At 39.1% G+C, this 72,089-nt stretch overlaps 1 protein-coding gene across 4 annotated transcripts; it reads right to left on the bottom strand.

Moving 5' to 3' along the window:
- Nucleotides 1-37,656: 37,656 nt before the first annotated feature.
- Nucleotides 37,657-41,003, bottom strand: LOC145108474 (serine carboxypeptidase 1-like). Of its 4 annotated transcripts, none has more exons than XM_079045499.1 (8): nucleotides 40,602-41,002; nucleotides 40,241-40,348; nucleotides 39,825-40,099; nucleotides 39,421-39,672; nucleotides 39,192-39,298; nucleotides 39,030-39,116; nucleotides 38,065-38,170; nucleotides 37,657-37,938 (listed from the first exon to the last, which is right to left on the bottom strand). In XM_079045499.1, the coding sequence occupies exons 1-8, from the start codon at nucleotides 40,972-40,974 to the stop codon at nucleotides 37,789-37,791; spliced, it is 1,458 nt and encodes a 485-aa protein (XP_078901625.1). In that variant the 5' UTR covers nucleotides 40,975-41,002; the 3' UTR covers nucleotides 37,657-37,788. The 4 variants fall into 4 exon arrangements, with proteins under 4 accessions (XP_078901625.1, XP_078901627.1, XP_078901626.1 ...); XM_079045501.1 differs by having other exon boundaries at nucleotides 38,065-38,131; XM_079045500.1 differs by having other exon boundaries at nucleotides 39,030-39,113.
- Nucleotides 41,004-72,089: the final 31,086 nt, after the last annotated feature.

Here is a 72,089-nt window from a genome sequence, read left to right as displayed (position 1 = left end):
CTTTGATGGTAGCGGTCCATTAAGTCCTGGTGCATCTCAAAAGGATAATAGTCCTCATAGGACTTTTGGAGCTCGGCTGTCATGGTGGCCATCATGATGCATGCCACTTTTGTAGCATCTCTTTCATGTACCTCATATTCAGCAAACTCTTCAGGAGTAGCAGTTGGCTCGGGTACCTTCAGCTCCTTGTTGAGAACATATTCTTTGTTCTCATACCGAGTGACCATCCTGATGTTTCTGATCCAATCTGTAAAGCTGGACCCATCAAAGATGACTCTCCCACAAAGATTCATGAGAGAGAAGGAGCTAGTAGGGTTTGAGCCAGAAGCATTGTTATTGGAAGACATCTGAAAAGAAGAGGGAATAGATTAGATTAGATATAGAGATAGTCCTTAACAAACACCCAAATGTAATATTAAGGCTAGGACCCAACACAATATTTTATAACTTAGAATAGGGATGCCGTAATCTAAGCTATAAGATATTTGATGGTAGGTGAATGACGATTCACCAATTTCCACCATGAAAAACGAAATATTTAATTAGGTTTTAATTGGTTTAGAAACTCCTAGATTCTTTGAGATTCATTGAACTTTCTTCAATGGCATGTTTCAATCTCGAGTGTCCCCTTCAAGTTTTGTGACTGGGATGCCGAGGATCACAAAACAAGGTGTGAAGTAACCATGCAAATTACTTGGTACCCTTAATGTATTACCCCTCAATCGATGTGCCGGTTAACCACACACGCTCCATCGATACTATGATAAACATTAAGTCACCCTTTACCTACCTTGTTAAGTTAAAGTTAGTGTGCCGGTTAACCACACACGCTCCACTAACGACTTAAACAAAGTGTAAAGTGTAATTTCATGGATTAGCACCTTATTCACATTTTCCTAAAATAACTAAGATTGGGAATTCAATAAAGTTTAGTTACTTTAGTATTATCATTATACTTTTAATGAGAATTTATAAGTCCTTGTCCTACCCGTTCGGCTAACGACCCTCCACCGATCAAGGAAGCGGTGGGTGAGAGTGGACACCCATTAAGTTGCCATTTTATAGGCAACAACCTTATACCCCCCTTATAGACCGGCTTCGTGAATGAGGCGTACTAGCGGTAAGACAACTTGATCTTATACATATATAAATATTATTAAACTTATAATATTATAAAGTATAAGGGTTGAATTTTAACTTTTAAAATTCTAGGGGTTGGAACTAAAGTTTTTAATATGACTTTACATGTTCCAAAACTTGAGGGCAAGTTTTGTAAACTTTCAAAAATTTTCATTTCTCATAACTTATGAGTTAATGGTTATTAAAAATGAAGACTCTTCATTTTTTGTAACCTATGTGTTCTTTTAATGGTTATTTATAAATGTGACTTTTGGTTATCCATAACTTAAGAACTAGTTATGGACTCCATTAAAACACATAAAGATCAAGAATTAATCTAATCAATTATTAGCACATAATTTCTATGATCTTCTAAACTCATATGTTTATGAATGTTCATATCAAAAATTTCAAGAATCGTAAGAAGATATACAAAACTTGAAATTTTGATACGAGCTTTTGCACAAAACTTCGATTTTCAAGGTTTTTTTTTTTTTTTTTTTTTTTTTTTTTTTTTTGCATCAAGTATCAAATAAACAAACCTGGCTCTGATACCACTGATGGGTTTTCAGCATTCTAACACTCCTATGGTGTACATGCAATCCTAGAAACCTTGGATCTATGTTTGACTAAGATACATGCAAATAATTATTTTTCCAAGGTTCTTATCCTAAGTAGCATGGCATGGGGTACTTGAATCAAATAAAACTAGTAGAATTACTTAGCTTGTAGTAGTAGTTGATTGCTTGGAGTTTGAGAGCCTAGCACCAATAATGTGGATGCCTCAAATGGAAGTCACAAATCACCACAAACTTGGAAACTTGAGAGAATAGTCGCAAACTTCTTGAAATCGGCCCTCTTGGTTTACACACATCAACTAGTGCAATTTCAAGAACCAAAGCCTCCTTTATATAGTGTGGTGGATTAGGGTTACATCCATGTAAACCCTAATACCCATGTCTTTTCATTTCCATGAGATCCATGGGTTAAAGCTCCATGGAGTATCCATGGACTTTCCATGCAAGCCTAGCCCATTCCAAATAAGCATTAGCCCACACTATATAAATACAAGAGCCCATATTTAATTAGTCATACTTTTGATCTCTAAATTAATTCTAAATTAATTATAGATCAATACTAATTAAATAATATGATTTTATATTAATATATTAGGACTTATAATATATTAATAAATCATAACTTATACTATTCTCAAACGATTATCCACAAATTGTTCGGGTGAAGTGCAACCCAAATGGACCATGCCGGGTCGGGTAAAGTACATACCAAATATAGTTATGGACTTAGACACTATATCCAACACTCTTTACAGTTCCTACTCGTTGAGTCGTCTTGCCGACTCGTCGAGTGGGTCTCGATCCCGCGTCAACCCATAAGGCTCCTACTTGACGAGTTGAACTCCCAACTCGCCGAGTCCATGCACAAAACGTTAAACTTAAATAAATAATTTAAGTAATGCTTGTGACAGGCGTTATATTTACACTCATGCATGACTAGGAGAGGCTCAAATGCTCAAAAGAGGCCATAAGAAGGACGTAATGAATGCATGAAGCCCTCAAGGCCATAAAGTTGTCACCTTTATGCCAAAAGTGCTCATGAAGATTTAGATCTGAAAGAATAAATACTTGGGATGTTCTATACCCCCATTATCCATCCAAACGTGGGTAAAATCATACAATCTAACCCAAGAAGAGATCTAAACAACTATTAAGCAAGGTGAGAACTTGATACCTAAAAAACTTGGCAAATGAGCTAGAAATTGTGGATCCAAAACTGCTTCTTCAAGCCAATCCACTCCCAATTCCTTAACTCCTTCAACATGCACCAAAAATGAACAATTATGGGTCTCCCCAAGCTCACTCACTCAAGAATGGAAGGAAATGCTCGATTTTAGGGGTTCTGGACAGAGGTGGCAGGTAAGGATGCCAACCAAAGGACTAAAGGTATTTCAATAGGGTGAAAAACCCTAAAAAATAGGGTTTCCTTCCCAGCTACCAACTCGCCGAGTTGAGGCACCTCAACTCACCGAGTTCACTCATTAAATTCCGCGGCCAAAAACCATTTGGCACACCGAGTTGAGGCTTGCAATTCGCCGAGTCCTCCAAGAAAATATAAATAATTGGAAAAATAAATTCATAGCAGAAACCTGGCGTTACAATTCTCCCCCACTTGAATCAGACTTCGCCCTCGAAGTCCGCTTCCTTGAATAATCCTGGGTAATGCTCCCTCATCTCCTCCTCGGGCTCCCAAGTCCATTCCGACCCCTTGCGGTGCAACCACTGCACCTTAACTAGCTCCACGACCTTGTTCCTCACGGTTTTCATCTTCCTATCTAATATTGCCACTGGTCTCTCAACATAATTCAGGTGGTCATCCACTTGAATATCCTCCAAGGGCATGGTTGCGGAATCATCCACTAAACACTTCCGCAGCTGAGAGATGTGGAATGTGCTATGAATCTGCCTGAGTTCGGCTGAAAGATTTAGACGATATGCAACCCTGCCACCAGAGCCAAAACCTTGAAGGGACCTATAAACCTGGGGCCCAGCTTGCCCCGCTTGTTGAACCGAATGACACCTTTCCAAGGTGACACCTTCAGGAGAACCATATCTCCAACCTGGAACTCCAAGTTTGACCGGCTCTTGTCGACATAGCTCTTCTATGGACTCTGAAATTTCTGAAGCCTGCTCCGAACCTGCTGAATCAGCTCAGTAGTCTTGAGTACCACCTCGGTACTCCCCATGACTCGCTAAACGACCTCGCCCCAACAAATCGGGGTCATGCACTTCCTTCCATAGAGCATCTCAAAAGGAGGCCGATCAATGCTAGTGTGATAACCGTTGTTATACGAAAATTCCGGTAACGGAAGATACCTATCCCAACTCTCACCAAAATCCAATATGAACGCATGCAACATATCCTCAAGAGTCTGAATAGTCCGTTCACTCTGCCCATCAGTCTGCAGATGAAAGGTTGTACTGAAATGGAGACGAGTGCCCATCTCGTCATGAAACTGCTTCCAAAATCTAGAAGTAAAACGAACATCCCAGTCCGAAACCACCGATACCGGCACCACATGACGTGCCACCACCTCACGAACATAAATCTCAGCTAGCTTCTCTACAGAAATACTCTCCTGGATCGGGATGAAGTGCGCGCTCTTGGTCAATCGATCCACGACGACCCAAATAGAATCCCCTCCGCGTGCGGTCTTGGGAAGCTTCATGATAAAATCAATCGTGATGTCTTCCCATTTCCATCCGGGAATCTCCAACGGCTGCATCTTGCCGTGAGGTCGCTGATGCTCGCCTTGAGTTTCCTACAAGTCAAGCATCGCTCCATATACCATGCTATATCCCGCTTCATGCAAGGCCACCAATAATCGGGGCGAAGATCCCTATACATCTTCGTCACCCCGTGATGAATGGAGAATCTCAACTTGTGAGCCTCCTCCATTAGAACTTAGCGTGCACCGCCCCAATAAGGAACTCAGATCCTCTGATGCACGGTCAACAATCCTTGGCTATCATAATAAAAGGAAGCCACCTCACCCATAATTCGCTCGCTCTTCCGGTGCTCTTCCCTCATCGCCTCAACCTGTGCCTCACGAATCCGCTCCAACAACGGAGTAACCACGTTCATCCTCAAGCATAAATCTCTGATCGGAGCCGCGACCGCCTTGCGGCTGAGAGCATCGACCTTCCCCGGGTGATAAAGGATCTCGCAATCATAATCCTTCACCACATCTAGCCAATGACACTGCCACATGTTCAGGTTCGGCTGATCCATCAAATACCTCAGGCTCTTGTGGTCCGTGTAAATAGTATAACAAACCCCATAAAGGTAGTGCCACAAAATCTTGAGAGCGAAAACCACCGCCCCCAACTATAAATCATGCGTTGGATAATTTGCCTCATGAGGCTTCAGCTGCCTAGAAGCGTAGCCGATCACACGAACCCCTACATAAATACTGCACCAAACCCGTGATCGAGGCATCACAATATACCACAAAATCATCGACACCCTAAAGGCAAGGTCAGAATCGACACCTCACACAGTAGTTGTCTAAGAGTCTCGAAAGCTGACTGTTACTCAGGCCCCCAGCGAAATGTCAACCGACTTCTTGGTCAGTTAGATCAATGGAACAACAATCTTGGAGAAGTCCTAGACGAATCTCCGATAATAACCAGCCAAACCAAGAAAACTCCAAATCTCCAATGGAGACCTTGGAACCTCCCACAGCATCACGGCCTCGACCTTGGCTGGATCGACCAGAATAACCTTATGATTGACAAGGTGCCCCAGTAACTGCACCTCGCGCAACCAGAACTCGCATTTGTAGAACTTTTCAAAAAGTCTCTCCCTCTTCAATGTCTCAAGCATCTCTCTCAAATGCTCCTCTTGCTTCTCCTGCGTCTTGGAATAGACCAAGATATCATCAATAAAGACTATCACAGACCGATCCAACATCGGTCTGCACACGCGGTTCATGAGATCCATGAATACGACATGAGCATTGGTGAGCCCAAATGGCATCACCACGAACTCATAATGGCCATAGCGAGTCTGGAAAGCTGTCTTCTGCACATCATCGTCACTGACTCGCATCTAACGATAACCTGATCGAAGATCGATCTTGGAGAACCAAGATGCACCCTGAAGCTGGTCTAAAAGATCATCAATCCTCGAGAGGGGATAAAGGTTCTTCACCATTACCTTATTCAACGTCCAATAGTCGATACACATACGGCGAGACCCATCCTTCTTCTTCACAAACATAATCGGTGCTCCCCAAGGCGAACTGATCGGCCTAATAAATCCCTTATCTAACAGTTCCTGGAGCTGTGTAGACAACTCCTGCATCTCGGGGGGAGCCAGTCGATATGGTGATTTGGCTATCGGAGCCGCACCCAGAATCAAATCAATCCTGAACTCCACTTGTCTCTCAGGAGGTACCCCAACAAAATCCTCTAGAAACACGTCTGGATACTCTCACACAATCGACACATCGTCCATGTTCGCCTTACCCATGACCCGGGTATCCATGACATCAGCGGCAAACCCGAACAACCCTGATGAAGATAACGTCTGGCTCTTGCTGCTGAACACATAATCGGCCCACGCTGCGGTCTCTCACCCTGAATCACCAAATCTCCCCCACTTGGGATCCGAACCCACACTAACTGCTGCTCACAATTGATCACCGACCCCACATTAGGGCTCAACCAATCCATGCCCATGATGACCTTGTTCCCACGCAGAGGAATAGGAACCAAATCAACTAGATACCGCTCCCAAAGAGTAGAATCCCGATGAATCCTCTCAACCCTAACCGCCCTATCATCAACAATCTCCACATCAAGAGGACGATCGAGCTCCCATGGAGCTCCAACAAATCTCTTGCTAAGCACAAGAGATACAAAACATCGGGTAGCCCCCGAATCAGACAATACCAGAGCAGAGATATCGTTCACAATGAACGATCCTAAAATAAAACACATAAACATGAGAAACAAATCAAGATAAATAAGAGAAAAGGAAGAGATACATACTCATCACGACAACAGGAGCTGCATGTGCCTCCTCGGCTGTCAGCTGGAAAGCCCTGCTCTTTGCTGCAGGCACATCTGCTCGGCCCTGACGGCCCTCAGTAATCCTAGATGTTGCAGGAGCGGGTGCTGACACCGGTCCTGCTGTGGCCAAAATCGGACAATGGGCCCTCTTGTGGCCCCTCCGCTTGCACTGAAAGCAAATCAGATTAGATACCGGGGTGACGGTGGTGATAACAGTACAATCCCTGCTAACATGACCAGTCTGGCTGCACTTGAAGCAGCCAGAACCACCCACCCTGCAAGTCCCATCGTGCGAACTGGTGCACTTGCCGTAGCGCCCTTGGCCCTGCTGGCCCTTCCCTCTCGAATCCAACACCTTGGGCCTCTTTCCCGAAAACTCAACAATAGACACAGAGTCTGGCTTCCTCTTCTTCTTAATCTCTAGATTAATCTCCCTCTCTCTAGGCCTAGCTATCATGTCTTCCAACGTCTTGCAGCTGGATCGACCAACAAACTGCCGAATATCACTCCTGAGCATCTCATGGTACCGGGACTTCTTCATCTCCTCGTCCGCCACATATTACGCAACTAGAAGTGCCCTCTCCCTGAACATATCGATGATCTCAGTCACTGACTCGGTAGTCTGACGGAGATCCTGGAACTCTCGCGCCAGCTGCTGCACCTCAATCACCAGTGCAAACTCGGCTCGGAACCTGGTCGAGAAATCATCCCATGTCATCGAATCAATAGCAACATCATCTCCTATAGCATGCCCTACCTCTTCCCACCAATCACATACCATGTCCTTCTGGAGGCAGGAAGCTAGTCTGACCTTATCCCCCTCGAGAAAACGGTTGGTACGAAAGGCGTTGGTAACATCTGCCAACCACCGACTGCTCGCAATGGGGTCCCTAGCCCCATGATAGTCTGGTGCTCCACATACCCAAAACTCCATGAAGGTCAGAGAGTGCGTTCCAATCAAAGCCACCATCTCAGCACGAAAGGCACTCAATCTCTCATCAAGAATCTCTAGAATACCCTCCTTGACCGTGCTAAAGATCACAAGAGTCTGATCAAGGATACTTCATGTAATCTGAGACGAGATGAACTCCCTCGTCTGGTCATCAAGCTGCTCGGCTCCAAACCTGAGCCTGAACCCTCCCTGACACCGGAAGTGCCCACTGGCCTGCCTCACAATACCACCATACAGAAAATAGACCATAAGATTATCAGAATAAGCATCAATGCACATATCGGGGAAATCATAACTACACAAGCTTCTTGGCTTCATTACATCCCTCCTTCAATTGAGTACGGATCCTCTGCTTCCAGTAGTACGGGCCCATACTACCTTCCACATCTATCCGTTCTTTCCTCAAGTAGTGCCTTAACTTAGCCAAATTACTCTATAACTAACTGACCCCTCACAACTAACACTCCCAACACTAAATCTCATCTTAGGTTTTTCCTAGGGCAACCTCCACACCACTATCCAACATCATCTGCAGAAGGAATTCTTGCTATCCTCCTCTAACTAGCTCACGAATACAATTACATATTATAAAAACTAGATAATTCTTCGAATGAAAGGTCTCACACTACAACGGTTGGACTCGGACAAGAGCTGCGCAATAGAGTTAAATCTAACCTTCTGAAATTATTTAGTTTTCATAATATGTAAGTTAGCATATTTGTTTATTGGTTAACTGAAATTACCAAGAACTCCTAAAAGCACAAAGCAAGCAACATTCGAGCATCAAGTAATCAGAACAAAGCATAACCTAATTAGGCCATCCTGTTATTGACTGATCAACACTAGCATGCAAATATATAAGTTCCATACAAAGGCATCTCTCCTAGATCCTTAGCCCTAATCTAGCATGCGATTCACAGATTCACAATTCAAAACATATCATAAACATGTATGGGTATTTTGGGATAACTTACTTGAGCTCGGCTGATTGCATGCGCCACACCTTTTTTCTCTTTTATAAATCCTTATATGAAAATGTTTTTCTTTTGAAAATTTTCATCAAGTGCTTAGTCTGAGTTCAGACACACCCGAGAGTATGCCCGAATCCCTCAAACCAAGGCTTTGATACCAACTTGAAACATCCCAAAATATGGTCCCAAAAATTTCATTTTTTTATAATAGATAAAATAGTATTTTTAATATCATCCAAATATTTCAAATAGAAACCAATGTATCAATGTCACAAAATCAGAGTAAAAATCATATGTAAAATCTCAATGGTGTGTGCGATGCAGACAACCCGAGCTCTTCCCTTTGCAACCGGAAGTACCTGATACATAAACTGAAAACAGTAAGCACAAAGCATAGTGAGTTCCCCAAACTACCACATACCATGCATATCATGCAATAATGAGATACGGGCCCCGCCGACACTCGGTGAGATACGGGCCCCGCCGACACTCGAATAACGGACCCCGCCCAATGAGATACGGGCCCCGCCCACACTCGGATAACGATAAGATACAGGCCTCACCCAAAATCGGATAATAATGAGATACGGGCCCCGCGCACACTCACATACATATAGAAGCACATACAAGTATAACGTAGACAAAAAATATAATAACCTAACAAACGAGGTTCGGCCTTGGTGCCTTAGACCTGCTAACCCAGTGAGGAAACTCAACTTGAGTTATGAAAGATAGTTGAACAAATCCCGACTGTTAGGTCATATTTTTAATCGTTTGGGCTAGGCATCAATCTGTATAAGCATGAATAGGGTTTTGGTATGGGTGTTCACAGCCGTGAACCTGTTTACGGCCGTGAATGTGTTCTCGGTCTTGATCCCTTATAAATAGCATGTCAGATGTGTCAGATGGAGAAAAACGACAATTGTTGCATGTGTGTGTTATCCAAGTGTACCAGACGTTTACGACCCTAATATAATGTGTGCATTATTGGATTGATCTTACTTCTACTCCTTCTTGTCCTTATTGATTATAGCTTGATTGTGTGTTTGATCACTAGTTGGTTCCAGATTTGGGGACTTACAATTGGTGTCAAAGCCAATCTAGTGTCAAAAACTGATCAAGTTGCGTTCTCAGCTGGGGTGTTATTCATTTTCGTGATAATTCAAGCTTGGTTACTGAGTTTCTGCTGATTGATCGTGATTTCTAGGCCAAAGGAATCGAAATATGCTCAAAATCATCTGTTTTCGTCAAAATCTGGGTGTTTACGGTTTCATCTGTTGAATTGTTTACAGCCGTGAACAATGTGTACGGTCGTGAACCACTCATCTCTATTGACCGTGAATCACTCATTTAACAGTGAACCATTCGTTGACCGTGAATTCATTGACCGTGAACCATCTCCTGTGTACGGCCGTGAACCCTTTGCGGCCGTGAACCCCTCTTGGTTTTAGAACCCTTTTTGTTTTCGGTTACATTTTGTTTTAAGTATTGTTTTTCATTCAAATTAAGAAAAATTAAAAAAATGGAACCACAAAAGATTCCGGTCAATGAAGTTTCATGCTCTAAATCTTCTGAAACTACTGTTAAATTTTTACGTGAACAAATCGAATTATTGCGTAGAGAGAACGAGGACCTTAATTACGAAGGTTATACCCTCAGGAAAGGCCAAAGACCTCTAAAAGAACAATTAGAGATCAAGACTCAGGACTTTAGGAAACTACATGAAGATTGTAGCAATAAGTGTGAGAACTACAATTTTATCGAGAAACAACTTGCCATTGTAACTGACGAGCTTGACACATTAAAATTCGATTTGAAAATGCTGATTTTAATTTCAAAAAGTTTGATGTGTCAAGTGAGAGAGTTGCAACCATAATAGAGAAACAAATGAGATGGAAAGACAAGAAGCAAGTAGGTCTAGGGTATGAGAGTGTCCCTCCTCCTTTTAATCACAATTACACTGCTATCCCTATGACCCGGGAAGAGATGGACAGAGAAGAACATCTTGTGTATGGCAAACCTGCTATATCGGTGACAGAGAGTAGTGCTAGGGAAAAGGATACTAACATTTCTACTTCCTATGCAGATTCTCATTTAATTCAAGGCAAGCAGGCTTCAGAAGAGAGCGTGTCAGATAATAATAGTGTTTCAAAATATGATGTTTTTGTTCAAAACAATGATGTTTCTGTTACTAGCACACACACTCCACCTACACATGTCACACAGTCTGATACTTGCACATGCACGTGTGGAAAAAATAAAGGAGTCAATAAAACCACTAAACCAGAAAAAGGCGGTACCCATTTTTATACTAAGAAGCATACATGTTTTAACTATGGTACTGCCGGTCATATTGCATGAAAATGTCCAAATCGGGCATTTGTACCTTTCTATGCATACAGAAGCGAGAATGAGTCTCGTGGAAGGTCTCTCATTAGAAAATTCTCGAGATCTCGTCCTTGTGATGATGATTGGAATGTAAACAAAGACAGAAAACAGGCTGATCTTAAAATGAATAAAAAGGTTTTACATGAAAATACAACAAGTACTTTCACGAAACCGAACGTGGCTAAGCCAAGATCGAATTCGTCAAAGTCTTCGTGTGGGTCTTCGACTAATTTTAGACGGAAACCCAAACGATCAAATTCAATGAAAAAAGTTTCAAAATCTCCTGTAAAAGTTTCTAAACCTAACTACCAATGGGTGCCCAAGAATCTAAATGTCCAATCATCTCAATCTTATGAAAGTGCATCTGGTAATGAAACAAATTCAAAAATTGAAAAAGGAAAAGTTGCTGTTAACAAGGGAAAACCCAGTGTTGTTATGACCTGGGTTCCTAAATCTAATTAATCCTGTGCATTGTGCAGGAACATCTTCGGAGGAATGTCGTCAGACCCTGGTATGTCGACAACGGTTGTTCCTGGCACATGACCGGAGGCATCTCCCAATTGCACGACATTCAGACTTTTAAAGAGGGCTATGTTTCCTTTGCGGGAGGAGATGGAGGGAAGATCACACAGAGAGGAACTGTCACAAATGGAGCGCTGAGCTTTGAGAACGTCAACTACGCTCCCGAGTTAAAGCATAGCTTGTTGAGTGTCTCACATATCTGCGGAAAAGGCTACTCAACACACTTCATTGACAAAGAGTGTCTTATCTTGAAGCCTGGAATCATTATCCCTGAAGAATGGATCCTGTCTCAACCTCAACGGGGGAGGCGGAATACGTTGCTGCTTCTGCCTGTTGCTCTCAAGTCATTTGGATTCAACATCAGCTGTTGGACTACAGTTTGAATTTTCTTGAAACCCTATCTTCTGCGATAACGATGCTGCAATCCAAATCGCTAAAAATCCTGTCCAACACTCCAAAACCAAGCACATCGACATCAAAGTTCATTTTATCAGAGATTTTTATGAGCGTTCGCTCATCCGGGTGGAACAGATTCACACTGATAATAATGTAGCAGATCTGTTCACCAAACCGTTTAACAAAGCTCGATTCGATGTGTGGTTGTGGGCTTTCTAAAAATGATACGTTTTGAAGACTAATTTTTGTTTTAGGTAGTTTAAATTTACGCATTTACTTTCTTTTCTTTCCTATGCACAAATTTAGGGGGAGAAATAAAACAAAACAAAAATTAGAAAATCAAAAAAAAAACCCAAAAATATGAGAAAATCAAAACAAAACAAAAATTAAGAAAAATCAAAAACACAAAAATTTGTTCTCATGATTGTCAGTTTGTAGGTGCTTATTTGGGAAGTGATATCAAGAGAGTGATAACGGGCAATTTTAACTTGTGTCAAGTACTGAATCTGAATTGTCTAGGCTCTGTGTCCAATGCGCTGGTAGGCACGAAAGATTCAAAAGGACTAAACGTAGATTGACAATGAAAGGAATTGACATTGTGGACTTAGTTAGTTTTGTTTAGTCTAACAATACGATGCTCGGGTAGATTGAGCAGTGAGATATGCATGGGAATCTGCGGGATACACTAAAGTAATATGTATGTAGAATTGTGGCTTAACGTTTCCTCGATGTATGGACTCATGTCCTTAATTCCGGTATTGATAGGGTGACTGGGGGATTTTGATAAAGTAGGTCTGTAGGAAATCATTTTCTTTCTTTTCATTTGTTAGTCATATGCTGTCTCCTCTGCGTGATTGAAAGAGATTCGACCTGGAACACAACATATGCAACTCTATCTCTGTGCATCTTCTTATCTATGCAATTCTTTCTATCTATGAGCCATATGTTGTCTCCTCTACGTGATTGGAAGAGATCTGACCTGGAACACAACATATGCAAGATTCTACTTCTCAACCACTCTGTTCTGGTTAGTCATATGTTAATCCCTCTGCGTGATTGGAAGAGATCCGACCTGGGTATTCAACATATGCATTCTTAATCCTTCTTATCCCCTAATGATCATTTACTCACCTAAAGTAAAGAGTTCTTTGGAAGTTCTTGGTTACCGAGGTATATCAGGAAGCGGGAAACCCATTCTAGTATATCTAAAATTGAACATTTAATAGGTTGTCTATAGATTTCACTGCTGAATTTAGGTGGACAACAATATCCTTGGTCTTCGTCAGCTAAATGGCCGTTTTAGGAATATCATTTAGGAATATAGATCCAAAATTCTTGTCACTTATAATATGTCCAACTTGTCAATATCTTTCGTGTTTAAGTGGAACACAATACCGGCGATTGACCAAATCTATTCATGAAAGTGGAGGTACCGAAAAACAGGTTAAGGCTATTTCAAAACTTTGATCCCAAATCAGTCTTAAAGTTAGCTATTATTTTTGTTTTTGTTAATTTTTTTCATAGTTTTTCTCTATGCACAAATTTAAGGGGGAGATTGTTGGGTCTAAAAATATGGTTTATACTTTACTTTTCTAGGCTTTAATAGTTTTTGGTCTAGAACCGAAAACAACCTTGGGTTTACGGCTCAGGTGGTGTTTGCGGCTGTAAACATGTTTACGGTCGTGAACCCGTTTGCGGTTGTTTGTTTGGGACTTGGGTTTGCGGTCCATATATATATATATATATATATATATATATATATATATATATATATATATATATATATATATATATATATATATATATATATATATATATATATATATATATATATATATGTAGGGGTGAGTTGTGGGGGTAGAGTCACAAGGAGCATTCATTCAGAATCATATTGTAGAGAGAGAAAGTTAGAGAGAAGAAGAGTGTGTGTGTGTGTGTGAATCTTGTGTTAAAGCATTAATCTTATCATCAATACATCATAGATTCATCATCTTCTTCTTCTTCTCCTTTTTCTCCATTTGATCTTGCATCATCCACTTGATTGGGATTCTGCACCATCAAGTGGATCTGATTGATACATCAAGCAAAATTTGGGACTTACACCGACTCCAAATATCGGCTCTATACAACCCCTAAAAAGAAAAGATTTCCTTAAATAAAACCTAAAAATGCCCAAAAGCCCCTTATAGGTCAAACTTGGTCAAAGACTAAAGTCAAAGGTCAAAGTCAATGGCCCAAGTTGACCCAACTCGCCGATTTGTCCTTCAACTCGCCGAGTTTCTCCATTAATCTTCAAATTCAGGAAGAAACCGATCCAACTCGCCGAATTTATAAATAAACTCGCCGAGTTCGTTAGAAACCCAACATTTTAATCCATTAAGCCGACATTATCGAAACTAAGAGCTTTACAACTCATATCTCAACCAAAAAGGGCATCTAGAAGGGTAAAGTTTCCAAATTTACCCCTAAGAACCATCAAAATGGGTTCAAAACTCAAACCCTAGGCTTAAAAGGTTGAGGGCTTAATCATTAAGCACTTAATCACCAAAGGCATAGCCCCAAACTGCAGATCTGGCCCTTAAAGGTGAATGGCCACGTAATGTTTCCAACTTTACACTCATGCATGACTAGGAGAGGCTCAAATGCTCAAAATAGGCCATAAGAAGGACTTAATATCCCTCAAGACCACAAAGTTGGCAGCTTTATGCCAAAAGTGCTCATGAAGATTCAGATCTGAAAGAATAAATACTTGGGACGTTCTATACCCCCATTATCCATCCAAACATGGGTAAAACCATACAATCTAACCCAACAAAAGATCTAAGCAACTATTAAGCAAGGTGGGAACTTGATACCTCAAAAACTTGACAAATGAGCTAGAAATTCTGGATCCAAAACTGCTTCTTCAAGCCAAGCCACTCCCAATTCCTGAGCTCCTTCAACATGCACCAAAAATGAACAATTAAGGGTCTCCCCAATCCCACTTACTCAAGAATGGAAGGAAATACTCGATTTTAGGGTTTCTGGACAGAGGAGGCTGGAAAGGAGGCCAGCTAAAGGCCTTAAGGTCTTTAAATAGGGTGTAAAACCCTAAAAATTAGGGTTTCCTTCCCAGCTGCCAACTCGCCGAGTTGAGGCACCTCAACTTGCCGAGTTGACTCATTAAACTTCGCGGCCAAAAACCATTTGACATGCCGAGTTGAGGCTTCCAACTCGCTGAGTTGTAACGACCCAAAAATAAAGGTTAAAAATTTTATTTTTGGTATAGCCAAAGCATTGATACCATTTAGTCAAAACATTCCAAAACATCGTTAATTGAAAACATTTATCAGATTTCATCCCAAAATCACACATTGCGGAAAACGTAGGTGTGTGCGCTGCGATAAAGTCGTGCCCTTCCTTTCCAAATTGATGATACCTGAAACCAAAACTGTAAACCGTAAGCACGAAGCTTAGTGAGTCCCCCAGAGCATACCCCACACACAATCCACATACCACATATCATATTAGCTATAAAAGCTACATATATCCCATAAGCCATGCATACAACATATAAGGATGTTGGAAAAGGTGTCTAAGCCCATAACTATAATTGGTATGTACTTGACCCAATAGTAGCATGGTCCATTTGGGTTGCATTCATCAAAGCAATATGTTAGGAAGGATATTTGAGTAAGAGGTTAATTATGATTTATTAAGATATTATAAGTATAATATATTAATTGAGGAATCATATTATCTAATTAGTGTTGATCAAGAATTAATTTAAGAATTAATTTAGTGATCAAAAGAGAATAATTAAAATGATACATATGAGTTGGGTTAAAGATCAATGGTCTGATTTGTGATGGTCTTATGGGTTAATCCATGAAGTATTTACCCAAATCAGATGGATCGATCATGGGCTAATGTGTACGGATTAGGGTTACACATGACCCTTGATATTCTACACACACACACACACACACATATATATATATATATATATATATATATATATATATATTTATATATATATATATATATATATATATATATATATATATATATATATATATATATATATATATATATATGTATCTCTAAGTCCAAAATCACCACCACTTATGTTATAAGAGTGAGAACTGATTTTAGAGTCTCCATAACCTCTCTATATCCATCCTAATTGTTCTTGGTGTTTTGTGATTCCATTAGAGGCATCATACTTGGGGTGCTAAGCTTTATTGAGGCCAAGTTATTCAAGCTACTACACAAGGTATTATTCTAACTAGTCTTTATGATTTAAATATCACCTTGCATGCTAGTTTAGGCTTCAAGCTTTGGAAAATGTTTATTGCATGTATAATTAGAGAAAATTTAGAACCAAAGCATTAGGGTTGTATGTGCACCATAGGATTGTTAGAGTACATAAATCCCAACAGTGGTATCAGAGCCTAGGATGTTTTCTATTGTATTGATGCAACTATGTAATTTTCAAAGCTGAAAAAACTACAAAACTAGATTCTGCTAGCGTCTACTCGACGAGTCCATGTATGAAATCGATGAGTAGATGCCTTATGATGACGAACTCGTCGAGTTCATAAGTGCACTCGACGAGTTGGACAGTCAGTGGGCATAATCTTCGAGTTTTTGGCCTGTTTTGGATTAGGAACATTACCACAAATTGTTTTGGTTTATAAAATTCGATTTTAATGATATGGTAATGTTAATCCCCATCCAATAACATGATGTTTGTCAAATTCTAAGATAACTACTTGATTTTTGTGAAATACTAGTTATTTGTAAAATTTGAAACTATCATGAATATGAATCAAATTAGGTCAAATTGGTAAATAATCATCATATCATAATTGGACTAGTTAATTTGATCCATATGTGTTCTTGAAAAGTTCCATAGCTTCTCCTCAAGTTATGGAATATGAAAAGTCCTTATTAATGAAACCATTAACTAATGTAAGTTATAGAATTCTAAGAGTCTTGGAAGGTTTCATAACTTATACACAAGTTTGGAATTGGAAAGGTCTCATTCATAGAACATAAAAGTTCATAAGTTATGAATTTCAAAATTCTTGACATGTTACAAAACTTGCCCTCAAGTTTTGGAACTTGAAAAGTTACATTAATGAAACTTTAATTCCAAACCCTAGAGTTTTAAAGGTTTAAAATTCAACCCTTATACTTTTATAATATTAAAGTTATATATATGTATATATATATATATATATATATATATATATATATATATATATATATATATATATATATATATATATATATATATATATATATATATATAAGACAAGCCAGTCTTACCATTTGTAGGCCTCATTAACGAAGCCGGTCTATAAGGGGGTACAAGGTTATTGCCTATAAAATGGTGGTTTAATGGGTGCCCACTCTCAACCACCGCTTCTTTAACTGGTGGAGGGTCGTTAGTCGAACGGGTAGGATAGGACACTAATTCTCATTAATAAGTATAATGAAAATTATTAAAGTAACTAAAATTTTATAAATTCCTAATCTTAGTTACTTTAGGAAAAAATGTGAAAATGGTGCTATTCCATGAAATTGCACTTTGCACCTTGTTAAGTCGTTAGTGGAGCGTGTATGGTTAACTGGCACACTAATTTGGGACTGACAATGTGTGGAAAAGGGTAGCTTGATGTTAATCATGGATCAATGGAGCGTGTGTGCTTAACCGGCACATTGATTAGGTGATTCGTAACATTAAGTGTACCAAGCTAATTTGCATGGTTATTCACACCTTGTTTGTGATCCTCGGTATCCTAGTCACAAACTTGAAGGGCATAATCGAGATTTAAACATGCCATTGAAAAGTTCAATGAATCTCAAAAGAATCTAGGAATTTCAATTCTTTTAAAACCTAATCTTCAATTTCGTTTTTCATGGTGGAAATTGGTAAATCGTCATTTACCTACCTTCAAATATTTTGCAATTGGAATTTCAACCAATGCTTCCAACCCGATCCCTTCCGACTCTTTCTCCCTCATGAACTTATGTGGGAGGGTCATCTTCGATGGATCGAATTTCAATGATGGGATTCGAAACATCAGAATGGCAATTCGTTATGAGGACAAATAATATGTCCTTGATAAAGAGCTTAAGGAGATTGATGAAACTACTGCTACTTCCGAACAGATTGCTGAGTACAAAACTCATGAGAGGGACACGACCAAAGTGTCGTGTATAATGATCGCCACCATGACTGATGAGCTCCAAAAGTCATATGAAGACTTTTGGCCTTATGAAATGCACCAGGACTTGATGGAAAGGTACCATCAAAGTGCTCGGCAGGAGAGGTATGAGATCATTGCCTCCATGATCACGACCAAAATGAAGGATGGAGAGTCTATCACGACCCACTTGCAAAAGATGCAAAGGTTTGTGGACCGCTTGCTAAAGTTGAATGTTAACTTTGATGAAGAGTTGGCCATAAATATTATTCTACACTCTTTACCTCCTTGTTATGATCAGTTTCGTATGACTTATCATATGAACAAGGAGGAGGTCACTCTAAGCAAGCTTCAAGGTCTCTTGAGAACTGCTGAAAGCAGTTTGAAAGGAAAATCTGTTGTACCTACTCATACTGCAACTGCCCCTGTCTTGGCAATTGGACATGGGAAGAGAAAGAAGAGGAAGACTCCTTCTAAGAGTCACAAGGGAAAGTCCCATGTTGGATCCTCTTCCAGTGGAACCAAAGTTGGTTCTGTCACACCCTCTTCCAATGCAAAGGAATCCGAGTGCTTCCATTGTCATGATAAGGGCACTGGAAGCAAAGCTGCCCCAAATACTTGCAGGACATAAAGGAAGGGAAGATCAAACCCTCCTTCGCAGGTATTTATACTATTATGTCTAATAACTCATCACATGCTAATTCTTGGGTCCTTGATACAGGATCTGGTTACACATTTGTTCTGATTTGCAGGGTCTAAAAAGAAGTAGGGATGTGGAGCACGGGAAGATGAACTTAATCATAGAGAATAGGCGAAATTCGTCTGTCACTAAGATTGGAGTTTATTCTTTATTGCTTTGTAATGGTTTAAAATTAGATTTGAATAATTGTTCCTTCTCGTCTGATATGGTGAGGAATATTATTTCTTTTCACAGTTTGTATGAACAAGGTTTTACCTTTTCTTTTAATAATGAAATTGGTAGTATTAATGCTTATTACAATGGTGTATTTTATTTTGAAGCATTACCTTTCAATGACATATATGAAACTGTGATGGTTGTAGATAACTTAGGAAATAATGTGTTGCATATCGATTCATCCAATAATTTGGATAAAGCATGCTTATGGCATTGTCGTCCTGGACATGTTAACAAGAAGCGCATAGCCCAACTCCAAAAGGATGGAGTATTGGAGTCATTTGATTTAAAGTCAGATGACACTTGTGAATCTGGTTTACTTGGAAAGATGACAAAGTCACCCTTCACTGGCACTTGTGCAAGGGGTGAGGGTTTGTTGGATCTCATACACACAGATGTGTGTGGACCCTTTAGAACCGCCACAAGGGATGCTAACCGCTTCTATGTGACTTTTACTGATGATTACAGCAGATATGGCTATATCTACTTAATCAAGCATAAGTCAGAAACCTTTGAAAAGTTCAAAGAGTTTAAGCAAGAAGTGGAGAATCAATAGGGTAGGAAGATAAAGATGCTTCGATCCGATCGAGGTGGAGAGTATCTTAGTATCGAGTTCCACGACTATCTTAAGGAATGTGGAATTTTTTCACAATTGACGCCGCCTAGGACACCACAGCTTAATGGTGTAGCTGAGAGGCACAATCGAACCTTGCTGGACATGGTTCGTTCTATGATGAGTCGATCTTCGTTACCTATCTCATTTTGGGGGTATGCCTTAGAGATGTGGACAGGGAAATGTTTCCCTCGTTAGCACACATCAAAGTTTGGGGTTGCGAGGCTTTTGTGAGAAAAGAAACTCACGAAAAGCTCGAACCTCGTAGTGAGCGATGTAATTTTATCGGCTACCCATAGAAATGGTATGTATATCTCTTCTATAGACCGAGTGACAATGTTGTCTTCATTGCGAGGAGAGGAGTCTTTCGCAAGGGAGAGCTCATATGACAGAAGGACAGTGGGAGGCAAATTGACCTTGAAGAGCTTCAATAGTTAAGTGATGAAGGAAACTCAAACACTAGCGCTCAACCTAAGGAGGAAACTCCAGTTGAACCGATTGGTGAGTCCTTACCTCCGAGGCGTTCCAGTAGAGTTAGACAGACTCCTGAGTTTTATGGTTTCCATATTACTTCTGAGGGTGATACATTTATTAGTGAAAGTACACTGGTAAATTTGGATGAACCTAACAACTACAAGGAAGCCATGGCAGGCCACGAGTCTGCTAAATGGAAAGAGGCAATGGACAATGAGATTCAGTCCATGTATGACAATCAAGTTTGGAACTTGGTTATCAATGTACCAAGCCATAAGACAGTCGGGTGCAAATGGATCTTCAAGAAGAAGACTGACATGGATGGGAAAGTACAAACTTATTTTTGGATAAGGTCTCTAAGTCCATAACTATTTATGGTATGTACTTGACCCGGTTGGCATGGTCCATTTGGGTTGCATGGCATCATGATAATTAGATAGACAAAATGAGAAGAAGGACAATTGTGATTTGTTAATATATTATAAGTTATAATATATTAATATGAAATCATATTATTTAATTAGTATTGATCAAGAATTAATTTGGAATTAATTATGTGATCAAAATGAGACTAATTAAATATATGGGGTTGATTGTGTAAATCATCCATCTAAATATAGTGGGCTAATCATCCATGGTTTATTGAATTGGGCTAAAACCCATAGGGTGCTCCATGGATGCTCCATGGAGGTTAAAAACCATGGATCATGGAGAAAATGAAAAGTCATGTCAATTAGGGTTTACATGGTGTAACCCTACTTGTGACACACTATATAAAAACCCCATAGGCTAGCAAAATCGGCACTAAGACTAGAACAAGGAGGGCTAGCCAATTTTGAGGTGTAGTGTGCTTCTCTCAAAGTTATTCCAAGGGTTGTGGTGTTGTGTGAAACATTTGAGGCATCACATTTGGGCTGCTAGGCTCACAAAGTTCTTAAGGAATCCAAGCAACAAGAAAGGTATGTTCTTCTACTAGCTTTTATGTTTCAAGTTCCCCATGTCATGCTAGTTAGGTTAAGAACCTTAGAAAAATGAAATTTGCATGTATCTTAGTAAAACATAGATCCAAGGTTTCTAGGGTTGCATGTACACCATAGGAGTGTTAGAATGCTCAAAAACCCATCAGTGGTATCAGAGCCTAGGCTTGTTTACTTGATACTTGATGCAAATTGTTGAAGAAAATCGAAAAATCTGCATTCTGCTGAGTGAACTCACCGAGTCCATGGGGGGACTCGACGAGTCCAAGTGTAAAAGCATCCTAGTCGTCGAGTAGGTTCTTGCACTCGACGAGTAGAAGGCCCTGTGTGCAGTTTTTCGAGTTTTGCTGCTGGAAATGGACTAGAATCATTACCCTAAACTGTTTTGGACATGTAAACCCTGTTTTTGGTGTGGTAATGATTATGCTAATCCATTTTCAATGGTTATTATCAAAATTTCAAGTTTTATAAGTGTTTATATGATTCTTGAAATTGTTGATATGAATGTTCATACACTTATGAGTTTAGTAGATCATAGGAATTATTTGCAAATTGTTTGTTAGTTTAATTCTTGATCTAAATGTTTTAATGGAGTCTATAATTTGTCCTCAAGTTATGGATTACAAAAAGTCTTTTATTTTAAAGTCCATTAAAGAACTCATAGGTTACATAAAATGAAGAGTCTTCATTTTAATAAACCATTAACTCATAAGTTATGAAGTTGAAAAGATTTGAATAGTTACAAAACTTACCATCAAGTTTTGGAACATGTAAAGTCACTTTAGAAAACTTTAGTTCCAACCCTTAGAATTTTAAAAGTTAAAATTCAACCCTTATACTTATAGTATAATAAGTTAATAATATATATATATATATATATATATATATATATATATATATATATATATATATATAAGATCAAGTCGTTTTACCATTAGTAGACCTCATTCACGAAGCCGGTCTATAAGGGGGGTATAAGTTTGTTGCCTATAAAATGGTAGCTTAATGAGTGTCCACTCTCACCCACCGCTTCCTTGACTGGTGGAGGGTTGTTAGCCGAACGGGTAGGACAATGAATTTAATTCTCATTAAAAGTATAATGATTATAAAGTAACTAAATGTTTTATAAATTCCCAATCTTAGTTACTTTAGGAAAATGTGAATTTGGTGCTAACCCATGAAATTACACTTTGCACCTTGCTTAAGTCGTTACTGGAGCGTGTGTGGTTAACCGGCACAGTAACTTGGATTTAACAGGGTTGGCAAAGGGTGGCTTAAGGTTTATTATAGATCGGTGGAGCGTGTGTGGTTAACCGACACATCGATTAGGTGATAAACATTAAGAGTACCATGTTAATTTGCATGGTTATTCACACCTTGTTTTGTGATCCTCGGCATCCCAGTCACACAACTTGAAGGGCACAATCGAGATTGAAACATGCCATTGAAAAGTTCAATGAATCTTAAAAGAATCTAGGAGTTTCAAAACCAATAAAACCTAATAATACATTTCGTTTTCATGGTGGAAATTGGTGAATTGTCATTCACCTACCTTCAAATATTTTATAGCTTGGATTACGACATCCCTCTTCTAAGTTATAAAATATTGTGTTGGGTCCTAGCCTTAATATTACATTTGGGTGTCTTATTAAGGACAATCTTTATATCTAATCTAAACTTGTCTTTCTTCCGTTTCAGATGTCTTCCAACAATGCTGCTTCTGGCTCAAACCCTACCGGCTCCTTCTCTCTCATGAACCTTTGTGGGAGAGTCATCTTTGATGGGACTAATTTCAATGATTGGATTAGGAACATAAGGATCTCGCTATGAGGACAAGTAATATGTCCTCGATAAGGAGCTGAAGGAACTTGATGAGTCTTCTGCTACTCCCGAGGAGATCGCTGACTTCAGCACTCATGAGAGAGATGTCACTAAAGTGGCATGTATCATGCTGGCCACGATGACAGCCGAGCTCCAAAAGTCCTATGAGGACTTTTATCCTTTTGAGATGCACCAGGATCTGATGGAAAGATACCATCAGAGTGCTCGTCAAGAGCGATATGAAATAATCTCCTCCATGATAACAACCCGAATGAAGGATGGTGAACCCATCACTGGCCACATGCAGAAAATGCAAAGGTTTGTGGACCGTCTGATGAAGCTGAATGTGAACTTCCCCGAGGAGTTGGCAATTGATATTATATTGCACTCCTTACCTTCTTGTTATGATCAATTCCGAATTACCTATCATATGAACAAGGAAGAGGTCACACTCAGCAAACTTCAAGGACTTTTGAAGACCGCCGAAAGTGGTCTAAAAGGTAAATTGGTTGTTACCACTTCAACTCCTACCACCGCCCCTATTCTGGCTATCGGGCAAGGTAAAGGTAAGAAGAGGAAGAGCCCTTCGAATGGTACCAAGGGAAAGTCTCTAGATGGCTCCTCTTCAAGTAGAACCAAAGGTGGTTCTGTCACTTCTTCTGCCAACCCTAAAGAGGCTGAATGCTTCTGTTGCCATGAAAAGGCGCACTGGAAGCGAAACTGCCCAAAGTACTTGCAAGATGTTAAGGATGCGAAAGTGAAACCCAACCATGCAGGTATTTACACTATATCGTCTAATAACTCACCATATTCTAATTCGTGGGTCCTTGATACAGGTTGTGGGATTCACATATGTTCTGATTTGCAGGGACTAAAAAGAAGTGAGAATGTGGAGCATGGGAAGATAAACTTGATCATGGGGAATAGGAAAGCTTCACCTGTCACCAAGATTGGAGTTTACTCTTTGTTGCTAAGTAGTGGGTTAAGATTAGATTTGAATAAATGTTGTTACTTGTCTGAAATGGCAAGAAATATTATTTCCTTTCACGGTTTGTAGAAAAAAGGATTTAGTTTTTCATTTGATAATGAATGTGGTGGTACTAATGCTTTTTATAATAATGTTCTTTATTTTAAAGCATTACCTTGTGATGGTGTATATGAAACTGTGTCGGTTGTAGATAACCTAGGAAATAATGTGTTGTGTATTGATTCTTCCACTAGCTTGGATAAAGCATCATTATGGCATTATCGTCTTGGACATGTTAGCATGAAACGCATAGGACAACTCCAAAAGGATGGAGTCTTGGAGTCATTTGACCTAAAGTCGGATGATAGTTGTGAATCTTGTTTACTTGGAAAAATGACAAAGTCACCCTTCATTGGTACCTGTACTAGGGGTGAAGGTTTGTTGGATCTTGTACACACAGATGTGTGTGGACCCTTCAGAACCGCCACAAGGGATGCTAACCGCTTCGATGTGACTTTTACTGATATTACAGTAGATATGGTTATGTCTACTTAATCAAGCATAAGTCAGAAACCTTTGAAAAGTTCAAAGAGTTTAAGCAGGAAGTGGAGAATCAGCTGGGCATGAACATTAAGATGCTTCGATCCGATCGAGGTGGTGAGTATCTTAGTATAGAGTTCCTTGACTATCATAAGGAATGTGGGATTGTCTCACAATTGACACCTCCCAGAACACCACAACTTAATGGTGTGGCTGAGAGGCGTAATCGAACCTTGTTGGACATGGTTTGTTCCATGATGAGTCGAGCTTCGCTACCAATCTCATTCTGGGGGTATGCCTTAGAGACTGTCGCCCATATCCTTAATCTAGTCCCTACCAAAAAGGTTGCCAAAACACCTCACGAGATGTGGACTGGGAAAGTTCCCAATTTGGACCACATCAAGATTTGGGGTTGCGAGGCTTTCGAGAGGCGCGAGACTCACGATAAGCTCGAACCTCGGAGTGAGCGGTGTATTTTCATCAGCTACCCATAGAAATCCTTTGGTTACCCCTTCAATAGACCCAGTGATAATGTGGTCTTTGTGGCAAGGAGATGAGTCTTTCGCGAGAGAGAGTTCATAAGCCAAGGAGACAGTGGGAGACAAATTGACCTTGAAGAAATTCAAGAGTCAAGTGGTGAAGGAACCTCAAACCCTAGCAATCAACCTGAGGAGGCAACTCCTGTTGATCCAACTGACATGGATGAGAATGTACACTTATCCATGTTACTGAGCATTACTATGGTTTCCACGAGAGTTAGGAATGCACCTGAGCATTACTATGGTTTCCATGTTACTGAGCATTACTATGGATGAGGATGTACACTTATCCATGTTACTAAGCATTACTAGGCTTTCTGAGGCGTTCCACGAGAGTTAGGAATGCACCTGAGCATTACTATGGTTTCCATATTACTGCAGTAGGTGATACACTTATCAGTGATAGTACATTGGTAAGTTTGGATGAACCTAACAGCTACACGGAAGCCATGGCAGGCCCCAAGTTTGCTAAATGGAAAGAGGCTATGGACAGCGAGATACAGTCCATGTATGAAAATCAGGTTTGGAACTTGGTTGACAATGTACCAGGCCGTAACACAGTCGGGTGCAAATGGATCTTCAAAAAGAAGACCAGACTTTGATGAGAATGTACACACTTATAAGGCGCAACTAGTTGCAAAGGGCTTTTCTCAAACTCTGCGAGTTGACTATGATGAGACCTTTTCACTAGTAACGAAGATTAAGTCTATTAGGGTTATGCTAGCCATTGCTGCATTTCATGACTATGAAATATGGAAAATGGATGTCAAAACCGCTTTCCTTAATGGAAAGTTGGCTGAGGATGTTTACATGAGTCAGCCAGAGGGTTTTGTCAGTACAGAGTACCCTAATAGAGTGTGTAAGCTTGAGAAATCCATCTATGGATTGAAACAAGCACCTCGCGGATGGAATCTTTGTTTCGACGAGAAAGTCAAAGAGTTTGGCTTTTCGACGAGCGAAGATGAGTCATGTGTATATGTAAAGGCTAGTGGGAGTATAGTTAGCTTTTTGGTACTGTATGTGGATGACATACTACTCATAGGAAATGACATCCCAACTCTGCAGGAGGTGAAGTCTTGGCTTGGGAAGTGTTTTGCTATGAAGGACCTTGGAGAAGCTGCCTATATCCTAGGGATAAGGATTTTGAGAGACAGGAGTAAGAGACTAATTGGAGTTAGTCGAAGTTCCTACTTGGATAAGGTGCTGAATAGGTTCAGCATGCAGTATTCCAAGAAAGGAGGGTTACCGATCCAGAGTAACGCCAGACTGAGTAAGACTTAGAGCCCGAGTACAGAGGCTGAGATAGCTGAGATGAGTCGAGTACCGTATGCTTCCGCTGTAGGCTCGATCATCTATGCTATGACTTGTACTCTTCCTGATGTGGCCTTTGCTTTGAGCATGGTCAGCATATATCAGGGGAACCCTGGCAAGGCTCACTGGACTGCGGTAAAGAACATTCTCAAGTACCTGCGAAGGACTAAGGACTGGATCCTTACCCTTGGTGGGAGTGATAACTTGAGAGTAGTAGGGTATAGTGATGCTAGCTTCCAGACTGATAGGGATAGTTTCTGCTCTCAGTCAGGCTGGGTCTTTACCTTAAATGGAGGAGCAATTACATGGAAAAGTTCCAAGCAGGAGACATTGGCTGATTCAACTTGCGAATCAGAGTACATAGCAGCAAGCGAGGCAGCGAAGGAGACGATATGGCTGAAGAACATCATTGGAGACCTTGGAGTAGTATCAGCTATAAAGGAGCCTATGGAGATTTTATGTGATAGTGAAAGTGCATTTGCCTTAGCCAAGGAACCAAGGGATCACGGGAGATCCAGGCACATCGACAGAAAATACCATTTCATTAGACATCGAATAGAAGGACTCCTCGTGGCAAAGAGGGTATCATCAGATGAGAACCCAGCAGATCCCCTCACGAAGGGACTGAGTAGGGTTAAGCATCTTCAGCATAAAAGGCGCATTGGGCTAAAGGATGATATTAGTTTTAGAAATTAGATAGCTTTTGAAATTTGTAAAGTGTAATTGACATTTGATGATTAAATAAAAGTTGTTATTTATTTATAAGTAAAGTGTTACTATCTTCTGTCAATCGTTTACTATCATTTCAATTTTGCATGTTTTGACTTCCAGAATAATTATGTTATGGTATATCATATTATTCAAACCATCCACAATCATTCATACTTTGGAAGTAGGTAATGAGGCAAGACTGTCATGAATGGGTCTACAGTTTGTCTGGGACAAAGGGGCTGCAGTGTTCATGAGTACTCCGGGAATAGTGATTCGAGTATTGGATTCAACTCACGCTCACTTGTATCACTTCATGGAATTTATCTCGAGTGATCGTGAGACGATAATATCATATAAGTCTTCAAACCTAGAGATATGAGTTGGTTATACATTGATTATACGAAAACGCATTGGTAACTCGATGTTATAAAACGTGCCTTTGTGTATAATTCAACAAGTAGTAGAACAAGCATATGAGTCGAAGTTTATCTGTTCCTTTTAGTCCTTGGAGGATTAAAAGTGATATCTGGGCCCCTCGATGATTTTGTTTTGATCTATGTACCGGGCCCGGTCAGAACCAAATTGATGTGTTCAGTTTAGTTCTATGTCAAACAAATCGGAAATCGGGAAACAAACTGCTGGACAATATGTACAACATTGGTCCATGTATTTGTCCGGCTGATATCTTGAGAGCAGAGGATTATATGAGCACTTATCTTAAATGGCAGGTCATCTTAGTTCCGCAAGACTTTGAAAGAGCTACGATTGTTGATCGGTTCCTGAAGTCATACTTGCAGTTATAGTTATTAGACTTATCCAAGTGGGAGACTGTTGGATAAGGTGTTTAAGTCCATAACTATTTATGGTATGTACTTGACCCGGTTGGCATGGTCCATTTGGGTTGCATGGCATCATGATAATTGGATAGACAAAATGAGAAGAAGGACACTTGTGATTTGTTAATATATTATAAGTTATAATATATTAATATGAAATCATATTATTTAATTAGTATTGATCAAGAATTAATATGGAATTAATTCTGTGATCAAAATGAGACTAATTAAATATATGGGGTTGATTGTGTAAATAATCCATTCTTAATATAGTGGGCTAATGATCCATGGTTTATTGAATTGGGCTAAAACCCATAGGGTGCTCCATGGATGCTCCATGGAGGTTAAAACCCATGGATCATGGAGAAATTGAAAAGTCATGTCAAATAGGGTTTACATGGAGTAACCCTACTTGTGACACACTATATAAAGACCCCATAGGCTAGCAAAATCGGCACTAAGACTAGAACAAGGAGGGCTAACCGATTTTGAGTGATAGTGTGCTTCTCTCAAAGTTATTACAAGAGTTGTGGTGTTGTATGAAACATCGAGGCATCACATTTGGGGTGCTAGGCTAACAAAGTTCTTAAGGAATCCAAGCAACAAGAAAGGTATGTTCCTCTACTAGCTTTTATGTTTCAAGTTCCCCATGCCATGCTAGTTAGGTTAAGAACCTTGGAAAAATCAAATTTGCATCTATTTTAGTAAAACATAGATCCAAGGTTTCTATGGTTGCATGTACACCATAAGAGTGTTAGAATTCTCAAAAACCCATCACTTATAAGGCACGATTGGTTGCAAAGCGCTTTACTCAAACTCCTGGAGTTGACTATGATGAGACCTTCTCACCAGTGGCTAAGATTAAATCTATAAGGGTTATGCTAGCCATAGCTGCATTTCATGATTATGAAATATGGCAAATGGATGTCAAAACCACTTTCCTTAACGGGAAGTTGGCTGAGGATGTTTACATGAATTAGCCAGAGGGTTTTGTCGATGCAAAGTAACCTGATAAAGTGTGTAAGCTTGAGAAATCCATTTATGGATTTTAACAAGCATCTTGCAAATGGAATCTTTGTTTCGATGAGAAAGTCAAAGAGTTTGGTTTTTCGAGAAGTGAGGATGAGTCTTGCGTATATGTCAAAGCTAGTGGCAGTATAGTTAGCTTTCTCGTGTTGTATATGGATGACATACTGCTCATAGGAAACGACATTCCAACCTTTCAGGAGGTTAAGTCCTGGCTTGGGAAGTGTTTCGCTATAAAGGATCTCAGAGAAGCTTCTTACATTCTAGGGATAAGGTGTTGAAACAAGGTGTTGAAACGTTTCAACATGCAAGATTCCAAGAGAGGAGAATTACCTATCCAAAGCATGCCAGACTGAGTAAGACTCAAAGTTCGAGTACTGATGCTGAAATAGTAGAAATGAGTCGAATACCATATGCTTCTGCTGTTGGCTCGATCATGTATGCTATGACCTGTACTCACCGTGATGTAGCCTTTGCATTGTGCATGGTTAGCAGATATCAAGGGAATCCCGGTAAAGCTCACTGGACTACGGTAAAGAACATTCTTAAGTACTTGCGAAGGACTAAGGACTGGATCCTTACCCTTGGTGGGAGTGATGACTTAAGAGTGGTACGGTATAGTGATGCCAGCTTTCAGACCGACAGAGATAATTTATGCTCTTAGTCGGGCTGGATATTTACCCTAAATAGAGGAGCAATAACTTGGAAAAGTTCCAAACAAGAGGCTGTAGCTGATTCAACATGCAAATCAGAGTATATAGCAGCGAGTGAAGCATCGAAGGAGGCGATATGGCTAAAGAACTTTATCGGAGACCTTGGAGTTGTACCATCTATAAAGGAGCCCAGGGAGATTTTTTGTGATAGCGATAGTGCAGTTTGCCTTATCCAAGGAACCAAATGATCATAGCAGATCAAGACACATCAACATAAAATATCACTTCATAAGACATCAAGTAGAAGAGGGACTCCTCGTGGTTAAAAGGGTATCGTCAGAAGAGAATCCAGCAGATCCCCTTACGAAGGGACTAAGTAGGGTTAAGCACTTGCGACACGTTAGTAGTGTCGGGCAGAAGGACGATATTAGTTTTAGTGATTAGATAGACATTTAGAAACTTGTAATAGTTAAAATGTAATTGACATTTGATGATTGAATAAAAGGTGTTTTATTTATAAGTAGTGTTACTGTTTTGTGTCAATTATTAACTATTGTTTCATTTTTGCATGTTTTGACTTCCAGAATAATAAGATTATTCAAACTATCCACAGTCGATCATACTTTAGAAGTAGGTCATGAAAGAAGACTGTCATGAATAGGTTTTTGTATGATTGTCTAAGGTGTTATATAAAGCAAAAGATTGCTACAAACATTCATGAGTGCTCTTCAAATACGATTTTGAGTATTGGACTAAACCCACACTCACATATCACTTCATGGAATTTATCACTGGTGATTGTGAGACGATAATATTGTATAATCTTCAAACCAAGATATATGAGTTGGCGATTATTTGTTGATTGTACATTAATAGTGCGAAACCGCATCAGTAACTCGATGTTATAAAACGTACTATTATGTATGATTCAATGAATAGTTAGTACAAGCATATAATTCAAAGTTTATCTGTTCATTTTATCCTATGAGGATTAAAAGCCCTCGATGATTTTGTTTTGACTTATGTGCCGGGCCCAGTCAGAACTCTATTGATGTGTTCAATTAAGTTCTATGTCGAACAAATCAGAAATTGGGAAACAAAATGTTGGACAATGAGTATGACTTTAATTCCATGTCTTTGTCCACATGATATCTTGTAGACCAGAGGATTATATGATCACTTATCTAATGGACGCGTCAGAGTTCGACAGCGGCTTTTTGAGAGCTACGATTGCTAATCGGATTTTAAGTTACATTGGCAATTACAGTTATTAGACTTATCCAAGTGGGAGACTGTTGGAAAAGGTGTCTAAGCCCATAACTATAATTGGTATGTACTTGACCCAATAGTAGCATGGTCCATTTGGGTTGAACTCATCAAAGCAATATGTTAGGAAGGATATTTGAGTAAGAGGTAAATTATGATTTATTAATATATTATAAGTATAATATATTAATTGAGGAATCATATTATTTAATTAGTATTGATCAAGAATTAATTTAAGAATTAATTTAGTGATCAAAAGAGAATAATTAAAATGATACATATGAGTTGGGCTAAAGATCCATGGTTTGATTTGTGATGGGCTTATGGGTTAATCCATGAAGTATTTATCCAAATCAAATGGATGGATCATGGGCTAATTGTTGGGTTTTGTATACTACAACATCCTATGGTGCACATACAACCCTAAATACCTTGGATCTATGTTTTCACTAATTTTACATGCAATGATGATTCCAAGGTCTTAAGCCTATAACTGGCATGAAATTGACATATACCATACAAGATACTAGTTAGGGTAACATACCTTTTATGTAGCTTGAAGTTTTGATGTATTTGGCCTTAAGAGCTTAGTCCCAATAGTGTGGAAGCCTCAAATGAAGTCACAACACATCATGAACAAAGGTGGAACTTGAGAGAGAATTCAATGCACCAAAAACCTCCATGTTTCTCTAAGAACTCGAAGTACCTGTTTTTGGTCATGAAGCAACCTATTTATATGGTGGATTCCAAGGGTCATGGGTATAACCCAAATCCATACCCATGGGTTTATGATCCATGGTTCATGTGGCCCAACTCTTTATGTATCCATGCATAAACTTGGTCCAACATGGGTCATAAGCCCAACACATATAAACATAACTAATTACCATAATTAGTCCCCATAGATTTAATTAGTCTCTTTTGATCACAAAATTAATTCCAAATTAATTCTTGATCTATACTAATTAAAACATATGATTTCATATTAATATATTATAACTTATAATATATTAATAAATCACATATAACCTTTCTCTCAAGAGTCCATCCTAACAAATTGTCCTGATGATATGCAACCCAAATGGACCATGCTACTCTCGGGTCAAGTACATACCAATAATAGTTATGGGCTTAGACATCTAATCCAACACTAATGTGTATGGATTAGGGTTACACATGACCCTTGATATTCTACACACACACACACACACACATATATATATATATATATATATATATATATATGTGGGAAATCTCCAGAAAAGTCCTAAAATTTTACCATAATTTACGAAAAAGTCCCAAACTAAATTTTATTTTCGAAAAAGCATGAATTACCGGTAAAAATGACGATTTGACCCATTTTTCCCGGTTTACCGGTTTCATTACTTACTTGTTTCATTAAAGTCCCATTATTTTATCCTAATTTACGAATAAGTCCTAAACTAAAATTTAGTGATGATTTGGCCCTTTTCTCTATGTAACATACATTTTACTGGTTTCATTGTTGACCCGGACGCCTAGTCATTAAATGAGATGATGAGATGGATATGTTGAGTTATATAATGCTATGTTTAGCATAAAACTTGATATCCTGATGTATCGTATATTCTTTTGGAACATAAAATGCATCCAACAAAGACTGTAATAATTACATAAACTAGCAACAATTGCGTTATTTTTTACGTTTATATGAAATATCAAATTGTCGATCTAATCTTATGTAACCCAATATATCCATCTCATGAGACATCAACTCATTTTATGCCCTTTTTTTTTTTTTTTCTGGAAACGCAAATTAGGGTAAAGTAATGGGACTTTAGTGAAACTGGTAAGTAATGAAACCGGTAAACCGGAAAAAAGGGGTCAAATCGCCATTTTTACCGGTAATTCATGCTTTTTCGTAAACAAATTTTAGTTTGGGATTTTTTCATAAATTAGGGTAAAATTTTAGGACTTTTCTGGAGATTTCCCATATATGTATCTCTATGTCCAAAATCACCACCACTTATGTTGTAAGAGTGAGAACCGATTTTAGAGTCTCCATAACCTCTCCATATCCATCCTAATTGTTCTTGGTGTTTTGTGATTCCATTTGAGGCATCACACTTGGGGTGCTAAGCTTTCTTGAGGCCAAGTTATTCAAGCTACTACACAAGGTAATATTCTAACTAGTCTTTATGATTCAAATATCATCTTGCATGCTAGTTTAGGCTTCATGCTTTGGAAAATGTTTATTGCATGTATAATTAGAGAAAACTTATATCCAAAGCATTAGGGTTGTATGTGCACGATAGGATTGTTAGAGTACATAAATCCCAACAAATGAAGCCATGGGAATCCTCCAGGGTCTTATTGAAACCTTAGCCATAACCCTTCCGGTTTGCCTTCCTCTCTGGCGGCCTTCTTACCTTACCCCCCGCTACACTCTCAATCCAAGCTACGCCTGCTGAGCAAGATGCATTGCAATTTACTCTTCTGTGGACGCACCTATGACCCAGGACGGGAAGAGAAAGACTTTTTTCTACGACGAGCTTTCTCTCGTAAAGCCAAAGACGCCCCAAGACAAGTTACAACTGTTGGGAAGGGGACATGATCAATAGAACCTTGCTGGATCCAGGCTGGGAGAGGGGCGCCCATTCCTAACCACTTTCGAAAAGGTTCGCTCATGCTGGAGGGAGAAAGATAAAGGATAGATGTCTGTTCTTTGAGTCGAAGAAGTAGTAGCAGAATTTGATATAGGCGAAAGAGGGAAAGCCCTTCGGCTGCGGTAGTTACAGGATCATCGGATAGCTATTACGGGAAGGTTGTTCCTGCTACATTTCGCTGGGGAAGAAAGAAGGAATTGAGTCCTTTCACATTATCACCTAGTGCCACTGGAATCCCCACGTGGTCTTAACTGCCTGCCAGGGGAACCCCCACATGGTCTTCCTGCCACGGGAACTCCCACATGGTCTTCACTACCAAGCAACAAATAATGCAAACTATACATACAAATATACTAGGATGCCATGGAAACCTTCCAAGGTCTTATACCAAATGCCACAGGAACGCCCATGTGGTCTCAAACTATTGCCACGAGAAACCCCGGGGTCTTCCATGCAAATATGACACTAACATAACTCATAATCAATCAACAATCCACATATCATAAAATGGGCCGACCTTGGTGCCTTAGACACATTGGTATGGTGAGAAGACTCACCTCGAACGCAGAAGCTTTTCGAATGTCATCCTTAGCTGCTGCCCTGCCAAATTCGTGAGCTATCAATACCAATCAAAATTCCCAATTAGCAATTGGGTTCCATACTATAATCCTTAATCCATTCATGAGATAGAATGACCATTCTATCCCTGGCCCAACATGATCCAAAACTGAGGCCCAAGCCCCAAAATAAAAGCCCAACACTATAATCTCCATAATCCGTCAATGGGCCTAACCCGAGAAGGCCCAATACCAAAAAGGCCTAAATACTGAATGGTCAACCCTAGTCAACTCCAGGTTAAGGTCAAAGTCAACAGTCAAGGTCAACAGTCATTGTTGACCTCAACTCGTCGAGTGCATCTAGCAACTCGTCGAGTCACCTGCGTAACTCGTCAACTCGCCGAGTTACCTATGTAACTCGTCGAGTTCCTTAATGTCCAGAAGATCGCAAGTTCATGCAGGCCAAAACTCTAATCCTTCACTTCAGTCATCCATAATCTTGAAAACAGGTAAATCCTACCCGACTCGTCGAGTCGACTAAGGGACTCGACAAGTTCCTTCAACCCTTTTTGTGTTCCGTCCTTTCCAGTGGGATCCAAGGTCCCAAACTTCAGATCCAACCCCCTAGGGTCGAGATACCTCGTAAAGTTGCTAACTTTACGTCCATGCAACGCATCAAAGGCTAAAAACACTTAATCAAGGCTTGTCAAGGGACTTAGAGCATGAAAAAGGGTCAAGACTTGATAAAGCTTGCAACTTTAAGTCCCCAAAGGCCCTGAGATGTCCAGATCTAAAGCCATATCTTCATATCATGCTCAAAACCAAGAATGGTACCAAACTAGGCTAATAATGGCCATAAACTTTCATAGAAGGATATCTAAGCAATGGAAGGTCAAGGTTTCGACTTTATACCTTAAAATGTTTGCCACACTGGAGGAAATCCCGGATCTACTGCCTTCCACTCAATCCAACCTCTTCAAGCTTCACGTTCCTTCCAAAAGAGCACCAATAATCACTTTCCAAGCTCACATACACACAAAATGGGAGATGAGACACGATTTAGGGTTTCTCTGGACAAAGGGGGAGATAAGGGAGGCTACAAGTGAGGCTTAAGGCCTTTAAATAGGGTACAAACCCTGAAAATTATGGTTTCCCTTTCCAGATCCTACTCGTCGCGTTGGTGCCTTCCAACTCGTCGAGTAGGTCCTTCATCCCGCGTCCAATATGATCTCTACTCGACGAGTTGGAGCTCCTCAACTCGTCGAGTCCCAGCCCAAAACTCTAAAAAAATGTTGAAAACTGACCAATACCTAAACCAAGCGTTACATGAGTCCTCTAAGAAAATATAAATAATTGGAAAAATAAATTCATTCCAGAAACCAGACGTTACAAGTGCAAAACAGGAAAGCTATGGTGTAGGACTGAGAAACAGATGGCAGGTGCTACAACAATTAGATTAGAAAAAAAAGGAATTTTTTTTCGGTCCAAAGGGAACACGAGCCAATCATGCCTGTTGTAACCCTAGGTTTTTAATTGGCTTGATACCATGTTGAATATTATGGAAACCCTCTTGAATAGGGTATCATGTTTATTATATATATATATATATATATATATATATATATATATATATATATATATATATATATATATATATATATATATATAGAGAGAGAGAGAGAGAGAGAGAGATATAGAGAGAGGTAGGTTCAAATGTTTCTCACATTTATTGCGTGCTAGAATGCACCAATAAGAATTTAGTAAAAATTAAATTATTATTTAGTCAAATAAAGATAGATATTAAATGATTTACATAATTATTATAATTAAAATTCTTTTTTTGGAAACTAATTAAATTCATCATTAATGTTAGCAATAATATTGTTTCAGAATAAATTCGTATCAAAGATTGCATTCTAGCAGAATGAGAGTGTATTGTAGTAGAATACACTCTCGTTCTTTATATTCCATGCAACTTTATTATATTTTAAGTGAGTGTATCCTGAAACAAAACACGAATCCATACAAAAACACCTATATACGAATTAATTCTTAAAGAGTGTTATTGCTGACATTAATGACAAATTTAATTAGTTTCCATAAAAAAAGAATTATAATTATGGATATCATTTAATATACATACAATTATGAAAATCTTTTAATATCTATCTTTATTTAATTAAATAATTATTTAATTTTACTAAATTTCTATGGGTGCATTCTAGCACACAATAAATGTAAGAAACACATTAACCTAACCTCTATATATATATATATATATATATATATATATATATATATATATATATATATATATATATATATATATATATAAGTTATAAACGAACCACTATACTATACATAAAGAGAAATAAACAACCAAAGAGAATATATAATTTAACAGTAATGATATCGCTAATATCATCATGATCCTATAAATTTGCATCATAATTGTAATAGGGTAAAATCAATAAATAGGGTTAGAAACTCGAAATTTAGAGATTTAATCATTCATGATTAGGCTAAAGCGTGTGGTGTACTTTTTGCCAATGGTACAAAGGTGCGACGTAGGCGCTACATAAGCTTTTTACTATTTTTGTCATGTTTTACCTGCAAGTGGGGTGGTGATATTTTTGCCTACCAACTCTTTTTTTTCTAATTCATGCTTGAAGAATTGTATGATGTGCATTAAAAATACACATGAATTTGCTGTGTAAAAGTCACACATGCCATGATGTCAAACATCTATGCATTGGTTTGTTGTACCATGAGCTATTCCAAAAATACATTCGAGTAACAAGCAGTGGTATAGGTTTGGTAAATTGTTTTAATGGGCGGTGACTTGGACCGTGAGAACTCACCGTTGAAAATTGCCACTGCAAAAATTAGAATAATGGTGAGGTGTTTACCGCCGGTAAACACAACAGGTCTACATAAGATTATCACGACACCCCACAACCTTACATGAGTGTTTTGGGAAAAACTACCGACCCGCTAAATTATGACTCAATGATTCATGATCATTAAGTAATTATAATGGGGAAACTAATCAAATGTGTTAAGGTACTCGAAATTATGAAGCATACACATTCCATTACGCGAACTTAACCATTTATGATTAAATTAGTCTTATTGGGGAACTAATCATCTAAGGTCGAAAAAACATATTAGGGATTCAAACATATATATGAAACATACACAATCCACTAATGTTACGTAATTTTATTCGGAAATTCTTATAAAGTAGGGCAAGAAATTATTTGGGAAATTAAGCAACAATGAAGATGGATGAATGAAAAACAAATGGTAGACTACTCAATCCATTGAACTTTGTAGAGTTTAATGCATTGTGGATTTCACCTCGAATGTGTATAAATTTTATGCTTTGTTTGTGTCTTTCCACTCTATCCCACCTTAATTGTATTCAACTTCTCAACTATAACTAAAAAATTGATGTGCATCATGATGGCATGCATTATTTCAAAATGGTATATGTCTGAGTTCTTTCGTATATTTCATCCAATGCGAATGTTACATCTCTGCCATGTTAGTGTTTGATATAATTATGGAGTGGTTAATTTCATTGGAATGAAATAAAAGTGGTTTATTCTGCCTGGTGCAGTGGACCAATTTCCTTCCATTTTGTTTGTTATAAAACCTTAGGAAAATGATTAAGGAGGCATATTTATTATTATATATAAATTTTCCATGCTGTAAATGACCTTGCTATATTTCCAATATGATCGGATACAAATTGATTATAATTTGTCTTTTTGCATGCTGTAAATAACCTATAAGGATTATTCAGTCAAAGATGGAGGAAATTTGCCCTGAAGGAATGATGAAATCATCAACAATGCTCTTTCTGGTTGGTAGCTTGGGACTGCATGCCCTGCGCCTCTCACTGTGGTAAGCACAACCCCTTTGTAGCCTACCACATATCCTCCAACCTATCACAGTTTTATATCAACTTCTTCAGTTTGTCTATTAATATAGTATTATTTATTTTTTAATATAGTTTTTGCTTGCTCCGAGGATGTTATTGCGATGTGATTAATGTTTCAAATATTGTTTACCTCTTTATTATAGTACCATGGCCTCCAAGCAGACTCTACTGGAAGCTTCAACTTGTTTATGGAGTACCTTGAGGATGTTACCGGGACAATTCCATCAGTGTCACCACTGACAAAGTTTTCGTGAATCAGGAGTAGCTTGTAAGGTGCTTTTATAAGTACAATAAACACATCATCCCCACATCAACAGACCAAAAGCTTAATAAACATCCATGCACTATAAGGAAGCTTTTTAACAATTCACAAAGCTTATTTATGGGTGCTATCAATATCTATATTTACAACATCTACAAGAATTTAGAGCATCTACCATAGCAAAAAAAATTTCAAAGCTTTTTCACTAATACTTTTGGTGCTAACTTAATAAATGAAAATTTTAAAATATGTAGTCTTTTTTATAGAGCTTATTTTTGGGTCCTACCAAGATAAAAAAAAAAGTTATGCAAATGAATTTAATAGTATTAGAATTGTGAAAAAGTCTGTAAATTTACGGCTAAAGTTAAAAAGTTTTGGGATGAAAAATCTCAATAGTTTTTTTACTTTCACCAACTTATTTCACTGAAAAAACTCCTAATGAGCTACTATTGTGAATGCTTTTAATCAAATGAATATTATATTATACGAAAAAACTCTATCCGTTAAGCTTGGAACTTTACAAAGAATGCAAAAAACGTTAGGAATGAAAAAGCTCCCACAAAAGATATTGACTTTCTATAGCTTATTTGACTCGATAAATAAGCTCTTACAGTGGATACTCATATAGCCCTGTATTAAGTATTGTCGGGACTCCGGATAAAGCATTGTTTGGATAAATGATGTTTGAAAAAAAATATATGAGAAAGGTAGGACATGGGGAAAATATTTAAAAAAAAGTAATACCCATATATATAGTTTATTAGATTAAGTCATATCTCTGTTTGTTTTATGTAAAAGAAAAATAGAATTGCGTGTAAACTGGGTAGACTGACCTGTATATCCAGACACTAATACCATATGCAATTAGTTGATTGATAATAGGCAAAACGGTCGTTGGGCTATCTGGCCAGTCAAAACTGCTGCGCTCATATATAAGATAATAAATAGTCAGCCTTTTTATTTTGTCCATGAGGTATTTATAAGAAAAGTAGTACCTGCAATGTCTCCATGAGGTATTTCGGGCATGCAGAGCTTCTTGCACTTTTGCTTGATTCAGATACGAAGACACATAAAGACTAGAGCAAGGATCAAAGTTCTTCACCTAGTTCCAATTCATCATCTTTTTAAAGGATAGTTCAATTAATTAAAATCGCAGGATACATTTTATCTAGTTTTTGAAAGTTGGATGCTATGTATTCTTGTTGAATGGAATCAAAGACTTACAGATCCAGTGGATTCAAGTTTTTTTGTGGTGCGATCACAGAGTGGCGCATAGATATTGTATATATCAATTCTACCAAGTTCACTGATTCCTTGGTTTAAATACTGATTGCACTTTTCTGGGAAATTCCCAGAAACATAGTCACAGTACTTTTTGATTCCTGCATTTGTCTCATCGGAGATTAGGGCATGTGTCCATAAGTAGTCGAACATCCCTTGATTAGATATATTGTCATCTAGCCAAGCATTCCCAATCTACAAAAAAAAAAAAAAAAAACATTTAGTGCGTATAGGACATGATCACTTCACAAGTCTATAGGGTTTTTTTGTGTTCATGATGAGGAGAGCAAATACGACTTTTGCACAAACGAGCCCCTGTGAAGTCCCATGTATGAAAAAAGGCTTACTGCAATCCCGTGAAGATTAATAATCGTTGCGTTTGTCTTCTTGTTTTCTGAGAGAACGAGGGATGCGAGTTGAGGTACATAGTGACCTGCATAGCTTTCACCCGTAATAAAGAAATCTCGGGTTTTGTATTCGGGGAATCTTTCAAGCCAGTTGATGAGGAAAGTGTATGAGTCTTTAGCTGTTTGCTTGTCTCCTGCCGTTGTGTAGTCAGACGTTGTGTTTGAATACGAGAACCCCACTCCAGCAGGTGACTCCAAGAACAGCACATTAGCCACTGTCAGATTTTCAGGATTTAGAGTACGTTTTACATTGTGATTTTGGAAACAGCAACATGATAGCTTTTAAAGGTGCCCTCCCTCAGGCCTCATCATAGAAATAGTCTTAAAAAGTTTTTAAAGGAATTCATTTGTGTTACCATTATTCCATGCATAGTCGTTGCGATAAAGTGTTTTCCCATCACTGTTGACTCGGAAGGGTCCAAGTTCTTCCATGGCTCCGTATCCAAACGACGAGCATCCTGGCCCTGTACGTTATCTTCATTACTAGTGGTCAATTTCAGCACATGTAAATGATGATGATTTATCATAATATTCCATGATGGGAATAAATGATATTCATGTCTTTTACATGCATTATTTTAGTGGCATCTTTTTTTTGTGGAACAAAAAGTTAAAGTTCAATTCACATTGATTCCAAAAATTGGTTAGGACAACATGTAATTTTATATTTTGTCCTGGGCCCATTTCAGCGGTAGAATGAAACAAAAAACGCATTACCTCCATTGAGCCATAGAAGGAGAGGTTTGGTTGATGAATTGTGAGGTGATTCAACAAAGTAATAGAACAATGCCCTTCCAGCCTTTAAATCGACTGTTATATAGCCTGCAAAATGATCAAAGTACACTTGTGGTTGACCTGGCAGCCTGTCAACCCTATCTGCTTCCTTTGATCCTTGTTGAGGTTCAATAGAAAGTACAGGAGAGAAGTTTGAAATATCTTGTTCTGTCCATGGTTCCCCAGCTGGCGGATTCTCTGATCTTCTTGACTCGGTCAATTTGTTGAGTTTGGTGATCTGGTTATGCTTCTTTGCCACAGAAAAAAACAGAAAATATATTGAAAAAACTATTAAAATGTGACAAATTTGGGCCATTTTACCTTTTTATGAGTGGGTGTGTATGTGTGTGTCTCTTTATAGACTTTGTTGTAGACGTGGTTGGTTAGATAATGCTCTGACGTCATTACCTTATCTCATTTATAGTGCACTTTGGGATTCGTGGTTAATCTTTATTCTACATTTTTAGGGGAGTCTGGGTTGAAAACTTTTGAAATGTAAATTAAATTTTCTAAAATCAATATTAAAGTCTTTAGCAACAAGACGTTGCTAGCGGGGGTCTTTGGCAATACTAGCGGATAGTATCAAGTTGATAGCGGGTAGATGATAGCGTTTTGTTAAAAGCTATATGAGATAGCTTTTAGATTTAGAACATTTTTTTATAACCTAAACGCTAAAAGTTGTAGTGCCAAACAAGAATTTTGTTCAAAACGAAGCGTTTTGTCAAACGTTCGAAACCAGCAACTCGCAAACACTCTGTGCCAAACACGTCCGTTAATAAGTTACAGTTATTGCTTTGTCGTTGATGATCATTAGTCGTTGCACTTTCCTATATGTCACCGCTATTGGTGTCATAATTATTACATATATGTCTCCCACCAATGAAGTCGTCGCCCACAATATTCTCGGTCAATTGATATGTCACTGATTAAAGTGCCCCCATGATCAAATCGTTGTTATTGCCAATTGTCGCCCTTATTGATGTCATCACTTTTGGTGGTTACTTTACAAAATATTTTGTTATTACATGCAAATAAAATGTTTTTATAAATGCAAAAAATATTGCTATTATATGTAAAAAATTAAAACCACATATTTTATGAAACATGAATAAACTACTACAAAATCTATAATATATGTTTCAACTTGTTTGTTACCAAAAAATGTAACGACCCAATTTTCAAAAGAAAATTTTCATTTTTGATTAATCAAAATACTTTCCACAAACCATGAAATCTCAAATTCAATTGTTTTCAAAATTCGTAACTATAACAATTTTATTTCAAAACATCAGATTGTCCCATAAAAGCGCCTGAGAGAGAGAGAGAGTGTGTACGTCGCGCCATCAAGTCTTGCCCTTGCCCATGAGCTCAGATGTACCTGAAACAAATCCACAAACTGTAAGCTAATGCTTAGTGAGTCCCCCAGAGCATACCCCACACACAATCCACATAACACATATCATATTAGCTATAAAAGCTACACATATCACATAAGCAATGCATACACCATATAAGGAAGTCATGGAAACCCTCCAGGATCTTACACCTAGTGCCACTAGAACCCCCACGTGGTCTTAACTACCTGCCATGGGAACCTCCACATGGTCTTCTTGTGACAACCCGAGAAATTATTGCCTTGTAGCCTTGTTAAGGGTCATTATATTGGGTTTTAAGCCTAATACACATAAGGAATGAGTGTTAGAATGTACCTGCTAGAGTCACTGTGCAACATTCAAGCCTAAAGACCACCAAAAAGGAGTTCACGGCCATGACACATGAGTTTACGGCCGTAAACTCAAGGTTGGCCGTAAACTCCCCCCATAAAGTCTCATTCCCTTCACTATTGTTTCATTCTTTCACTTTCACCTCAAGAACACTTGATTTCTCTCTCAAGTATCATCGAGATTTTCATTCCCGATCTTCCAAATGTAAGTGATTCTTCCCTCTAGTTGTTGATTATCCTTCTTACTCATGAATCACCCTTTGATTTCATCCATGGAAATCATCTTTTGGCTAGATCTTCAACTTTCACCGAGAACACCAAGAACACACACTTGTTCTTGGTGGCCGTAAACTCCTCAAAAGCCCTCAAAAGTGTGAGTATTCCATCTATCATCTAGTTAGGCATGTTAATCATTAGATTACAGTCTTGAATCAACCATCTAGCCATAAATACCAAGAGTTTACGGCCAGGAGCATCTCCATTGGCCGTAAACCCTTGTTTTGGTCATGTATTGAGCCCTAAACACTTCTCGTCACTTGCTATCCATTAGAACACATGAACCTTTGAGAACCCTTGGCTTTATAACCCAAAATGACACCATTTGGAGAGTTTACGGCCATACACTTTTAGTGTGGCCGTAAACACCTCAACACCTCCTAAAAGGTTAGTTTTGCTCATCCTCTTGTAGAGCAATGGTCCCACAAGCTTCCCTATCATTCAAGCACCCTCTTGTGCACCTTTTACCATGAGTTTACGGCCGTAAACTCCATGACCATAAACCCATGGCCGTAAACACCAATTAGTTGCCATAAACATCCCTTTGATGAATCACATGTGATTCCATCACTTAGTCCAAGTCCCTAAGGGTGTTTCCTTTCATATAGTTGCTTATAAACACTATATTCATGCCATTATATGCCATATATGTCATTTAGGACTCGTTTGTGTCTCGGGACTTCATTCGTGGAACTTCTCATCCTTACGTGCATATTCGTTTGAATCACCCACATAAGGTGAGTTCATACCCCTATAATGAATCTTTTAACTGTTTTAAATGCTTTTAAAGGGGGGAATACAAGTTGAACACAATGATAATTGTGTAAATGTTTGTTATAAACATCTTTCAAAAGATTGCTTATGTGTTTAATAAGTGATCAAAACATTTCAAAAAGTCTTTTAAAGTTATGTTACTTCATAGTTTAAAAAAACTCCATTTTTAAAGTACAAGCATAAGTTAGTAGTAAAATGAGTTTTTTCAATAACAGTTCAAGTGAAATACTAGTAAACTATAAAGGGTATAGTTTAAAGGTTCAGTTCATACTAGATGTTAGAAAATACTATAAAGAGAAACATGGAGGTAGATACAATACAAGATAACATAGAGATCATACTATAAAGTGAAACAGGGAGGTAGATACAATACATCAGAGAGACATACTATACACTATACATGATAACAAAAAGAACATACTAAGATACTATAACAGAACAAACATACTAAGATGCTATAGCATAAGAACAACTACATGATCTAATTATACAATTGAATATCTAACTCATTGTTCTAAACAAAAGGTGATAGTAAAATTGGGTATACATGATCATATAACTATAATGTGAATTTTACATGGCTCAGCAACAGGTTTGCTGAAGTCGCGTTTGGTCCCCAGAATCTCTTGCAGGGAGAGCGTATAGTATGGGTACTATCCATCACATTATGACCTTAATAAAACAAACATATTTTAAGGTAATCAGTACGTCAGAATGCCAACTCAAAAGACAACTGTGAACTTATAATTTCCCATTAATTTCATTTTGTGACAGTTCCACTTGAAAGTTAATGCAAACTATTTTCGAGTCAAGATAGTTATAAACTAGGGAAAACTTACATTTTACAAACGAGAAACAGAACAGTCGAGTCTAGTACATTCAATAGAAAGGGGGCCTATAATTCTAACTTTATGATTCCTTAGTGTATGCATTCTGGGATATATATTAATCGGGTCCGACAGGTAGTAGGATGTGTGCTTTCCGCTTCATTTCCTGTTCCTTGTTTGGTTGTGGGCTTAGAGCAGATTCACCCAGCCTACTATCTATCCGATCTTAGCTATACATATGTTCCGTATACACCAATTAATCATAAGGGGTACCAGGTATGGGCTAGGTCATAGGACACTAATTCAATGCACCGTTTTCTAGCACAAAACATACTTTTCAAATAGAACTTTTGGTATACAAAACTAGAAACTTACCAGTAAAGGGTTTAATCAATTTTATTAAACCAGTATAACTTAAAGGACCTTAGGTGATTAATTCTATAATACCTTAGTTTATATATCAAGGTTATATATAATTAATATCTTATAGGTAGTTGGATGTGTGCTTTCCGCCTCATTTCCTGTTCCTTGTTTGGTTATGGGCTTAGGGAAGATTCACACAATTAACTATATGTTCGATATTAGATTATATATAGCTAGTATAAACTAAGTAATTATAGAAGGGACCACTGTAGTTACCATTTTTAGTATAAGAAATAAGGGTTTTCTTAAAGAATATTTTCATCAAATTAAAAGAACTATTACAGTTAACTCCGTGAGTACCAAGTGAATACGCCATGGTTATATACAACGATGATCTAACAAACAATGGGATGTGTGCTTTCCGCCTCATTTCCTGTTCCTTGTTTGGTTGTGGGCTTCAGATACACACAACCGATTGTTCGTTTACTCTGAGTTCTATATAACCTGTATCCATTTAGTACTCATAGAAAGGATTGTAGAGTCATTTTTACTTATCTTTCATCAAAGCAGGAAATATAGGATTTTCTGGAGGAACAGGAAAACTTTTCTAAACAGAACTTACAACTAACTACAACTTACTACAACTTTCTTACAACTTACATTACATCACTAAAATCTTATGAACTCACCAGCTTCAATGCTGATCTACGCTTTCAAAATAACTTGTATTCTCTGGAGACCAGTAAACAGGTACGCGCACTGGGATTCAGAAGATGGAGTAGTATAGCTTCATGTCTTTTTGTTATTTGGTATGTATTCTATATTATGTGAATCACATACTTTGTAAACACTTTCTTTCTAATGAAATGGTTGTTTATTACTTTGCTTACCATGATCCATGACTTGTGATACTAAACATGACGTCCTCCGCCCCCGAACGTTTCTGCCGTTCCGGTTTTGGGGTGTGACAGATTGGTATCAGAGTATTGTTTATAGTGAACTAAATATATCAACCGATAAAAGATATACAAATATAAATACAATGGGGCCGAAGTGCTCTGGATAAGAATATATTTTAAATATATAATGATACCTTATAAAACTATACATACGTGCTTATACATATATACACAGTAGAACAAGTATCACAACAAGAACATAACATAAGTATTTAAAGGTTGAACACTGAGGTCAAACCTGGACAGTTATGTAATCATAGCTAGGATCAATATAGCCTGATCAACTATATTCATTCGAGATGTGACCGACATGTGTTTGGGAGTGATGTGGTGTGGCAACAGTCTTAAAGCTTACCTAACTATATTCAAGAGAATTCTAGATCAGAACATAAAGATAAGATACTATGGGAGTATTTTATGATACTATAACACGATAACAATTTTAAAACATACCAAGTAAATTACGTTAAAATACTATAGGAGTATTTTAGGCACTATATAAATAACACATGTGATAAATTAAAAGACCCTTACGGATAGGTCTATAATCTTGCAATGTATACTCCCACAGTTTTATATAATTGAGATTTTATAGACTTAGAGTTTATGATCTACGCTTCACTACCTGTTCCTTGTTTGGTTGTGGTTTTGGAGTAGAATCACTTATTCGAAGGTCTATTTAATCTTGAATTATATACAACTTGTATACATAGTGCAATTATAGGAGGACTCTGTAAGGATCACCCCATAATGTTTCACTTAAATCTTATAGATTCTTTAGTCACTTCCATTCTCGCACGACAAACCCAGATAGATGTAACCACTTCGTCATAGCAGTCAACAGAAGAGTCAAGGAGGAACAAGAGCAAGTTCATGAGAAGTTTTCAAAGTATGATCAGCCGAAGTAACCAAAACGTCTTATGCGTCACACTAATAAATAATAATCTTGTTTAACTTAATGAGTTAGTGGAAACACTGCTCACATTCTGTGTGAGGATTATTTTCTTACATGCAGCTGGTAAAAGTTATTCAGGTAACAGATATTCATTCGAGGATAGCCATTCCAAATTCATAAAGTTTATTAGGTATAGACTCTTTTATGAATTGTTTCCAGAACCCTGTAGAAGTCAGGACCCGATACACTCAGAACTAGGATAACCTTGTCTTTCAGCATTCGGCTTATGTCTACTGCTTTAGACTTATTCCATCTCATCTTTGTATTCTTTTAGAAAAGATGCCTCCTTGCAGATCAAACAGACGCACTACTCCGATAACCCCAACTCCAACGCCACAATTCGATCCTGCTGCTCTCCAAGCAGTGATATCCTCCGTAGTGGCGACTACCCTACCTCATTTCGGCGAAGGTGGTACCCTCGGATCTGGTAGCGGTACCCACTTAACCAACCCCGGAGTTACTCACGAACACCCAAAGGAGTGTTCGTATAAGGACTTCATGAACTGCAAACCCATTTCCTTTAATGGAAATGGTGGAGTCATTGCTTTGATGCGATGGTTCGAGAAAACATATTCGGTCTTCGAAATCTGTTCGTGCCCAAAAGGGAGCAAAGTGAAGTTTGCTGCTTGCACCTTCTCTAACAGAGCCCTAACATGGTGGAACAACCATGTTAAGTCACTGACCCTATCAGTGGCTAACTCAATAGGTTGGGAGAACCTAAAAGAGTTAATGCTGGAAGAATATTGCCTGTTGGGCGAAGTTCAAAAGCTGGAACAAGAACTATGGGAGCTCACGGTGGTCGGCTCAGACATAGTGGCCTACACTGACCGGTTCAGCGACCTAGCAGCTCTATGCCCCGGGATGGTTACCCCGGAGAGCAAGAAGATAGAAAGATACATCTGGGGTCTAACTGCCCCGATCCAAGGAGATGTGCTGTCTTCTAACCCAACCACATTTGATAGTGCCAAACGCCTGGCTCAGCGGCTCATCGACCACGGAGTCCGGCATGGCATAGAAGTCCCTGTTCCCGAGCCATCAAAGGGAGAGGACTATAAACTGAAGTCGGGGAACAAGAGGAAGAAGAACCGAACAACACATGAACCCCCGCAGGAGAAACAAACGAGTATTATGTACGCCGCCACAACACCTGCTACTCCAGCACCTGCCAGTTTATATGATGGAATCCTCCCGAAGTGTGGAAAGTGCAACTATCACCACACCGGAGTATGCCGGGAAATACAATGTCTGAACTGCCACAGAAAGGGACACAGAGTCCGTTTCTGCAGGGCACCGGCTCAACCGATCTCCCAAGTCCCCGGAGTTGAAGAAAACCAAGCCTGCTATGGCTGTGGTGAGTCTGGACACTACCAGAGGGACTGCCCGATAACAAAGAACTCAGGAGCGGATGGTCGAATTCTGATGATCACTGTAGGAGAATCAACCCCAGAGTCGTCAACGAGCAGCGGTACATTTTCGAAATAGTAATTACTTTGAAGAATTAATTTATATTTTTATAAGATTAAAACTTGGGGATAACACTTAGAAGTAATTATAATAACTCACTTATTAAAATAAGTCACAGTATCCAAGAGAACTAAAAGATCCGTTCAGAGAAGCTATGATGGCTGAGTATGTACATCAGGGTTGTGCATAGTTGACATGTTGCAGACCTAGAGTGAGTGATTCCGCCTTAATTCCTGTTCCTTGTTTGGTTGTGGATTTGAGGCAGAGTTACTCAGTCGACCGTCTAAATTCATCTTGATTATTCATAACTTGTATATTCCAGGCGATCGTAGTGGTACCAAGGAGGATCGAAGTATAAATTATCGACACTGGTTATCAAAGCACTTTCGCAGTATGTACGCGCACATCATGGTACGATACGTAGAAGTGTTAACATCAAGGGAAAAACAGAAAGCACTAGAACATTTGCAAAGAGTACATTTTCGAGCACACTAGGGGTACATCATCGTATAACAAACGTTTCTTTCAAATCGACCAAAATTTGTTCAGTAAAGAGTCCGTTGCTATCATTCTTCATGAGTTAGCATGGTCCTCACCATACTAAGTTCATACGTTTCCAACACCTCGACCGTTAAATTCACGAAACCTTCGTCATTCGTAACGACAGTCCGACCTAAATCTCAGTTTTGTCTTTCGTATTCTAAACCCCGAAGTACTCATGCGAAGAGTACTTCGTCCTCCGAAGCTTTGCCATCGTATGTTCCGCAGACCTCTCCGAAATACCACTCGTCCAGCAGACCAAGTTCAAGCACAGAGGCTAAGGACAAATACATCCCACCTATCATTATTCAGTGTATACGCAAGGGTGGTATATGATTATGATTACACAGATCTAGTATGTGTGTTTCTGCCGTATCTCCTGTTCCTTGTTTGGTTGTGAACCTGGGGCAGAGTCGCACATCCGACCGTCTTACAAATCCTAATTATATACGACTTGTATACACGGGGTAATGATAGATGGACCAAGTATGAATCCTATCATGAACAGTAGGGCAAAGTGCCAGGTCTACGGGTGGGTATTCTGCCAATCAGAGGAGCGCAACCCCAGTAGTACTGCTAAGAAAGCTAATTTCGGGACGAAATTCTATCTAACGGGGGGATGATGTGACAACCCGAGAAATTATTGCCTTCTAGCCTTGTTAAGGGTCATTCTATTGGGTTTTAAGCCTAATACACATAAGGAATGAGTGTTAGAATGTACCTGCTAGAGTCACTGTGCAACATTCAAGCGTAAAGACCACCAAAAAGGAGTTCACGACCATGACACATGAGTTTATGGCCGTAAACTCAAGGTTGGCTGTAAACTCCCCCCATAAAGTCTCATTCCCTTCACTATTGTTTCATTCTTTCACTTTCACCTCAAGAACACTTGATTTCTCTCTCAAGTATCATCGAGATTTTCATTCTCGATCTTCCAAATGTAAGTGATTCTTCCCTCTAGTTGTTGATTATCCTTCTTACTCATGAATCACCCTTTGATTTCATCCATGGAAATCATCTTTTGGCTAGATCTTCAACTTTCACCAAGAACACCAAGAACACACACTTGTTCTTGGTGGCCGTAAACTCCTCAAAAGCCCTCAAAAGTGTGACTATTCCATCTATCATCTAGTTAGGCATGTTAATCATTAGATCATAGTCTTGAATCAACCATCTAGCCATAAATACCAAGAGTTTACGGCCAGGAGCATCTCCCTTGGTCGTAAACCCTTGTTTTGGTCATGTATTGAGCCCTAAACACTTCTCGTCACTTGCTATCCATTAGAACACATGAACCTTTGAGAACCCTTGGCTTTATAACCCAAAATGACACCATTTGGAGAGTTTACAGCCATACACTTTTAGTGTGGCCGTAAACACCTCAACACCTCCTAAAAGGTTAGTTTTTCTCATCCTCTTGTAGAGCAATGGTCCCACAAGCTTCCCTATCATTCAAGCACCCTCTTTTGCACCTTTTACCATGAGTTTACGGCCGTAAACTACATGGCCATAAACACATGGCCATAAACACCAATTAGTTGCCATAAACATCCCTTTGATGAATCACATGTGATTCCATCACTTAGTCCAAGTCCCTAAGGGTGTTTCCTTTCATATAGTTGCTTATAAACACTATATTCATGCCATTATATGCCATATATGTCATTTAGGACTCGTTTGTGTCTCGGGACTTCATTCGTGGAACTTCTCATCCTTACGCGCATATTCATTTGAATCACCCACATAAGGTGAGTTCATACCCCTATAATGAATCTTTTAACTGTTTTAGATGCTTTTAAGGGGGGAATACAAGTTGAACACAATGATAATTGTGTAAATGTTTGTTATAAACATCTTTCAAAAGATTGCTTATGTCTTTAATAACTGATCAAAACAGTTCAAAAACTCTTTTAAAGTTATGTTACTTTATAGTTTAACAAAACTCCGTTTTTAAAGTACAATCATAACTTAGTAGTAAAATGAGTCTTTTCAATAACAGTTCAAGTGAAATACTAGTAAACTATAAAAGGTATAGTTTAGAGGTTCAATTCATACTAGATGTTAGAAAATACTATAAAGAGAAACATGGAGGTAGATACAATACACGATAACATAGAGATCATACTATAAAGAGAAACAAGGAGGTAGATACAATACATCAGAGAGACATACTATACACTATACATGATAACAGAAAGAACATATTAAGATACTATAACAGAACGAACATACTAAGATGCTATAGCATAAGAACAACTACAGGATCTAATTATACCAATGAATCGCTAACTCATTGTTCTAAACAAAAGGTGATAGTAAAATTGGGTATACATGATCATATAACTATAATGTGAATTTTACACGGCTCAGCAACAGGTTTGCTGAAGTCGCGTTTGGTCCCCAGAATCTCTTGCAGGGAGAGCGTATAGTATGGGTACTATCCATCACATTATGACCTTAATAAAACAAACATGTTTTATGGTAATCAGTACGTCAGAATGTCAATTCAAAAGACAACTATGTACTTATAATTTCCCATTACTTTCATTTTGTGACAGTTCCACTTGAAAGTTAATGCAAACTATTTTCGAGTCAAGATAGTTATAAACTAGGGAAACTTACATTTTACAAACGACAAACAGAACAGTCGAGTCTAGTACATTCAGTAGAAAGGGGCCTATAATGCTAACTTTATGATTCCTTAGTGTATGCATTCAGGGATATATATTAATCGGGTCCGACAGGTAGTAGGATGTGTGCTTTCCGCTTCATTTCCTGTTCCTTGTTTGGTTGTAGGCTTAGAGCAGATTCACCCAGCCTACTATCTATCCGATCTTAGCTATATATATGTTCCGTATACACCAAGTAATCATAAGGGGTACCAGGTATGGGCCAGGTCATAGGACACTAATTCAATGCACCGTTTTCTAGTACAAAACATACTTTTCAAATAGAACTTTTGGTATACAAAACTAGAAACTTACCAGTAAAGGGTTTAATCAATTTTATTAAACCAGTATAACTTTAAGGACCTTAGGTGATTAATTCTATAATACCTTAGTTTATACATCAAGCTTGTATATAATTAATATCCGATAGGTAGTTCGATGTGTGCTTTCCGCCTCATTTCCTATTCCTTGTTTGGTTGTGGGCTTAGGGAAGATTCACACAATTAACTATCTGTTCGATATTAGATTATATATAGCTAGTATAAACTAAGTAATTATAGAAGGAACCACTGTGGTTACCATTTTTATTATAAGAAATAAGGGTTTTCTTAAAGAATCTTTTCATCAAATGAAAAGAACTATTACAGTTAACTCCGTGAGTACCAAGTGAATACGCCATGGTTATATACAACGATGATCTAACAAACAATGGGATGTGTGCTTTCCGCCTCATTTCCTGTTCCTTGTTTGGTTGTGGGCTTAGGGCAGATACACACAACCGATTGTTCGTTTACTCTGAGTTCTATATAACTTGTATCCATTTAGTACTCATAGAAAGGATTGTAGAGTCATTTTTACTTATCTTTCATCAAAGCAGGAAATATAGGATTCTCTGGAGGAACAGGCAAACTTTTCTAAACAGAACTTACAACTAACTACAACTTACAACAACTTTCTTACAACTTACATTACATCACTAAAATCTTATGAACTCACCAGCTTAAATGCTGATCTACGCTTTCAAAATAACTTGTATTCTCAGGAGACCAGTAGACAGGTACGCGCACTGGGATTCAGAAGATGGTGTAGTATAGATTCATGTCTTTTTGTTATTTGCTATGTATTTTATATTATGTGAATCACATACTTTGTAAACACTTTCTTTCTAATGAAATGGTTGTTTATTACTTTGCTTACTATGATGCATGACTTGTGATACTAAACATGACGTCCTCCGCCCCGAATGTTTCCGCCGTTCCGGTTTTGGGGTGTGACACTTCCTGCCATGGGAACCCCCACATGGTTTTATCTACCAAACAAGTACCATACAAACTAAACATGCACATATACTAGGATGCCATGGAAACCTCCAAGGTCTTATAGCAAATGCCACGGGAACCCCCACGTGGTCTCAGTCCATTGTGTGACAACCCGGAACTTCAATCTTGTACAATAAATCAATTCAATCATTATTCAACTTGTTTTGTCGATTTCTAGTACTATTCAAGGATTCATTTAAGTGTTCTAAGCTCGATTTTGACCAAGGTTGAGATTAGGAATAAGTCAGCATGCCACATAGTGTGAAAACCGCGCCATACACACCTCTTGGAGGAGTGTACGGCCGTACACATGGGTGTGCGGCCGCACACCCACTCCCTTGGCAGCACACCCACTTTTGGGCAGCACCCTTACCCCTATATAAAGGGTAGCCTCCTTCCTTTCATTCCTTTAGCACCTTGGCAGCACACACCATCATTTCCTCTCAAGTTTCTCCAACCTTGAACCTCCCAAAGCTTCAAGAACGTGAGTACTTCTTCCTCTAGCTTACAATCCATGGAAGACCACTCTATCCAAGTCCTAAGTGTGCAAAAACGACATGTTCCTCGTGTTTGGAAGTGAGTGCAGCCGCACACCCTCTTAGGGTGGACGCACACCCTTAAAACACCCTCCAAAGTGAGAGTTTAGCTTCCATAATCGATGTAGACATGCCCCTAGCCTTGTTGCACCTTGGAATGGACATTTTAGGTATCATTTTGAGGGGTGTACGACCGCACACACCTGTGTACGGCCGCACACACCCTTGTGCGGTAGCACACTCCAAGTGTGCGGTAGCACACCCAAGTGTGTGACCACACACTCTTGTGTGCAACCATACACTCATTTTAGAACCATAAACCCACTTCTAGGACCCTTATCTTGCACTACAATTGAGTATAGACCTTGAACACTTCGTGGATGTGAGTAGGGACCTTGAGAACACTTCGAAGACACCTCATTTCATGAGTGTACGACCACACACCTATTGGGCCGCACACTCATGGCCGCACATACACTCTAGGTGGCCATACACCCCCTACACTCAATCCTACAAGGTCCTATCACTTGGTGCAAATAGTTTCAAGTCCCTAGAGTGGTTTTCCATCACTTATAGTGGTGAAATACCTTCATTTGACTCGTTTATGTGTCATTACATGTTAATTAGGATCAAATCGTGTTCAAGGCTTCACTTGAACACCCAACTTTTCGTGTCTATCCTTCATTTAAATCACCCGAGGTGAGTTCATACCCCTACGCTTTTTCCGAGTTTTTCATGTTTTCACGGGGGGAATACAAGCAAAAGTACAAGGAAACTTGTACTCAAAATATATTATTTTGTTTAAGATAATTATACCTTCAGTATGCTTTTAATACGGAAAAACAGTTTTAATAAACGATTTAGAAATCAACTCGTAGAAACAGTTTTCAAAACTAGAACAATGAACTTGTGAATCATGTATTAAAATGTATTATTTTATAAAGGATTCAGGCAAATCATAAACAGGATTTTCAGTATTATTACTTGTAAATTTGTTAGGCTAAGTTTGAGACACGTCCTTGGTAACACTCCCACAGAATCAGAGTGTAGGACTAGCACTTGTGACCAGAGTCTCTTGTAGGGAGAGCTTGACTGTTGTGTATAGATCTATACAAGACTGACAATCCTGCACCTCACTGCTAGCTACAGTCGGACCGGCAGGTCTGCGGGTGACAAAGTCATTAAGGATATCGACCGTTGCGGGCCTTATCCAGTCAGTTATGGTCATGAAACTCAAAACCTAGGTAACAGGAATTTACGTTTGTAATAATGAATCAAATGAACTAACCTCAAAGTAATAATCAATAGATTACTGGAGGGTATTAATAATACCTTCAGGACTTAGTTCATCACGGTTTTCTTTATTTAGTTTTATTTATGTAATAAGGCTAATATACCTCTCTGGGTGCAACCAGGGTTTTTAAAAGAAAACTGCTTTTCGAGTATGGTAGATACTTGCATACCTCGGTTTAGAACGGAGAATCAATCATCAACCTTTAGGGAAAACATAGGATTTTCCCGGGATAACCCGTTTATTCAAAACAGGATTGTTCAACATGAAATTAATGGATATTCATATTCCTTCCACGACTCCATAGATTGTACATATCTTGTATGAATCTGGAAGTCATGGAAGGAATGGGTTTTCAAACACGCTTTCCATAAGAAAATATAGGATTTTCTTGAGGAACACTTTCTTTAAAAAGGATTCAGGAAACCTTTTTCCACCAAAACTAAATGCTTATGAACTCACCAGCTTTATGCTGATATTCTTTCAAAACTGCTTGTATTCTCAGGGAATCAGTAGACAGGAACTTCTTGGATTAGAGGAGCCGGAGCAATAAAAGTGATGTTTTTCTATATTATACATACTTTAAATGTATTTAAAACAAGTTTCAAACTGATGTAAACACTTTTCATGATTGTATTCAATGTTTGGTTGTGTTTACTATGCTTGCTATACAAATGTTGTGATACTACGCAAGACGTCCTCCACCCCGGAACGATTCCGCCATCATGGTTTCGGGGTGTGACACATTGCCACGGGAACCTCCTGTGGTCTTTCATGCAAATGTCATACTAACATAACGCATAATCAATCGACAATCCACATATCTCAAAATAGGTTGGCCTTGGTGCCTTAGACCCATTGGTATGGTGAGAAGACTCACCTCTCGAATCCTGAACTGACAAGCTAAGTTCAGATATATCCCACGCACCGCTCCTCGTGAACTGCCTATAATCAACATGTGATTAACTTGTCACAATCCCATAAATACCCTCAAAGTCAACCCTAGTCAACCCCGGTCAAAGTCAAGGTCAACAGTCCATGTTGACCTCAACTCGTCGAGTTCCTCCCGAGTCCATTCCACTGACTCCCATGTGAACTTGCCGAGTGACCTAAGTGACTCGTCGTGTTCATCAAATGTCTAGAAAACTAAAAGTTCATGTAGTCCCAAAACCCTAATCCTTCACTACACTCATTTCGAATCTCAAAAACGGGTAAACCCTACCCGACTCGTCGAGTCAACTAAGGGACTCGACGAGTTCCTTCAGTCCCTTTTGTGTTCAACCATTTTCAGTGGGATCTAAGGTCTAAAACTTCAAATCCAACCTCCCCTAGTGCAGTTACGATGTAAAGTTGCAAACTTTACGTGCATGTAAGGCCTCACAAGGCTAAAACATCAAAACTAAGCTCCCTATAAGGTTTTAGTGCATGGAAAAGCTAGATAAAGTGAGCAACTTTATGTCATTGGGGACCTAGAGAGGTCCAGATCAGGAACCATATCCTTGTGATAAGTCCAAATCCGAGTATGACCCCATTTTGCACCAAAAGTGGCCATTTACTTCAAAGAAAAGGGATGTAAGTGTTGGGGTTTGAGCATTCTAACACTCCTATGGTGTACATGCAACCCTAGAAACCTTACATCAACGTTTTTTCTAAAATACATGCAAATTTGATTTCCAAGGTTTACAACCTAACTAGCATGTTATGGGGTACTTGTCATACAAAAACTTTAAGTAGAATAACATACCTTTCTTTTGTGGTTGATTGCTTGGAGTTTTAGAGCCTAGCACCAATAGTGTGGATGCCTCAAGTGGTGTCACAAATCACCCAAAACAACTTGGAAATACTTGAGAGAATATGATGCTCTCTAAAATCGGCCCACTCTTGTTTCTCACACACACTAGTGGCAATTCTAGAACCAAGGATCTCTTTATATAGTATGGAGGATTAGGGTTACACCCTAATGCCCATGACTCTTCATTTACCTAGGATCCATGGGTTAAAAGCTCAATGGACTATCCATGGATTTCCATATACTCTTAGCCCATCCTAAATAAATCTTAGCCCAATCCATATATATGTAAGAGTCGATATTTAATTAGCCTCTTTTTGATCTTTAAATTAATTTGCATAATCAATTATTGATCAACACTAATTAAATAACATGACTTCATATTAATATATTATATCTTATAATATATTAATAGATCATAAACATCTTATTCTCAAATGTATATCCATACAAATTGTTAGGTGAAGTGCAACCCAAATGGACCATGCCGGGTCGGGTCAAGTTCATACAAAATATAGTTACGGACTTAGACACCTTATCCAACAGTCTCCCAATTGGATAAATCTGATAACTATAGTTGCAAGTATAACTTCAGGAACCAACCGACAATCATAGCTCTTTAAAACTCTGTTGAACTATGAAGCGCTATTTTAGATAAGTGATCATATAATCCTCTGTTCTCAAGATATCAGCCGGACAAATACATGGAACAATGTCATACTTATTGTCCAACAGTTGTTTCTCGATCTCTGATTTGTTTGAAATAGAACTAAATTAAACACATCAATTAGGTTCTGACCGGGCCCGGCACATAAGCCAAAACCAAATCGTCGAGGGGCCCAGATATTGCTTCTATTGCTAGAAGGAACAAATAAACTTTGACTCATATGCTTGTACTAACTACTAGTTGAATTATGCACAAAAGCACGTTTTATAACATCATGTTACTGATGCGTTTTCGTACAATCAATGGACAACCAACTGATAGTCAAGAACTCATATATCTAGGTTTGAAGATATATATGATATTACCGTCTCACGATCACTCGAGATAAATTCCATGAAGTGATACAAGTGAGCGTGGGTTTAATCTAATACTCATACCTTATGAGTACTCATGAATGTTGTAGCAACCATTGCAATGTCTAATGCACCTTAGACAAATCATACAAGCCAAATTCATGACAGTCTTAATTCAATACCTACTTCCAACGTAACCGACTGTGGAGAGTTTTGAATAATATAATTATTCAGGAAGTCAAAACATGCAAAATTGAAACAATAGTAAACGATTAACATAGGATAGTAACACTTTACTCATAAATAAATAACAACTTTTATTTAATCATCAAATGTCAATTACATTTTACAAGGTTCAGAAATCTAATTATTAAAACTAATATCGTCCATCAGCCCGATGCTTCTTGCATGCTGCAAATGCCTAACCCTAGTCAGTCCCTTCGTGAGGGGATCTGCAAGATTCTCTTGTGATGATACCCTCCTTGCCACGAGGAGTCCTTCTATCTTGTGCCTTATGAAGTGATATTTTCTGTTAATGTGTCTGGACCTTCCATGATCTCTTGGTTCCTTGGCTAAGGCAACCACACTATTGCTGTCACAGAAAATATCCATAGGCTCCTGTATAGTTGGTACAACTCGAAGGTCTCCAATGAAGTTCTTCAGCCATATCGTCTCCTTTTCCGCTTCACTTGCTGCTATGTACTCTGATTCACAAGTAGAATCAGCTACTGTCTCCTGCTTGGAACTTTTCCAAGTAATTGCTCCTCCATTTAGGGTAAAGACCCAGCATGACTGAGAGAGGAAATTATCCCTGTCAGTCTGAAAACTAGCATCACTATACCCAACCACTCTCAAGTCATCACTCCCACCAAGGGTAAGAACCCTGTCCTTAGTCCTCCGTAGGTACTTGAGAATGTTCTTTACTGCAATCCAGTGAGCCTTGCCAGGGTTTCCCTGATATCTGCTGACCATGCTCAAAGAAAAGGCCACATCAGGACGAGTACAAGTCATAGCATACATGATCGAGCCAACAGCGGAAGCATATGGTAATCGACTCATCTCAGCTATCTCAGCCTCTGTACTCGGACTCTGAGTTTTACTCAGTCTGACATTGTGCTAGATCGGTAACTCCCCTTTCTTTGAATTCTCCATGTTGAACCTCTTCAACACTTTATACAAGTAGGTACTCTGACTAAGTCCAATTAGTCTTTTACTCCTGTCTCTCAATATCATTATCCCTAGGATATAGGCAGCTTGTCCAAGGTCCTTGATAGCGAAACACTTCCCAAGCCAGGACTTAACCTCCTGCAAAGTTGGGATGTCATTTCCTATGAGTAGTATGTCATCCACATACAATACCAAAAAGCTAACTATACTCCCACTAGCCCTAACATATACACATGACTCATCCTCACTCCTCGAAAAGCCAAACTCTTTGACTTTCTCATCGAAGCAAAGATTCCATCTACGATGTGCTTGTTTCAATCCATAGATGGATTTCTCAAGCTTACACACCCTATTAGTGTATTTAGCATCGACAAAACCCTCTGGCTGATTCATGTAAACATCCTCAACCAACTTTCCATTAAGGAAAGCGGTTTTGACATCCATTTGCCATATTTCATAATCATGAAATGCAGCAATGGCTAGCATAACCCTAATAGACTTAATCTTTGCTACTGGTGAAAAGTTCTCATCATAATCAACTCCCGGAGTTTGAGAAAACCCCTTTGCAACCAGTCGCGCCTTATATGTGGGTACATTACCATCCATGTCGGTCTTCTTCTTGAAGATTCATTTGCACCCAACTGTCTTACGACCTGGTACATTGTCAACCAAGTTCCAAACTTGATTGTCATACATGGACTGTATCTCGCTGTCCATAGCCTCTTTCCATTTAGCAGCCTTAGGGCCTGCCATGGCTTCCGTGTAGCTGTTAGGTTCATCCAGACTTACCAGTGTACTATCACTGATAAGCGTATCACCTTCCGTTGTAATATGGAAACCATAGTAATGCTCCGGTGCATTCCTAACTTTCGTGGAACGCCTCAGAGGTATGGGTTCGTTAGTCGGATCAACTGGAATTTGCTCCTCAGGTTGATTACTAGGGTTTGAGGTTCCTTCACCACTTGACTCTTGAATTTCTTCAAGGTCAATTTGCCTCCCACTGTTTCCTTGGCTTATGAACTCTCTCTCACGAAAGACTCCTCTTCTTGCTACAAAGACCACATTCTCACTGGGTCTGTAGAAGAGGGAACCAAAGGATTTCTATGGGTAGCCGATGAAAATACACCTCTCACTTCGAGGTTCGAGCTTGTCGTGAGACTCGCGCCTCACGAAAGCCTCGCAACCCCAAATCTTGATGTGGTCTAAATTAGGAACTTTCCCAGTCCACATCTCATGAGGTGTTTTGGCAACCTTTTTGGTAGGGACTAGATTAAGGATATGGGCGTCAGTCTCTAAGGCATACCCCCAGAATGAGATTGGTAATGAAGGTCGACTCATCATGGAACAAACCATGTCCAACAAGGTTCGATTGCGCCTCTCAGCCACCCCATTCAGTTGTGGTGTCCTAGGAGGTGTCAATTGTGAGACAATTCCACATTCCTTAAGATAGTCATGCAACTCAATACTAAGATACTCTCCTCCCCGATCGGATCAGAGCATCTTGATGTTCGCGCCCAGTTGATTCTCCACTTCCTGCTTGAACTCTTTGAACTTTTCAAAGGTTTCTGACTTATGCTTGATTAAGTAGATATATCCGTATCTACTATAATCATCAGTAAAAGTCACATAGTAGCGATTAGCATCCCTAGTGGCGGTTTTGAAGGCTCCACACACATCTGTGTGTATGAGGTCCAACAAACCTTCACCCCTCTCACATGAACCAGTGAAGGGTGACTTTGTCATTTTTCCAAGTAAACAAGACTCGCAACTATCATCCGACTTTAGTTCAAATGATTCCAAAACTCCAGCTGTGACAACCCGAAATTTTCATTTGTATGAACCCCGCAGTCAAGCACATCAAATAATAGCCAAATTCATTTCAGTACATTTTTGGCCGGTTTTCAGTCCGTCGGGTGTTTTTATTTTATTTTCGTCAAACGAATAAATAAAAGGAAGTATCGTTATAAGTGAAGTGTAGCAATTTAACATTTTAACACCTTAGCTAGGTGTTTACGGCCAAACTTGGGGAGTTTGGGCCGTAAACTCCCTCTTGACCATGAATTCATGCTTAAGGCATGAGTTTACCCTTATTCCCTCACTTCCTCACTTTACACCTTCAAGTTCAAGAACACCCACCACTTTTCTCTCAAGTATCATCACACACTTCTTCAAATCCGCCAAAATGTAAGCGTTTTCCTTCCTAGATTCGTTCATACAACACTTAATCTAGTGTTTATACATCATTTCATCCATGGATTCTTGATTTTTACTTAGATCTTCAAGTGTTCTTCAAAACACCAAGAACACCAAGAACACACACTAGTGTTCTTGGGTCCTAAACACTCTTACAAGCCTCCTATAAGTAAGTACACTCTTCCTAACTAGTTACTTGCTTAGTGTGCTTGCTAATCCATGGAAAGAACATCAAAATCCCCAAGAACATATGTGTTTACGGTTCAAGGAGATCTCCCAGAACCGTAAACACCATCAAGTGGTGTTTTATGCCACAAACACCTTCTATAGCTTGGATACTGGACTAGAACCTCGCATGCATGAGCTAGAAACACCAAAACATGAAATGTTGAGGAATACATGAGTTTACGGCCGTAAACTCATGGGTTTATGACCGTAAACCCTAGTGTTTACCACCGTAAACTCCCAAGAGTGGTCCAAGGACCGTAAACTCCATTGGTGAACCATTTCGAGCCCTAGCCACTTCCTAAGCCTTTGATTCAAGTCTAACTTACTTCCTTGTGTGGTATAAGACCTTAAAACAGCCCATGGTACCATTACCATGAGTTTACGGCCGTAAACTCATGGGGGGGAATGGTCCCAGAACCGTAAACCCATATGGTGCTACCATATGGGGAGTAAACTCCAATGTGAGGTCATACTCTCTTTAGATGCAACCCTTAGTACTCCTAGCACTTGTAGCAAAGTGTTTTCATGTATTAGGCTGTCTTTACTTGTATAATTAGTTATTAAATGACTAATTAGATACTTAAATGTATCATTACATGTTAAATAGGATCCGCGTGTGTGTTCAAGTCCTCACTTGACACTTAGCATCCTATACCGTCCGTTCATCCGAATCACCCACTTCAGGTGAGTTCATACCCCTTAATTAACCTTTTAAATGTTTTTAAATGCTTTTAAGGGGGGGGGGGGGTACAAGTTGAATCATTATAGTTATCATATCAATCACATGTGATTAATAACTATCAAACTATGAATTTACTACACTTTTAGCTGTTTTATCAAGTAAACTACTCCAAAATGATTTCCTCGAATGTATTTACACGTTAAACTCTTTATCAAACTTGTTTCTAAACTACACTTTTCCTTTCAAATCCTGTTATATCGATGTTTCAAACAAATGTTTTCATGAACTTCAAACTATGTTCCCAATAAGGGATTTCTTATACTTTAAACTGTTTATATCAAACAACTGCTTTTAAATCGTTTTATAAATTGACATCAAGTCATAAATTCTTGTTATTAAACTTTTCTAATGTTTTACAAAACTTATTTTAAACTTTTATATTATCAAATGCATGCCTCTATATGTATAGTTATATAAGTAATGTTTAAAGGACTTAGGACTACTAGCTCACTTTAATTCCTTTTCCATGTTTGGATGTGGCCTTAGGGCATCGGCTATTTGTTCGAAGGTCGTCTAAATATTAGTTATATATTATGTATACATATATAGACATAAAAGTTCTATCAGTCAATTCAGTACCTTTGAGTAGCAAAAGTATACTTCCATTATTCATATACATATATTACCAGTAACTATTATGGGTATAGTTAGGAGATACTATTTACTATTTCTAGTACAAGGAATCGCACCAGAGTCAGTTCATTCATGAGTCTATACAATTATTTTAAATACTTTAAATAGAATGTGACATACTACTTCTCAATACGACACTTCTTAGTGGTATCACCTTGTAACCAGAATCTCCTGGAGGGAGAGCGGACATTATGTGTATAGATCTATACGGGACAGACACTCCCACATCCCGACTGCTAGCTACTGTCCGAGCCAACTAGGCCCAGGGGTGACAAAATGTCACCATACTACGTGTGACCTGGAGGGTCATCAGTTATTCGATCGTCAATCAGCATGGTTACCTACGAGTTCACATTCAACCCTTTATTTATCCAATTAAGAATTAAAGGTCAAAATAGACTTTTCGAGGCGTATTGTTCAATCGATACCACCTGGAGTCTACCCTACTTTCATTCAGACTTTTCGAGGCGTATGGTCCATTTGATACCACCTGGAGTCTATTTTTATTATTCACTTTATAGACAACAGTGTCACTGCTGAGGCAAAATAGTATTTTCCCTATTTACAGCTACTTTGTGATTTTATTCACATACACGTTTTAATATAGCTACTTTTGGATAGTAATAGTTATATTAGGGGGAAAAACCTACTTTTTATAGAAGTGAAAATATTCAAAACAGTCGGGTCTTGGTAGAAGACTGCTTTTTATACTAGTAGGAAATATGGGATTTTCTAGGGTTTATCATACTTATACTAAGTTTCATAAACAATTATAAATCTTCTCTTTACAGTTTTACAAAGCAATGACACTAAAATACTTATGTTCTCACCAGCTTTAAAGCTGATACTCGCTTTCAAAATAACTTGTATTCTCAGGTCACCAGTAGACAGGTACAATGATCAGGTTTTGAGAAGACGGAGCGGTCAAGACTTGTCTTTTATTTCAATTTCTTATTATCATGCCATATATTATGAAAGAACACACATGTATTAAAATTCTAATATTAATGCAATGGATGATGTTGTTGCTTGTTTACTACTTTGAATTGTTGTGATACTTTACATGACGTCCTCCGCCCCAGAACGTTTCCGCCGTTCTTGGTTTTGGGGTGTGACACCAGCCTTTTGGAGTTGGCATATGAGCTTCTTGTTAACATGTCCAAGACGACAATGCCACAAGGATGCTTTATCTAGACTATTTGAAGAATCAATATACAATACATTATTTCCTAGATTATCTACGACATTCACAGCTTCATATACACCATCACAAGGTAATGCTTTAAAATAAAACACATCATTATAAAAAGCATCAACAACACCAATTTTATTATCAAATGAAAATGTGAATCCTTGCTTGTACAAACTATGAAAGGAAATAATATTTCTCGCTATTTCTGACAAGTAACAACATTTATTCAAATCTAAAGTTAACCCATTATTAAGCAATAAAGAATAAAATCCAATCTTGGTCACAGGTGATGCTTTCCTATTGCCCATGATTAAGTTTATCTTCCCGTGCTCCACTTCTTCTTAGGCCCTGCAAATCAGTAAAATGTGAATACCACAACCTGTATCAAGTACCCAAGAGTTAGAACACAATGAGTTATTAGACAATATAGTATAAATACCTGCATGGGTGGGTTTAACTTTCCCATCCCTTACATCCTGTAAGTATTTGGGGCAGCTTCGTTTCCAGTGTCCCTTTTCCTAGCAGTAGAAGTACTGTGCTTCTTTAGGGTTTGAAGAAGGAGGAATGGAACCTTTCTTGGTTCCACTTGAAGAGGAGCCATCAATGGGCTTTCCCTTGGTACCCTTCGAAGGGGTCTTCCTCTTCTTCCCCTTTCCTTTCCCAATTGCCAGAACAGGGGCAGTAGTAGGAGTAGGAGTAACAGCTGATGTACTTTTAAGGCCACTTTCAGCGGTCCTTAAAAGTCCATGAAGCTTGCTGAGTGTGACTTCCTCCTTGCTTATATGTTAAGTCATGTGAAACTGATCATAACTTGGAGGTAAGGAATGGAGAATGATGTCAATCGCCATGTCCTCATGGAAGTCCACACTAAGCTTCAATAATCGGTCCACGGACCTTTGCAATTTCTACAAGTAACCGGTGACAGATTCTCCCTCCTTCATCCTGGATGTTATCATGGAGGAAATGATTTCATACCTCTCCCGACGAGCACTCTGATGGTACCTATCTATCATTTCCTGGTACATCTCAAAAGGGTAGAAATCTTCATAGGATTTCTGGAGTTCTGCTGTCATTGTGGCCAACATCATGCAAGCCACCTTAGTGGCATCTTTCTCATGGGTAATGTACTCAACAACCTCCTCAGGAGTAGCAGACGACTCATCAACAACCTTCAGTTCTCTATCAAGGATATACTCCTTCCCCTCATAGCGAGTAATCATTCTGATGTTCCTAATCCATTCATTGAAATTGGAACCATCAAAAGTGACTTTCCTATACAAGTTCATTAGGGAAAAGGAGCTTGTAGGGTTTGAGCCAGTAGCAGTGTTGGAAGACATTTGAAAGAAAGAAAGACAAGTTTTATTATATAAAGAGTCCTTAATAAGTCACCCAAATGAAATATTAAGGCTAGGACCCAACAACCTATTTATAACTGGAAGAGGGATGCCGTAATCCAAGTTATAAAATAGTTGAAGGTAGGTAAATGACGATTTACCAATTTCCACCATAAAACGAAAAGATTATTAAGTTTTTAATTTGGATTTGAAACTCCTAGATCTTTTGAGATACATTTAACTTTCAATGGCATGTTTGAATCTCGATTGTGCCCTCTCAAGTTTGTGATTGGGATGCCGAGGATCACAAACAAGGTGTGCATAACCATGCAAATTGACTTGCTACCCTCAACTTTATCACTTAATCGATGTGCCGGTTAACCATACATGCTCCACCGATCTATGATAAAATCAAGTTACCCTTTGCCACTCTTACTAGTCGTTGTTAATGTGTCGGTTAACCACACACGCTCCACTAACGACTTTGTAAGGTACAAAGTGTAATTTCATGGGTTACCACCTAATTCACATTTTCCTAAAGTAACTAAGATTGGGAATTAATAAAGGTTTAGTTACTTTATAATTTCATTATACTTTTAATGAGGATTAAGGTCCTATCCTACCCGTTCGACTAACGACCCTCCACCAGTCAAGGAAGCGGTGGGTGAGAGTGGATACCCATTAAGCTGCCATTTTATAGGCAACAACCTTATACCCCCTTATAGATCGACTTCGTGAATGAGGGCTACTAACGGTAAGACCGACTTATTCTTATACATATATATAATAATTAAACTTTTAATATTATAGAAGTATAAGGGTTGAATTTTAAACTTATAAAAAACTAAGGCTCAATTTGGAATTTAAAGTATTAATGTGTTAGACTTTACAAATTCCAAACTTGAGGGCAAGTATTAAAACTATTCAAGACTTTTCATTTCATAACTTATGAGTTTAATGGTCCTTTAAAGTGAAGACTCTTCACTTTATGTAACCTTTTATTCTTTAATGACAATTTTAAAGAAGTGACATTTGGTCATCCATAACTTGAGGACAAGTTATGGACTCCATCATTAGACATTATGATCAAGAATCAATCATCAAACAATTCAGCAAATAATTCCTATGATCTAACCATAACTCATAAGAACATGAACATTCATATAAAAATTTTAAGACTCATATTAACACATATAAGACATGGGATTTTGATATTAGCCATTGTAAATGGATTAACATAATCATTACACCAACTAAAACAAGTTTTAAAACACCAACAGAGTTTAGGGTAATGTTTGTAGTCCATTTCTAGCAGCAAAACTCGAAAATCTGCATTCAGGGGCTCCTACTCGTCGAGTGCAAGAACCTACTCAACGAGTAGGATAAATTATCACATGGACTCGTCGAGTCCCCCCATGGACTCGGCGAGTTCATGCAGCAAATAGCAGATTTTTGAGCTTTTTCAACAAGTTTGCATCAAGTATCAAGAAAACAAACCTGGCTCTGATACCACTGTTAGGTTTTGAGCATTCTAACACTCCTATGGTGTACATGTAACCCTAGAAACCTTGGATCTATGTTTTCTCTAAAATAAATGAAAATTTGATTTCCAATGTTTACAACCTAACTAGCATGTTATGGGGTACTTGTAATACAAAAACTTTAAGTAGAAAAACATACCTTTCTTTTGTGGTTGATTGCTTGGAGTTTTAGTGCCTAGCACCAATAGTGTGGATGCCTCAAGTGGTGTCACAAATCACCCAAAATAACTTGGAAATACTTGATAGAATATGATGCTCTCTAAAATCAGCCCACTCTTGTTTCTCACACATACTAGTGCCAATTCTAGAACCAAGGATCTCTTTATATAGTATGGAGGATTAGGGTTACACCCTAATACCCATGACTCTTCATTTACCTAGGATCCATGGGGTAAAGGTCCATGGACTATCCATGGACTTCCATATACTCTTAGCCCATCCTAAATAAATCTTAGCCCAATCCATATATATATATATATGTAAGAGTCCATATTTAATTAGCCTCCAAAATCCTTCACAACCACACCAAAATTGCTCACAAAAGTTCTCTCGCTCTCTCACTCAAGAAGGTGCAAGGTTCAACTAGGGTTTTCTCTGGCTAATGAAGTGGTAAGGGAGGCCACAATAGGCGGGTTATGTTCTTTAAATAGGGTGCAAACCTTAAAAATTAGGGTTTTCCTTTACATCACCTACTCGTCGAGTTGGGGCCTTCCGACTTGTCGAGTAGGATCTAAATCCCGCTTCCTCATAATGATCTCTACTCGACGAGTTGGAGCTCCCCAAGTCGCCGAGTCCCAATACAAAACCCTAAATATTATAAAATTAAATAATACCTAGAACAGGTGTTACAAATCTCCCCCACTTGAATTAGACTTCGTCCTCGAAGTCCGCTGACCCAAATAATTCCGGGTAGTGATCTCGCATCTCATCTCCCGACTCCCATGTCCATTCGGAGCCCCTTCGGTGCTGCCATTCCACCATTACCAGCTTCACTTCCTTGTTCCTAAGAACCTTGGTCTTCCTATCTAGAATCGCAACAAGCCTGTCAATGTAGTTCAGGTTCTCATCCACCTAAATGTCGTCCAAAGAGACGACCGCGGCCTCGTCGGTGACACACTTCCGAAGCTGTGACATATGGAAGGTGTTGTGAATCTGGCTAAGCTCATCCGACAGATCCAAACAATATGCCACCTTGCCTACTCGGGTCAAAATCCTGAATGGGCCAATATATCGTGGCCCCAACTTGCTTCTCCTCTGAAACCTGATGACTCCCTTCCATGGCGACACCTTTAGCAACATAAAGTCCCCCACCTGGAACTCAAGATCTGATCGCTGCCGGTCAGCATAGCTTTTCTGACGGCTCTGCGTGACCCGTACCCCATCACGTACCTGCTGAATCAACTCGGTCGTCTTGAGCACCACCTCGGTGCTCCCCATGACCCGATGCTTTACCTCGCCCCAACAGACATGTGTCCTACACCTCAGACCATACAACATCTCGAAAGGTGGTCGATCGATACTAGCATGATAACTATTGTTATATGAAAACTCTGCTAGTGGGAGGTATGTATCCCAACTCCCTCCAAAATCCAACACGCATGCCCGAAGCATATCCTCAAGTGTCTAGATCGTCCTCTCACTCTGACCATCTGTCTGGGGGTGGTACGCCGTGCTGAAATGCAACTGAGTGCCCAGTTCCTCGTGGAACTTCTTCCAGAATCTAGATGTAAATTGAACATCTCTATCAGAGACTACCGACATCGGCACCCCGTGTCTAGCCACCACCTCTCACACATAAATATCTGCCAACTTCTCAGTGGATATACTCTCAGAGATTGGACTAAAGTGGGCACTCTTCGTCAACCTGTCCACAACCACCCATATGGCGTCCACACCCCTTGATGTCCTCGGTAACTTTGTGATGAAGTCCATAGTGATCTGCTCCCACTTCCATATGGGAATGGGTAGTGGCTGAACCTTGCCATGCGACCGCTAATGTTCGGACTTGACCTTCCTGCAGGTTAAGCACCGCTCCACAAACCAGGCGATCTCCCGCTTCATGCAGGGTCATCAGTAGCTTAGTCTGAGATCCCTATACATTTTCGTAGCCCCCAGATGTTATAGCTCAGTCTCAGATCCCTATACATTTTCGTAGCCCTCAGATGTATAGAGAACTTGGACCTGTGTGCTTCCTCCACTATCTTTTGTCTCACTCCTCCAGTCACCGGTACCCACACTATGTCAGAAGACCTCAGCTATCCCGAAAAAACAAGGGATACTGAGCCTGCATCCGCTCTATCTTCCAATTCTTTTTCTTCACACCCTCAACCTGAGCCTCCTTCATCATATCCAACAATGGATAGATCACTGTTATCCTCAAACAAACGTTCCCAATCGGGGAACCTGCTACCTTGCGGCTCAAAGCATCGGCCACCACATTGGCCTTCCCTGGATGGTATAAGATCTCACAATCATAGTCCTTAAGCACGTCCAACCACCTCCTCTATCACATATTGAGGTTTTGTTGATCCATCAAATACTTCAAACTCTTGTGATCAGTATAAATCGTGCACCGTACTCCATACAAGTAGTGCCTCCAAATCTTGAGGGCAAACACCACTGCCCCTAATTCCAGGTCGTGAGTGGGGTAATTCGCCTCGTGAGGCTTCAACTGCGTCGAGGCGTAAGCTATCACATGCCCCCTCTACATCAGTACCATGCCTAACCTTGAGATCGATGCATCACAATACACTACCAAATCATCTAAGCCTTCAGGTGGTACTAGAATCGGAGCCTCGCATAGCCTCTGTCTCAGGGTCTCAAAAGCTAACTGCTGATCTGTGCCCCATCGAAAGGTCACATTCTTCTTGGTCAAGCAGGTCAAAGGCACAACAATCTTGGAGAAATCCTGGATGAATCTCCAATAATAGCCCGCTAAACCCAAGAAGCTACGGATCTCAGCTGCGTTCTTTGGTACTTCCAACCGCATCACTGCCTCAACCTTGACTGGATCAACCGAAATGCCCTCCTGGTTGATGATGTGCCCCAAAAACTGTACCTCTCACAGCCAAAAATCACACTTGGAGAACTTGGCATAAAGCCTCTCCGCCCTAAGTGTCTCCAATACCTCCCTCAGATGCTGCTCATGCTGCTCTGTAACATCCGAATTTCCAGGTATCATAATTTAAGTATTTATTTTTGAGTCAAGAAGAGGGACTCGAAGAGTTGACGCCTAAACTCGTCGAGTAGGATCACGACTGATGACTAGGATTAATGAATGGACTCGACGAGTCCGCGCTGTTGGCAGAAACCCTAAATCTTTGGGCCTGAGCCCTATTTAAAGGCACTTATGGCCTTCAATTGCGGATATCTTTCCAGAAGAGAGAACCCTAGCGAGTTTGAGTGTGTAGAGTGAGAGGAAGAGCTATCTTGATCTTTTTGGTGTGATTTTGCAAAGGCGAGAAGAGTTCCAGCAAGAAGGACCAGAGGAGGTTGTTGTTCTAAGTTAGTCAAGCAAGGAGCTTCATTCTGAGGTACCAAATCGAACCCCTTTTCTTCCCTATTGTGTAGATTCCATTTTTGGGGTTAGGGCTTGAATCACTTCATTTTTGGGGTCTTGAATGCGTCAAATCCCTCTTCCTAGTTGTGTTATAGATCTGGAACTTTCTAGGTCCAGAGAGCCAGAAAGTATGAAGCTTTAGTCGAGTAATCATAGGGTTTTGAAGCTAGGAAGCAATAATGGGGTTTTTATGGTATATAATGCAAGATATACCATGCATGGACACCAAGTTCACACCTTTACGTGACTTTTGGGTGTTAGAAGGTCAGATCTATAAGTTAGAAAAACAGATCTGACCTCAGAAGGTCGTTTGAGCATTTTCATGGAGGAAACTCGCCGAGTCCATGAGAGGACTCGACGAGTCGGATCGGGTTGCCCCGCGATTCGTGATCAGTGGTAACCCATCGAGTGAAAGGTTAACTCGACAAGTCGAGTAAGGCCTTAGGAGGGTTTAGAGGACACGCATGGACTCGCCGAGTCACCTGAGTGCACTCGACGAGTCTGGTCAAAGTTGGACTATTGACTGGAGTTGACATCTATTGCCCTTGGGGGTTTGGTCAAACTGATTCATGAGAGCCCATGGAGGGGTAGAATGGTCTTCTACCCATTCTTTAGAGATGTGAACATGAGGAGAGTATTGATTAGAGATATTATCATTTTGATAGGCGGAGGCTAGGTCGGGATATCGAGCACGAGAGTTTGCTAGACATCGTACGAGGTGAGTCTTCTCACTATACATTACCTAGAGTGGTATCTATGTGCAGACCAGAGGGTCTTATGTGTTATGTGTATGTTTGAGATTATGTGCATTGTGATATACGTATGTTATGTGTTATATAGACCGGACCGGAGGGTCCAACGACTTACGGAGCCAGAGGGTCCTCGAGTAGACCGGATCGGAGGGTCCAACGATTTAGACCGGACCGGAGGGTCCAACGAGCTAGACCGGACTGGAGGGTCCTGTGACAACCCGATATTTCAAGTCAATATAATGACCTAAAGTCAAGTATGGTAATCAATTTTTTTTTATAATAAATATAGCGTCAAAAATGAAATGTTCAAAAGTCTCAATTGGGTTGCATAAAATGATAGATATCGTGTCAAGATTTTCAGAAATATAAAGAACACTCAAATCCGAGTTATGATGAAGAAGTTATGACCAATCAAAGATCCGCGTCAAAACCGGTAAAACACTGTTAAGCGTAAAAAGTGAAATTTCAACAAAATAGTTTTTAGCCTTAGGTATCTAAACGAAAGTCGTATATTATGTTAAACCGTAAACGTACATAAAAAGAACGTCCAAATCTGACTTCGTATGAAGAAGTTATGATTTTTCTAAGTTTCGGATACAACAGTAGACAGCTAAAAACTCGAAATAGAGATCAAGTGACTTTTAGCCGATGCAACCTTAACGAGAATCGAAGATCCCGACAATAGTAGTACAACGGTGAAAAGACAGATGAAAACGGACGTCGGATGAAGAAGTTATGGATTTTTAACAGACTTTTCCAGTCCCGGCCCGTTAAAATATAATATTAAAAATAAAGTCAAAATTAGCCGACGAATTCTAAATGAAAGTTATAGAGTATATTCTCACCTACGCGTGGATATAAAGAACGTCGAAAACGGAGATCGTATGCGAAAGTTATAAATTTTTGAAGTTCGCAGCACGCATACCAAAGCTTATCCGAAGAGTACGCCCAGCGTACCCAATGTACGCGCAGCGTACTGCTTGTAGAGGGAGTACGCCCAACGTACTCTGAAGTTACGCCCAACGCAAATCAGGGTTTCAGCCCTTATAAATAGGATGCGAGGGCTGCCCGGGTTCGGTTGCTTTACTCTCACTCCTTTCACCTTAAAACACTTCTCAAGCCCCTCTAAACCACCCCGAAGCCCCGGTAACACCCCTAGCACACGACGCAAGTCCTGACGCCCGAAGTTCCCAAGAAAAACAGTCTTTTCAGTCGAAGTACTGCCCGCGTGAAGCCCGGTTTTTCACCAGAAACCCGCTGTTTCGTCAAGAACAATCCTTCCTAGAAACGAAACGCTGCCCGATTCACCACTTATCAAGTGAGTTAATACCCCTACGTTTTTCCGAGTTTTTCATGTTTTCAGGGGGGGGGGGGGGAATACAAGCAAAAGCACAAGTAATCTTGAGCTCAAAGTATATTATTTTGTTTAAGATAGTTATATTTTTAATATACTTTAAACATGGAAAACAGTTTTACCAAATGGGTTAACAAATCAACTCGCAGAAACAGTTTTCAAAACTAAGGCAATGAACTTATGAATCATGAAGTAAAATATATCATTTTATAAAGGATTCATGTTAATTAC

This window comes from Lactuca virosa, chromosome 4, assembly GCF_052849685.1.
Source record: "Lactuca virosa cultivar CGN04683 chromosome 4, Lactuca_virosa_CGN04683_v6, whole genome shotgun sequence".
NCBI classification, from domain to species: domain Eukaryota; kingdom Viridiplantae; phylum Streptophyta; class Magnoliopsida; order Asterales; family Asteraceae; genus Lactuca; species Lactuca virosa.
This window is presented reverse-complemented; position numbering and strand designations above follow the sequence as displayed.

What these genes read in the sequence shown, in the direction of transcription:
- LOC145108474 (XM_079045498.1), bottom strand. Translation starts at nt 40,974, where the DNA reads ATGGCCCAAATTTGTCACATTTTAATAGTTTTTTCAATATATTTTCTG. An exon ending in TTAATCTTCACGGGATTGCA is followed by an intron (nt 39,673 to 39,824) that starts GTAAGCCTTTTT and finishes TTTTTTTTGTAG; the next exon opens with ATTGGGAATGCTTGGCTAGA. An exon ending in ATTAGTGTCTGGATATACAG is followed by an intron (nt 38,171 to 39,029) that starts GTCAGTCTACCC and finishes AAACTTTGTCAG; the next exon opens with TGGTGACACTGATGGAATTG.